The following is a 72,089-nucleotide window of genomic DNA, read 5'->3' as shown; positions in this document are numbered from 1 at the left end:
AGGTGGGTGGAAGCATAAAGTGTGTCAAAGGTAAACGAGAGGACAATGAGCAAATTTTTCTACACTCACATTTGTTGTAGATTTGGCGCACCTTTGGAGATTGTTTCTGATAATGGTCCAGGGTTTAGGAAGGGCTTGCTCACAGAAGTCTGTGAAGAACTTCACATTCTACATCGTCACAGTACACCCTACTATCCCTAGTCAAATGGTATGGTAGAAAAAGATAATGGTGTCATTGCAGGCATCATTAGAAGGATGGTGAGAAACAAGACAAAGTTGTGGGATGACTTCTTGGATGGTGCCTTGTGGGCGTATCGAACCACATATAGGGAAGCCACGGAGTTCACACCATTTCACTTGGTCTATGGTCAAGAGGCTTTGCAGCCTATCGAGCTCAACATTCCACCAATGCGGCTTCATGGCAAAGGTGCACAAGATGATCAAGAGTTATGGATGGATCGACTTCTTACGTTAGTGGAGCTTGAGTGGAAAAGAGAAGCAGCTTACGAGTGCTACAAGAGGAAAGCCACACAATCGAAAGAAAAGCTCGACAAGAAACTGAAGGACAAAGGCATCAAGGAAGGAGAGCTTGTGCTAAGGTATTACAATTGACTTGACAATCGTTTTGATGCCAAGTTTGAAACTAGATGGCAAGGGCCATACATAGTCAAGAAGGCTTTCAATTCAAGTTACTATCAGCTTATGGACTTGAATGGTAAAGAGAACTCCAGGAAGGTAAACTGGTATCACATGAAGCCCTATTTGAGTCGCCTTCTACCAAAGGATCTACCAAAGATCTGTCCAAAGGCCACTATCTCATGTAAGTATTGTTACATGAAGCATGAGTGTAACTCTAGACAAAATTCTGAGGGGCCAAACAATGAAGATCTCGTCAAGGACTCTGAAGCACTCTCTTTGGAAAAGATGCTCTATGATGGTACATGAATATACCATCATCATGGGGGAGGGCTAATGATAGCCATTTTTCGGCTCCCCGTAATTGCCATAGTGAGTTATCCCACCCTACCAAAATCACCTAAACACTGTGGCTATTCTTACCTTTTCATTGTACATAGGCGTGTGTGAGTTAGGGGACTTTTCCCATATATTCTTAAAACCCTCCGCTAGCTAGTCATTGGGCTAGTTGAGCCAAAAATAAAAAAATAAAAAAATAAAATTTTAAAAAAATATTATGGCCCATTTGTGTGTAAATATTGCATTGTATATCTTCTCTATTTCACCTCAATAATTCTCTCCTCTTGAGCCCACATCCATGTGACTCAAGAGACAAGAGAGCCCCACTCTCATAAGAACATATAAAAATTTTCATAAACATGATTTTCTATGAAAATGTTGATTAGGTATAATCCTAATTAGGGCTCTCCTCACCTATAAATAGAGCCCTTCTCCCTTTGTAAATAGAAGGATCCCTACACTATTGCTCACTACTTTGAGCGTGCCATTCACCATCTTAGTTTTAGGGAGTGAGAGTGAGCTCTCTATGCACCATTACATGTGGTGTATAGGAAAGCTCCTTTGAGCTAGTTTTAACATTGCAAGGGAGTGAGTGATTCATAACTTCCAATAAAATTTGTACCTACTTTTGCGCATCAATTTAATCAATAAGTTGGGTGAAAATCGCGGGTCAAAACTCTCTTGAGTCTCTCCAATTCACGCTTGGCAACCTCATCTCGTTTGGTTTAAGGTGATGCGTTTTCATTTTGAGATTCTTTTGTAGTATCTGCTTGTATGTGACTCAAGAGCTCTTGTGTTTGTTTTCATTGCTTGGGAAAACATTATAAGAGGGTTGTATGGTGAGAGGTCTCCCATAACCCTAAGATAATGTGTAGATTGCAACATCATCAAACTTAATCGTGTCTCTTGACTCTCCTCCAAGCTGTTCATACACCCACGTCAATCATTAAAATTGAAGCTAAATTCTTGCACAAAGATCTCTCTCTTTCTTTTGTGTGTGTGTGTGTGTATTTGCAGCATTTAAATTAGTGATAGTGTACCCTTCCTTCTCGCTTGTATTGCTAAGGGATTCTCCTCTTTTGCGTCCTAGTTTGCTCTCTAACTAGGTGGTGCCCCTATCTTGTTTGGGTTTGGCTGTGGGTTGTTTGTTGTGTTGTGCTTGTGGTTGCCCCCAGCCCCAATTGAGCAGCACGAGAGCCTTGAGGGGTGTTTAGAGGTCGCCTCTCTTGTTGCCCGCCCCGGACCGCCTCAATTTTGGTAAGCTCCTTATTCCTAATGAGTTTATTGATCCCAAAATGAAAGATATAGTGCTAATACCACCAGGCCACTGGGATCAAGGGGATAAGATTCATGAGGTTACTCATAAGGTGAACACCAGAGCCAGAGCTGAGCAAGAAGAAAGATGTCACTTTGAAGCAGAGAAGCTAGAGAGGATACAGTCTGCTGCTGTGCTGAGAAGAGGCCCAAAGGAGAAATTATGGGCAAGTTACCACATACCTAAATGAAAGAAACAATGATAGTTTACATTCCATGACAGAAGGAATGTTAGCAACCATTCCCCTTATTGATGGTAGTAGGCAATTAGCACTGGACTCTGTTGATATTGGGATATTGAAAGATCCAAGTGCACAAATTACCGACTCTGTTGTTTATGTATGCCTAAAGTATGTGCTCTTCTCTACCTTTAAGATCCTCTTTTGTTGGTACTTGGCCTCTAATTAAATCCTTGTTTTTTATTGTAGCTTAATAAAGAGCCAGCTCCCTCAAGAAACCCTTAATGAAATTTATATTTTAGATCCACAGTTGTCCGTGCCACTCCGAATAAAGAACATCCCTCATGGCACATTGGAGAGATGGTTTGTCCACTGTCTAATGCTTCAGGTGACATCTCTGGTGTTGCCATACGAAACAAATAATCATTGCAGCCTTGTATGCATAGAACTGAACAAACAAGTGGTATGGACTATCAACTCCATACAAGCAACACATTCAGAGATAAGAGTGTAAGTGTTGATAAAACCTTTAGTGTTTATTTGGGGTATGGTTGATGACCTGAATATTGTTAATAACAAATAACCTTCACTGTTCATAGATGTGTAAAAAGATTACTTCATGTATATGGAAGGCTCTGTGGAAATCGTGAAGTCTACAAGTCTACCTGTAAAGCTGTCAAAGTGCCTAATCAGACAAATCCAAATTCCTGTGGTTGGAGACGTCTTCTCCATGCAGAGTACATATTCCAAATTTTTTTGCTTTGAATCCATTTATGTCAAAGGTATTTCCTTGCTATGGTTTGGACCAACTTGGTGCTATTATTAATTAAAGTATTGACCACAAGTTAACCTAATTTTGCAAAATGCTGTGGAAAATTATACATTGGAATATTTACAAAGGTGTCGTGCTTCAATGATTCAACATCTACTATCTCTTTCAACCCCAAGAGTTTTAGATGCAGAAGATAGTTTTGTCGACAACCATATTATAGCTCTAACAATGACCGGTGAAGAGGAAGTCATCCCAGTTTCCACCAGTGGAAACCAAATCCCTAAAACTGACCCCATATTAGAGGAAAAGACACCGGTAAGCTTTGCAGTTGGAGCGGCTGAATCCGAACTTGGGGTTGATCAATGTGAAGTAGACCAAACCCGTGAAAATGCACATGTAAAATTCTCCTTAGAGACGAGGAATGCAATAGAGGTTCTGAGCCAAGTAGAGGACTATAAGGGAGTGCCTATTATTGTGTCACAGGATGCGCCAGATCATGATCAAAATTAGGGAGTCCAATCTCCTATTATTGCAGATGTGAAGATCTCTTCAGAGCCGAGAGAAGATACAGAGTGTCTTGACCATGTAAAGGAGGAGGCCAATATTGCAAATCAAGGCCAGGAACAGACAACAGAACAGGTTAACCATTTGGCCATGGAAACACAAGAGTCATGTACTACACAACCACGAGAAGTGGATACCCTTGGCAATACAAAAGGAAACATTGACACTCAACAACAAAATGTCAACATTAGAAATGACCAGTATGGACTCTTGCTTCAAGTAGATATGGTTGTTCCGGTAATATCAATTGTACTTAAATAATATACGCTTTTTTGTTTCTAACTACTTATATGTATGCACACAATGATTGCAGAGACTGATTATCTTGGATCTCAATGGATTGTTGCTGCTACAATAGTTGTACAATGTACATACAGAGTTCTCCGATTTACGTAGTTTCCGCTTGGGAAATGTCAGAGTATTAATTTGACCATGCACAAAGGAATTTTTGAATTTTTTGATTCCACGGTTTAGGGTTGCTATCTGATCTTCAATGCAGGCCCATAACCTGAATCCCCTTGTTACCATAGTTTGCAATTTGGCTGAAATTCAGAGATCGCATTTTTATTTTGTGTATAGTCAAAGAAATTGTAATTCCATTACAAGACATTTCCACCCAACTAAAGCTAATGTACCACTTTTCTACAAGCCCTTTGAAGAGATCAATGTGCCTTATGATGCTCTCAATGCTTTGTTGATTGATGACACACCACATATTAATCCACCCGGCACTACTATTTCCCCACCTTCATTTGAAGGGCATCTTCACGATTTTTACATAGAGGACATTTTGGTCCCATACTTGCAAGCAAGGTACTTAAGCGCATTCAGCACATTGGAATTTGTACTTAGTAATTCATTGTTTATACCTTAAATTGATATTGTCTACCTGTCTATGTGTTTTGAATACTCAGAGAGAGAGAGAGAGAGAGAGAGAGAGAGAGAGAGAGAGAGAGAGAGAGAGAGAGAGAGAGAGAGAGAGAGAGAGAGAGAGAGAGGGAGAGAGAGAGAGACTTGAGCAAACACTTGATATTAAGATTAAACTAGTCAAAAAAGTTAGATTTCATTGAAGCCATTCAAGGCTGATTACATGGGCACAATTTGAATACGGCCAGAAAGATCTCCACAGAAAAAATGTTTCTCCCTTTGTTGCATTACTCTTCGTCCGCCCAACAAGAAATAAAATTTTACGGAGTCAATGTCAGCAGTCTCCTCCACTATGTCATGTCAAAGTTGCAAAAGATTGCATTGCTACCTTATTGTAATTACTGTCATAAGATTTAGGTCTTTGTCCACCACTCCACGTCTATGACAACATTGGTTGCCAAACTTACTGCCTCTTGATCCATAGGCAGATAACAACCTTCAACAATATGAGAATGCTTGTACCAAAAGGAGATTATTAATGTCTGTGTCGCAATTATATACTTGACAATGAAAGTGTTAAGAGCAATCTTGCAACATATGCCATCTGTTTCTTTCACATACCACCCTCGATCAAGAAGCTTATCACACAAGAGGGAATCAAATGATTTGTAGAGCAGCATAGTTTTAGCAACATGTGCTTTGCAGGTATGAAATAACTCAACAAAGAGACTAATAGGACAAAAATTTGCAAGTTTCACCAATTTAGTGGGTACAGAGTTTTGGAGAGACCTCTAAACATCCCTATAGAGCCTGCTCCTCAATGCCTCACTCATTGTTGTGTCGGGAACGGGCCAATCCACGGAGTTCTAATTGGTTGGTAGTGGAACCTTCACCAACACTCCTCTATGATTCCTTTGATTGAGTTGGTAGAAATGGTCATAGAAGAAAATACCCTCGTCTGCCAGGCTTTTGCTAGTTCTGCCAGCATATTGCAAGACTCCATATGAGCATGGGTCACAAGATGAGACCTATAATGCACTCCAATGGCTCCCATTCCTCATATGACAAAGGATAAACATCCGTGAATGTAATAGAATAGAAATAAATAAAAACATCTGTATAACCTATTTATATACCTGTGATAAGAGAAGAAAAAGATGGATTCACATCTGAAATGTAAGATAACATTTATAGAGGAGTGCTAAATAATTAACTTACAGTTGCACCGTGGATTATGGACCATGGAGACATTGCCGCCGTTAGCAATCACATCAGAGTGAGTGAAAACATGTTGAACAAAGACTTCTTTCACAGTATTCTTACCACTCTCGACTTTGAATTCCAAAACTCTTGCTTTCCATGCAGGACGAAATATGTTTGTTGCTTTCGCGCTTTTTCTCTTTCTTGGCTGCATAAGAACTGAAGAACCTTTGCTTATCCTCTGCTCTTGCCACCTATTATCTGTAGTGAGAGAGTTTGATATTGAGATAGTGCTTATGCTACTACATGGTCTTCTTGGCACACTAATGGTGAGGCTAGTTGGGGACAGTGTAGAGCAACCTCTAGAACTTCTTGGGCGGGTAGAAGACGAAGCCATAGGTAAAATGGAGGGAGAATGAGGTTTGAAAGCCTTTCATAAAGGTAGTGGATATCTTTTAATAAAGGGAGAGAGTTAGCTATCAATCATAGTCAAGTGTCATGAACTTGACAGTTACTAGCAGTGGGCCCTACTTTGTGGGATGAGGAAGTCACCTTACGAAAATGGGACAAAACTCAATATTTGAAAATGTTGTCTTTCATTTTTGTGTTGTTTTCCATGTATTTCTACGTTACGTAAGGTTGCTACTCATTGGCTGTGCCTTCTTTTCTCTCTCTTCAATAAGGCCCTCCAAATGACCTCCAAAATTTCCTAATGGCCCACACGTATGTCCTACAATAAGAACTCCATTCACACCAAACAATCACTTCTCTCCACTAGTAAGGTTCACTTCTTCCAACCTTGACAAGATCTTGTCGTGCAATCATTGATATGATTTGCCAGATACTTGTGGCACACCTCTGAGTCTAGAGCCACATCTACATCACTTACATCACATCCCTTGATTGTCACAACATAAAGAAAGGGCATCATAATTTGAGGTATGAAGTCACACAAGAATTTGTTCATATCATTCATCATATGCACAACTGAGTTATCCCTGAGGTAAGGTACACATCCTTACCAAAACCAAAGGAATCCTCATGGTAGTCAAGTCTTTGTTTTCCATAGCTAGTTGGAATGACCATACCTTGAGTACAAATCCCCCATAGAATATATCACCCTCCTTGTGAATGCCTCTACAAACTCATCTACAATTGGCCTTGTACCCAAATTTCTAATTGTAACCTTGCTCATAGGTTGCATATCTTGAATTGATCTTTTAACCATTTTTCTTTCAAACTATGAACCACCTGTTTGAGTATGGAGCACAAGAACGGTGCAAAATACCCATCTTGATTTTTTCATTAAGCAACTTAATGAGTTTTGGTGAATGAGCCTTTGGAATTAGAATAGTCTTCAAGTTCCAAGATACATGAGGGATAGTGAAGATTACCATATAAGCAACAATGGAAGGATCAACACACCCTATCTCATGAAGCTCAAATGCGAAAGCCTTTTTGTGTTTGACAAGCATGTTTTTAGATCATATCTTTTCATCTTCTATCAAATTTTCCTTCCAATCAACCTTTAAATCCTTTAAAGAATCCTGCATAAAATTGTGCCAAATGTTGCAAAGCAGCTTGTTCCATCTTATCATTGCAGTCTTTGGGTAGAGGTAATGCCACTAGTTTCACTTTATTTTCCACAGACTTATACTCAGTTTCCACTTGCACATCAATACATTCATCATTTTCAAAATCTTGATTTACTTTGTATATTTCTATGGAGCATACTTTCACAACCTCATTTCCAACACACAAGTTGCAATCCACTAAAGACTCCAAATCTTGCATGGTATCCACAAATGAACACTTATCAAACACACCTGCAATGCATTCCTCATCTACTATCAAACCATCGTCCCTCAAACCTTTTTGTACACTATTTTCATGTTTTCTTTCACCCCGCTTCGTCCTCACACTTTGTAAAAATGATAGATCCATAATCTACTAATCCTACAAAACCTGTAGAAAACATCTCCTTTGCATATCATGCGTGAACGTTTCTCTTCTTGTACCACTGCGATTCCGCTCTACAATGGTACATGGCCAAAACCCTCATATCCATGTAGCCCTTGAATTATTTGTTTCTCTTTGGCAATTGTTGAACCGCACGCTTTCCATCCGTGCTCCTTATCCTAGCATAAGTTGATCCATCATCTATCACCTTTGTTTCTATATGAGTAACAACAATGTATGGATGCCCAAGGATAAGAGGATATGTATAAATCTCCTAGACAAAGAATTTTTGGTCATCTTTCACATCCCATATAGTCACCCTTACATTTGGATAATCTCCACATAGCTCCTTGATGAGTTATTTGTCGCACGAATCATCCACCCAAGATTTATATTGGTCATCCATTTTCATTTTTGATATACGCTCTTTGACATGTTTTAGTCTCTGACCAACTTTTTGACCCATGATCTATTAGTGCAATATATGGATTTTCTAAGTCTCCCACTTTCACAAAGGTCTCTGTAGTTGCTCTTGCCGAATGACTTATGGAGTAGTAACTCTTGTGAGTTGTCTCAACTTCATCTTTATCATCAATAATTAGCAAACCTGTTTTACTCCTCCCTTAGACTTGTAGCAATGAGTAAAAATTCATCACCTTGCTTGCCAAAGACCTGTATTCCTTGTGCATTTAAAGTCTCTTCTTCACCTTGTACATGGATAAATTTAGTAAGAGGCTATCTATTTCTCTAAATAATATCAATTATCTCTTCATGGAAATCCCACTTTGCTATGCCAAGGACCTTACCCAAGGTAAATTCCACCTTAATATTCAATCCTCTTCCAAAACCTTTTTGAGATCTGTTGTTGCCTCTATATCAAATTGGACTTTGTAGACCGGACCCTTTGCTTTAGTGTTCATTACTTCCTTCTTCTTTTCTTTAGAGGCTTCTTGTATAGGCACTTCACTGTTAGACATATGTTGTGGAGAAGATGATCGAGGAGGCACTGTGTCATTTTTGCCTCCACTCCTCATGGCCCTTTTTGAAGGCCCTTCATCCCTATTCTCACTCTTGCATTTCTCTTCAACAACTTCTAATTGTCTTGACGTTTTGCAATGTGTGTGCATGCAATGACAAAGTATATATGGAGTCGTTCTAGCCTATTTCTAGATGAATGCAGTCTCAAGATTCATGAAAATACTCTTTAGTCATTTTACCCTTCATAACAGATTCTATTGCACATGGCCACAATTGTCCAATCCCAATGCAAATGTTTCAAACCTTTGCTGTGTTTATGCAGTAGCAGCAAGCTACTGAAAAATGGATATTTTTTTTACCAAAGCGCTTCAATCAATGGCGAAGAAATTGGACCAATTTAATGCTAAAGATGTAACAAAGTATATTTGTGGTTATGTAAAGGAGATAGAGCTACATTGAATGCATGAAGAAAAGATGCTACACAATATTGAGCTAGTTGTGGTTCCTGAGGTTAGAGAGCATGTAAGGGTAAAAATAAATGCATATGGATAACTTGGGAAGCATTCAAATTATCCTTAAAGGAAGATTAATCCATGGAGGACTCCAAAAGGGTGACAAAGAGAACCTTTTTAGAGTGGGTCATTTGGCCAAAAGAGAGACTTCCGCTATGATCAATTGTCAAGGACCGAAAAGGTTACCCTAAGCTCAGAGAAGATAGAGCTCTTTTTACAGACTACACGGAAAGAGATTCATGAGCAGTTGAAGTTACTACTTGAGTACAAGAATGCTGAAGTCACTACTTGAGTAGTTGAAGTTACTACTTGAGTACAAGATTCATGAGCAATTGAAGTTACTACTTGAGTACAAGATTCATGAGCAGTTGAAGTTACTACTTGAGTACAAGAATGTTGAACTAGGCCAAATGGCCAAATGGAATGAGGTCAAAGATTGTATTTAACTACTATCTAAGCGACAACAATAAAGAGATGAGATGATAGTCAACCCAAACTCAAGCCCCATGCGTTCTTGAGAGTCTGATAAAGACTGTTATTGTGGTTCCAAAGAGTGACAAATACATCTTACATGATATTGTCAAGGGAATACAAGAATTGAAGTTAGATCTTGGAAGGCTAGAAGAAAAGGGGCAACGATCATGCCAATGTATAGGGAAAAGACCTCAAAACAAAGAAGGATTTGTAAATAGATGCATATGGGATGATAGTCCTGACCATGCAAGGAGGGATTGTCAAAATTTCAAAGATTCTTTGATGAAGGAGCTTGTTTTTTTTAAAGATAGAAAGATTCACTTAAGTGAAACAGGTAGGGAAAATCTTTGTCAAAGGTGGGATGAAGAAGATAGTTGACAACATGAATAATAGCCATGCCATCTCAATGGTTGAGGCAACTGCCTATGGGTTGAATGTGGAGCCTATTAAGGAGAAAGGAGTCAAGGTTGGAGGGACAGGATCAAATCTCACCCTCTGTTGGTCTTGTTTATCCATAGCTTTAAAGACTTGATTTGAGATATTCAATGAAGCTTTTGAAACCTCACCCTAGCCTACTTTATGTCGCATTCACCAAAGTTGTGTCAAGAAGTGCGCAGTGCGGCTAAGAAAATATTGGGCTGCTGAATGTGAGGATTTGTAGCAAAATCAAGAAATTCGTAGAAGATTTAAAGCTAAATACACACTCAAAAAGACCAAAATTCTAGACATGAAATATTCACTGCGAAAAAAAAAACAACTCAAAATGCTTGTGGGTGTGAAGATTTGGTGTCGCCTCGCTCCCAATTGCACAGATGTAGTGCTCTTTTGACCTGATAAAAAACCTAAACCAACACTCCAATTTTTCATCGTATCCATTTCATGGAAACTTTGGAACTTCATTAGAAAATCCCAAGTGATTATTTGAAGAGGAGAAACCCTAATTGGTGCCATCACAACCTTTAACACGTAGTGAAAATAGTACGGGACTGCACTAGTACACCATAGAAGCAAGCTATGTATACCTTCAAAGAGAGGCTTCAAGTGCTAATATTCAACTCTTATAGTCATGGTACTATGTGTGATGTGGCATTTGAGCCATTTTCGACGATTTTTGGGTCGTTTTTTACCATTTTATGACCATTCTTTATCATTATTAGGCCCATAATGCCCTTTTTTCCCATTAAAAGCCCAAACAAGCTAGGAAAACCCCTACTTTTTTGGAAGAATCCTCTTGGGCTCATATTACATGTTGAACCTCATTTTGCCACTTGGCAAGCACTTTAGATGCATTGTTTAGGACTATGCACAAAACATGTTATTTTTTGCCAAAATCGCCCGCACTTATTTACGCGCTTTGTCCAAGGGTTGGCACACAGCTTTGACGAGAGGTACAATTCATGGGCGACACACTCAACCACCTCATCAAGTGGTTTGCATAGCCAAGTGGTCCTTCTGAGGTACATTTATGCATCTTTACTTACAGATATTTAGTTGGTAGAGTTGTAGGTAATGCCTTTTTTTATGATTTACTTTTCTAAAGTGTTGTTACATACTACACCGCTTGCTAGCCCACACAAAAAGGACCATACTACAATGGCTACTTTTGACAGCATATACATAACATTCAGATAGTTTGCTTTGCTTTACTTATGAATGACATTCATTATGCTTATTAGTGTTGTCTTTCTGGTTTTCTTCAATCAAGCCACTTTCTCTACACCACTCGTGGAGCTAGCTCCGTTGACCAGACCTTCGACGCCGTTAGTGCTCACTACTACTACCACAACTTCATAGCTACAATCACCCATCTATGGTTTTAATAATTACAAACTACTTTATGGAAAGTTAATTCTGTAATTGTGTGTTGTTGTGGAGCTCCGCATCCATGTAGAGGAGCTCACACAAGAGCTAACCACAACACAATAGAGGGTTAAAGAGATTGATCATGTGCTTAGAGACACTTGAGTGGCCTTGGGGGACTCCACCATTGAGCGGAACATTGCTTACTTTCAATCACAACACTTCACACATCGACATGCTTAACTTAGTTGCTCCCCCAACACACACAAAGTTTTGCCCTGAATACCACTCTACCCTTACATGCATGATGTGGATCTGGGTGGGTGAGATCTTTTGATGGGCATACAAGCCACATTGGGAGACCATGTGGAGTGCTACATTTTTCTTCACTTGTTTGATGATGGAGGCTTCTACACTTTGGATTGTGGCCATCGCTTCCACCTTTACTGCCTCGTCCATAGCATGTACATGCGTTCATATTGTTCGATGTGCCAACAATAGATTTCGATTGCTCTCTACTGTCATGGGGGCATCAATGACATTTTTCCACCACGAGGCCAGATAGTAGACCTTGTCACTCACCGCCCACTTGGGGCGAGTGACATTAAGGATAGCATACGTGCAATTGTTGTAGTGTTGTTAGAGGATAAAGTACTAGAGGAAAACGCACTACAAATGGAAGAGTTAGTGGGTGCAGTAGGGACTGAGGTTACAAAGGTAGAGGGTGGGGGGGGGGGGGGGGGGGGGGGGGGGGGGGGGGGGGGGGGTCACTATGTATGCATTGTGTATATCACGTGTGTTCAAGGACTATTCTTAAAGCTCCTTATAAGTGAATTTCTGACACATAAAATACACCCTTTTCCTATTCAATCTGTCAAATTCTATTTTACAGTACCCTTTTGTATGTGAAAATGTGAGAAAATATTAAACTTAATAGTCCCTTCTGTTGCATTCACATGATAGTCACATAATTATTAAGTGACCCCCCCGGCCCCCCCAACGACAGAGGAGGTGAGGTGAGAGCGCTTTCAATAGTGGGACGTCCTCATTGAGCAGTCTAGAGAGAGAGCACTAAGAAACACACCCGGGGTTCATCTTTTTCCCTCAAAGACAGACTTTGCAAATCCAATACTTGTTGTAGAGCTCTGGACAGTGGAGGAGGGGACTTGCTCACATTTTACCTCACAATCATATGCACATTGACGGATTTTTGACATGGGACAACAGGCCCGTCGTAGGTTAGCCGACTAGGAGCTAGCACTTGCTAGGATTTAGTTCCAATGCGATAGAGCTTGAGCAGAGGCTGAAAAGTCTTTAGTTGAAGTTGAGGCCCGCACCACCGAGGAGAGTGCGTCACTTGGCAGCAACACACCGTATCATAGAGAATAGTGAAGGCCCTCCGTGCTAGGGTACAACTGGCATTGTATATAGAGCACTTATCTTCAAATTTTGATTTAGATTGATTTACTTGTACATATTTTAGTGTTTGTTGCATTTTCTCTATGGCTGTAGTCGCCATGTTCTACTTTTTGCACTCCATTTGTACCATACCTTTGCACCATGTATCTTTATGATTTTAGTCACCATTTCTACTTCATGCAGTCCACTTGTACCACACCCTTGTACAATGTGTCCTTATGAGTGTATTCCACATTCTACTTTATGTAGTCCATTTGTATATACCTTTGTACAATGCATCTTTATGATTGTAGTCACCATGTTCTAGTTTTTGCAATCCACTTGTACCACACGTTCGTATGATGTGTCTTTCTGAGCATAGACGCCGTGTTTTACTTTATGCTATCCATTTGTACAAAACCTTTACACAATGTGTCCTTATGATTGTATCATTTTTGTGCTAGTTTATGTAGTTCAATTATACCACACATTTTGTACGATGTATCTTTATGATTGTGTGCTTATAGATAATATTTTCATAAGATCACTTGTACGCGACATTATGTCAATATATGTTGATGATGATGTACTTAACCAAATGGCCATGAAACTTTGGAGTGATAGGAAAACAAAATCCTCCCCACACCTACAATGTTTATGGCCATCGCAAGCTATGTCGACGGTCAAGGGCAACACAATTACCATTTTTTTTACCGGTGGCGATTGTGCCAACCTTGACCATCAAGATGGCTTGTGATGACCATGAAACTTTGCAGCGGTGGAGAGTAGGGTGATTTCACCATCCCAAAAAAAAATTATGACTGTTCGTTGCCTTCTTTTCAGTCATGCACGCTGCAATCACTAACTTTTTGTTGTTAGGTTAGCCCTTCACCGACGAGACAACAATGGATGGCCATAAGACTTTGTAGGGATAGAAATCGTACTAGTCCACACCCCTAAAAAGTTTCATGGACATCCCAAGCCGTCTCAATGGTCAAGGATGGCACAATCGCCAATTATTTCTCATTGGATCTGTGGCGAGCCCAAAGGCAAAAAATTGGCGATTGTGCCTCCCTTGACTAACAAGATGGCAATGAATGGCTTTCAAACTTTGTAGGGGTAGGGAAAGCACACTCCTCTCCAACCCTAAAAAGTTTTGTGGCCAGCGTATTAATGGAATGAGATCTAGTCAAGAGATGCATTTTAAGGTCGCTATGGTTTTGGCTGATTGTGATGACTCACGGTATGAGATGACATGTACCAACCATGAAATAGATTCATATTATGCTTGGAATCTAGGCGTACTTATTAAATCCAATTGCAAAAACCTTTTCTGGGCATAGGGACCAAATCATCAAGCGGATTACCACGTTCAATTGGTATATATGTTGTCTCCCAAAGGACAAAGAGAGATTGGGCATCAAAGATATCAATGTCATGGCTGACAAAACGTCCATCAAAATGACTGTAGTCACCAACACTTCTACCCAAGAAGAATGGGCCATGCTACTCCTTACACACCATTTTTGGTTGACTACTCACAGAGGTTGAAGGGGCGTTAGTGGTTTGACCCCTTCACAAGGCAAACATCACTAGCTGTAACCTCCTCAAATTTCTTTGGCAGGCATGGAAGATGTTCAAACTCCATTTAGTAATAAATTGTCTCTCTAAACATAAAGTCCTATTTCCATCCTATCGCTCACTTTGGTGGCCATTGGCGGATGTTCCTCCCCCAACCTTGCCAACCATTAGAGCCTCTCTCAAAAAACAAGCGTTTTGGGTCCATAGACACACATGGATGGCTCTGGATGGTGAACTCTAAACCAAGTTCAATTTTTGGCCACGGGATATCAATAAAGTAAGATAAAAATGCACCCTCTTTTTCTTTGAGTTAATTTGGACCTTAAGGCTTAGTTGAAGTTAGTTCCCAGTCTTAGGTGCTCAAGACCTTCCTTTAAATATTGCTTTACTTAGTGCTCAATAAGAGTTTCAAACGTGGATTACGTAAAAGTAGTGGAACTTTAATTTTTCTCTTCTATGGAACAAAAACATCTATTTCTCTAGCTCATCGGGCACAAGGCTACTCTAGGCACGTGTCTGTACCCTACCTCGGGTCTCTCACACACACACACATGTATATATATCAGAACAGTGGAGATCAATTATCTTATTTTTCAATAGAGAGAGGCGCCCTACCCATACAACATTCAAAGAGAGTCCTTAGGGCCTGTTTACACGCTGCTAAAAATGGCCCATTTTTGTGAGGTTTAATGGCTTTGAATGGTTGGTGGTGGCCCTCGATAATGATGCTCACGTCTCGATAATGGTGGTCACGCTTGGAAAGTTGAAAACCAGCTTGGATATTGTGAAAAACACCTTTTAGGTGTTTAATACCACCTCAAACTTAGGGAATACCATATGGGGACTCAAAAAGTAGCATAAATGCCACTACTTCACATCAAGGCTTCAAAATGACGTCCCTGTGTGTGGCCACAACACTTTGCCATTGGAGGCAATAAATGGGCCATTTTTGGCAGCGTGTAAACAGGCCCTTATGCGCATTAACTTGAAGACATCTACAAAGATAGGACAATATAGGCTAACGGGTTCTTCATACGAGAAGGAATAGCTACTATCCATCTAATGCTCTCTCTCTCTCTCTCTCTCTCTCTCTCTCACACACACACACACACACACACACACACACACTTCATGAGCCTTGTTTGAAAGTTTGTTTGTTTTATTAATGTCTTGTTGGTTTATCTATGACACACAGACTAACAATATCTTCCCTATATGTCCAAAAAGAAATCCAAAATACATTACAAGAAATTTCTTAGTCAATTACTATCTAGATTCAAGGTATTACTCCCACTTCAAGGCCAACCATGCAAGATGAGTTTGTCTCATTTGTAACAAAAGGAATTGAGGTTTTCTAATGCTAGTGATTTCAATGTTAAAAATAAATGCCCGCTTAGAATGTACATCATGCAATCAAAATCAATAGCAACCTTTCACTTGTAACTAAGAGACAAGGAAAAATCAGGATTGAGTATGGATTAATACTTTCCCAAACGATGAAATTAATCAATCATTCAAACAATAAGAAGAGTAGAAGGCACCAGTTTTCACTTGGAGTTAACAAAATCTTCACTAGTAACTAAGAGACAAGGAAAAATCAGGATTGAGTATGGATTAATACTTTCCCAAACGATGAAATTAATCAATCATTCAAACAATAAGAAGAGTAGAAGGGCACCAGTTTTTTATGCATGTTGCATGCAAGTAATGAAGGTGACATGTGCTCACTAAATTTTAAACATGAAGAAGTTTGAGGAATAAGAGTTTGGTACATAATTAATCCTAATAAATGTCATGTCACAAGTTACAACATGTTTATGGTCAAAAATCCATGTTGTCATTGTCTTAAATTTGTTTGGTCGGCCTCTCAAAACCATTAAGTCTTGATAATTTTGTGATAGTGTTCGCATGGAGTACCTTTGATGCGCCACGACACTATATGCTACAGGGTCCTAATGACCCTAGGGTAGTGGGATCAATGATGTACGACATTTTGTGTGGATTTCAAAGAAATCCAATGGGTAGAAAAAACATCAATGAGTTAATCCATCCCTTTCTTGTCCACGTTTTGAACCCAAGACCTCACACGTGGAACTTCGATGCTCTAACCATGTTCCTACATGGGGTTTCTTGTCCCCAAATCCACTTTACTCCCTCATGAAGTAAACTTGGACAGAAAAGGTAGAGGGTACAACAAACACAAACGGAAAAAGTAAACATGGACAAATCATAGTAAATGTGTATCAGTTTAGAAACAATGATTGCATTGCTTGTAATCCATTCAATAGACCATGGTATTTACTGCTAAGGTTTGATGGGTGCTCGGCCCTTGAGATCTCACACCTAAACCCATTAGGCTAGAGATTCGGAGCAACCATCATAGGTGAGGACTCTATCATTCTTGGAATTTGTATGGCTTAGCTATTGTCCATCCTTGATGTACCAGACTCTTGCCACTTTATGGAACAATCACTACAGATTAACCTTTGTATTTAAGCACTAGATTCAGGTCTCGTTCTTATCGCTATGTACAAAAATAATTCTAAGACCAAGTTGTTTCTGTGCTACCCCTTGTCACTTGTCTAAAGCCAACTATATTTTGAACTTTTATGCTCTTTTCTATTTATTTATAAAAATAAAATAGCTATACACACACACACACACACACACATGCACATGCAGAAACTTCGGTACTAAAGAGTACTAAACATATTTTGATTCTCTACATGATATATCCCAAAGCAAACGTCCATGTTTTCACAACAAAGGGTAAAGCATGTCACTCAAGGACTCAAATTCTCCGACATTGCTAATAATGACGATGATAGGAAGGTGAACTTCTAGAAAGTCCTATAGGTAATCATGTACAAAGTGATAAATCACAACATTACAAAATACTCTATAAGGAGTCACCATCTGTTTGTGACTATACTTTGGTACATAGAACAAAAGAGCTTTAATAGATTGTATTTTCCATAAAGACATACCCAAAAAAAACCAGTGAAGAACTGCATCATCCATCACACTGCCACAAAAGTCAAAAAATATTATGAGTAATGTTTCACCTCAAAAATTGGATAAAAGAAAAGAGCATAATGATGAAGTGTAAGGATGCTAGCATAAATTACAACATTTAAAAAAAAATATGACATAGTTTTTGTTTCTTCTGATAAGATTAGTGTTAGGGTGGATAGAAGCTAGTAGCATTCATGTTAGTTGATCCTAGTAATAACTACACAAGGCACAAATTATTGCAAAGTGATCTTGATTACTAGAGTGTAGGTGTGCTTGATACTATATGTACAATGAGGGATATGTGTGCTTACATGGCACTAGGTTGAAGCATCTATTGATGCAATGGTTGAGGTGTAAGCATGTTGACCTTCATTAATGCTCATGTTCCTAGGGAGACATACTCATGAGGTTCTATAATAATGGATTCACATGGGTGATGAATGTGTTGTCATGGTCCATTTGTGCCTCGTGGAGATGTATGGGGACCATGTCATAGCTGAGAGGGTATTCCCATAGCACTCCATGGCTAGAGAAATCCCAACAAAATCCCCCTTGATATAATCATGGCTACTCTAAGGGGATTGATCTAGGGTTTTTTATGACTCACTAATACATCTAGAAGGATTCATGCTGATTCATCTCTCTAAGTTCACAAGGTGACCATTTGATCATTCTTAGGTTCAATTCTAGAGTACATCATAATCATAGAAGGGGTAAAGATATGATATTTTTCAATTGAAAAACACACATTTCTCAAATGATTTATCTCTCTCCCATTTGTATTGACCACCCTTTTTGCCCCTTCAAGACTACCAAAGGGTAAACTTAGTCTCTCGAGAAACCATTTTCTCGAGCACATTTCTCTTTTTTGTTTTTTTGCATCGGCATCACAAGAAGATTTAGCATTAGAGTTTTGATTGACATTGCCATTCTAGTTGATGTAAGACCAAGCGCAACACAGGGGATCATGGACCTAGGCCAAGGGCTTGGACGACTTAGATGAGGACTGGGGATCCGTACTAGGCTAGGGCTAAGAGCCACAGAGAATACTTATTGAGAGGTAGGGAGGTGGATCTGGCAAGCTTGTCTCCTGGGTCGTTACACTGGTATAAGAGCTTGGTGGAGAGGAGAGCTATGGAGGAAGGGAAAAGGAGGTCTCGTATGGTGATTCATGAGCTTGCATGCTTTCTCTCTCTCTCTCTCTCTCTCTCTCTCTCTCTCTCTCTCTCTCTCTCTCTCTCTCTCTCTCTCTCCCCCCTCCCTCCCTCCCTTTCTCTCTCTGTCACACACACACACACATGTGAGTTGCATGGCTCTCTTAACCTGTTGCTAGGGAATCCGATGAGGCAATGCAGGTACCATCCCTTGCAGACCCAAGGAGGCATCGTAGACCATCATCAAATGGGGCAAGACTAGCACCAAAATAGATTGCATGAGCATGAGGGGCATTTTTGTCTTATGTAGCGTGGGCCAAAACTCACTATACAAGAAGCTATGAGTTGTTTTTTTCTCCCTCTGCACTGTTTGCACATGGTAGCCATGAAAGGTCCCCCCCCCACCCCACCCCCCCCAATATGAGAGGTTATTCCCCATGACACACGGTAGTAAGGAAATAACAACTTGCATGCAATTGAGTCGAGGTCCAAGACAAGACAGTGAGAGTGAACGATTGTCAAGACAACTGGGGGCAGTTATGAATTTTTGTAAATCACAAAAAAACAAAGATTTTGTCGAGAACTTGATGAGGTGAAAAATTTGATTAAATCTACATAGGTTATGAAGGGCATAACATTGGCGATAAGGGTATGTTATGCAAGGCATGTGGTCGGCATGTGACAAACTGCAAAAACATGTTTGCATTGCAAATTCTCATGCATATGATGCATGTCTCGATTATGAATTTGACAATAACTTCATATCTGATGGAGATGGCAATATAGAATTTTTGGATGGCCAGTAAGCATAATAAACTATAAATTAAATCTTCTCATTCATTTCAATTTTGTAGAAGTTTTTGCATTAGTAAAGGCAAGCTGCGAGACTATTGCTTGTGGAAAAAGGGAGCTTGCTCCAAGGGATATTTGTCAAGGACAAATATCAAGGTGTAAGTCTGACTGACAACAAGTGCAGATAGGGTTGTAAGTTGTACATGTGCATACAGGAAAGGCATGTGGCTTGAATGGTAAACATGGGATTTGTATGGTCAAAGTACTCTGCAAGGCCGACAATCGTCTACAATTCCAAGAACGCTGATAATTAACTACAATTCCAAGAAGCTGTTAAGAAAATTTCTCCAACCTGTCTCTTGAGCCTGACTTTCGGGAAAGTTGTTGGCTTGTGATTCCTTCAGACAAGGATATGATTGACCCATTGTCGACAAGCATGATCCGATCAGTTTTCACAGGTATTTGGCAATAGGCACATACATTACAATATTCTGGCATGAGAATCAAGTGAAAACCTGCAATTGCTTCATGATCATCAGTACCATTATCCTCCATGGATTTCTCATAAAGCTGGAAAATTTTTGACACATCTCGACCTTCAAACCACTGTAATTGTTTTGTTACTGGTTGCCGATCTTTTTATATCCACTTATGTAAATTAAATTGTTGTTGTGCAGTCTACTGCTGTTGCATGTAAGCAGCAAATTGATGCATTGTCACCTCTTGTAGTGTAGTCATCTTCTCCGCAAAACTTTTCCACCCCGACTCAATTTTGCGTCGGGTTCACCAAAGATGTTGGGGATAATGTGTTTGCGAGGTAAGTCTGGGCTGCTCGCTGTGGAAAATCAGAGAGACAAGATGCATTACACAAAGAAAAAGACTCCGACGACACCTTTAATGCTTAAAATTGACAGGTTGAATGCCTTAAGCTGCTAATGATTAGCCAAGTGCATTAGGAAGAGAATGGAGTCTAGGAGGGCCTCTTTGTTTGGTAGTTTAAAGGAGTCAAACCTTTAGTATTAAGAAAGCAATCAAACGAAGGCTTTTGAATTCAAATAGGCAAAATGGCTAGTTTATTTGAATTCAAATTTTCTCCCCAAAATGAAATTTAAAATCTAGCGAGCAAAAGTATATCATGTAGCATACCTATGGAAAGAGCTCGGCGTGTAGATGCTAGATATGTAATCTCCGCTCAAATCGGAGATCATATGTAGGAGTTATGGAAGGCCAAAAATCATAAAGTTGTCCACTCCCTTTTTGGGGGGGAAAGTGCATCCTTTGACCATCCTTACACCTCTCTTACACACCCACCATTCTTGCACACATGGCATACATCTATTCGTCAAAAATGTTAATCAACTCCATAATCTTATGGCAAATAAAGAGGCCCTCCTAGACCCCATCCTCTTCCTAATGTGGGATTCGATTACAAGACCTGATAGAGTTAAGAGAGACTAATGCTCCCAAATTTGAGCAAGACTGCAAATCTTTCACTTATGCTTGCCATTAGAGCTTTTTGAACCTAATTAGGAAGGAAGTATATGGAAAAAATCCCTTGCTTGATTCCCTTGTAGCATTAATTCCTTCCTTGCCAATTCTCTCCCAAGTCCCAAAGTTGGGGAGAGAGAGAGAGAGAGAGAGAGAGAGAGAGAGAGAGAGAGAGAGAGAGAGAGAGAGAGAGAGAAAGAGAGAGAGAGAGAGAGAGAGACTTCTCCCTTTGCTTGCATCCTTATGCTTGTCAAAAGAGAGAGGAAAGATTTGTCTCCCGAATTGCCTTCCATACACTTCTTCCCTCTCCTTCGAATCCCTTTCCCTTTGCCTAGTACCCCTTGTACTTTACCTCCGATCCTCCTTGCCTAGTCGAGAGAGCAAGAGTGAGGTTGAGCTTTGTCGCAAGAGGGAAGCCTCCGAGACAAGCTTTGTCAAGAGAACGAGTCAAGCTCCTACTCCAAAGCTTCACCATAGCGGAGCTCCAGCTCCCCAGCTTTTCCACTTCCCTTCAAATCATTTTCTTTGTTCCTCCCACACCTTATCCCCACTTCTTCTCATTACCCTTCAATTTGCCACGACACGTTTTCTCCCTCCTCTTCATTATCTCCCCATATATATTTTGTTTAAGCCTGTAGAAACACCGACACCATCGTTGCTAAGGCACGTGAACAACATGATGATGTGGCATGCCATGGCTTGAGTTGCACCAAATCCGCCCGGAGTAGGACCAAAATGCTGCACATTGGTTTCCCGAGCATTTTTTGCTTCGTAGGTGTCATCGTCTAAGGCTTGTAGCAGCCGTTGCGATCTCCCCTTCTCTCTCCCTTCCATCGTCTTCACTGTCTACACCCCCTTCTCTTATTTTCCCCCCCTTGTCCACACACATTCTGTGTGTTTCTTTTTAAACGGGTGGCCATTGACATGGTAGGCGTACTGCCCTTGTAGTGCACAATATCTTGCTTACATGTCCACCAAGGTAGTGCCACATGCCCTCAAGATACAAGTATAGGTGATTTCATTTGGAAACACTCCTTCCCTCTTTTTCTTTTACCATTTCCCACTTACTAAACCCTTGGGAAACCATAGTTCTTGTGCTTTTGGGCGGTTGGCTCCTCTTGGGTGGCCACTCCTTGAATGGAGACCACATTTGGCATGCACATCGACCAAGGGCTTGCCTAGCATATCATGTCTCTCCGTTTGCCCCAAGCTAGCAATGTACAAGCACAAGTGATAACTTTTGGAGAGAAGTCCTCACTTTGCATATTAACCCCCCTTTGGGGCAGCCACATCTTTGGCTCATTTTGGGTAGCCACCATAGGGCAATTACCTTCAAGGTGCAAGCATAAGTGATAGCCTTTGGTGGAAAACCTTTACTTCGCATTCAATTAAAAACATCAGAGCTTCTTTGCCACTGCTAGGGCGGACATATCTTGCAATCAATGTTTTTCAAAGTGTGTTACCCTTGGCATAAATGTTTGCTGTTGGGGTATAGGCATCTGTGCCTTACCCGGCCGCCCAGAGTCTGGGCGCCCACTGACTTCCGCCCACTGACTTCTATACCTTATACATAGCATAAGTGTATAGGGGACTGCTCACTAATTGAGTCTCCCCACCCATATTGTGTGTGTGTGTCTCCTTCTCTCTCTCTCACACTCCGTCTGTGGTGCTCCCCAATCCCCTTCAATTGGTATCAGAGCGTAGGTGCGTAGGGAGTACGTGTGTGTACAGTCACGACGACAGCGTAGAGCCAGTTTCATTCCCGAAATCGCGTCCGCGCGCGCGCGCACTTTCAAGAGTGCAAACAGGGTTTCGACTTCGACATTGGCAAATTCAGCTTTCCGAGAGCGTTTCCAACCTTTCGAAGCCATTCGAGCCATCAAAAACTTCATTCGAGCTACAGTTGAGGAGCTGCATTTTTCAGCCCTCTTTTGGCAGTTTATGCTGCGTTTTTGGATCGAAACGGAGGTTTTTTGGCATAGCTTTCACACCCGGACTCGGATACATGTGATCCAGGAGTCTACCTTGGGGTTTTGGCATGCTCCGGACGCGCTCGTCATATCAGAATTTTAAAATTCTGAACGCTGAATTTTCTGCAGCAGCAGCAATTGTTTATTGTGTGTCGAGGATTCCACACATGGTTTGCTCTCAGATGTGAGAGTGATATTTGCTGCAAGTTTCCTCACAGGTGGGAGGATACGATGTATGCCTTATGTGGTTTGATTCTCAGGGAGACTAATGTGATTGCATTTTGAGCTCGGTAATGTATGCCTCGAGCATGTTTTTTGGCAGTCACAGGTAGAGCAGATATTTGTGTACTAGATTTGCAGGTGTTTGCAATGATGTATGCAAAGTGTGGAGATTTGGTGCATGCATTTGGAGTACGGTTTGATGCGCTTTGGTTGCTCATGGTTTTGAGCATGCAGTCAGTTTGGTTACTAGTTTTGTGGCCGTTTTACTGACGAAACTCTGGCGAAATTTTCCCAGGAGTTTTATGCGTATCATTTATGCGATCTAGGTAGGGATTGCGGGTTGCACTCAGCATTTGTGTGCGGTGTTCTCTGCAGGTGGGAGATTTGTGTGTGTGTATGCATCGATACCGAACAGTGTGGGCTTGGTGATTAGCTCACGGGTTTGACAGGCGTACAGTTATCTTGGCACACTCACAGGAGTGAGTATTGTGATGTATGCTTGTGTGGCTACGAGCTAGGTAGCCGGATTCGAGCACTAATGGCTTGAGGTTTTTTAGCAGGTTTCAGCTACAGGTTTACAAGTTTTTAGGAAGGTTTGAGGGCTTATTTGGGCGCTGAATTTTCAGCCATTGTTTCCTCTTTGCAGGTGTCCATGTATGGCTCAGTTGTAGGCTGATTTGGGACACATTTGTGACTTGTTTATGCAGCTGTTTAAGAGCTGAATTTTGGGGCTGATTTGCAGCCATATCTTACAGCCATATTTGCAGACTTTTGTTGATGCGATTCGAGCCAGTTTAGGGCTGATTTGGTTGACATTTGCTACTCATTGTTGGTTGCTCTTTTGCGAGCATTATGGCTGATTTTTCATTTGACTTCCAGCGTTATGGTCTGACACAGTTTGATGGTGCAGATTTTGTTTCTTGGAAGGAGCATATGCTTGTTGCATTGGTGGATTTGGGGCAGGATAAACCCTTGCGTGGTTTATCGGCGAAGCCCAATTCTATGCGTGATGATGATTGGCAGGATCTTGATGAGTTAGCCATGTCTACGATTTGTTTGCATCTGGTTGAGTCTGTTTACTGGCAGGTCTCGAGGGAGACTACAACTCATGCTTTATGGCAGAGTTTACATGCTATGTACGCGACATCCATGTCTACAAGGGAGTCTAGTCCCACTTCTATGTCCATGGGAGAGATTGGTCCCACACGCAAGTCTCGACGGCATAGAGACTTGACATGTTGGCATTGTGGACATAGAGGGCACATTAGGCGTCGATGTTTCAGGCATTTGAGACAACGGAGGCGACAGATGCGTGATGCAGATTTGGGCATGATAGATGCTAGTGAGATCAGTACGGTGGTTACTGAGTATGCTTGTGACGGCGATGTCACATTTACATCTAGCTTGTCTTCAGACGATCTTATGTCTACGGATTGCATATCGGATTGCACATTGTCTTCACATTGGTTACTAGATTCAGATGCTACTTTCCATGTCACGTCGCATCGTGAGTGGTTTAGCACGTTTTCTAGTGGGAGACTTGGTTGTGTGCACATGGCTGATGGTGTTGTGTATGACATTGAGGGTACAGGAGACGAATATTTGTCCTTGCCCAGTGGTATGAGATTTACCCTGCGTCATGTGCGTTATGTGCCAGATCCGAGACGGGATTTGATCTCAGTCAGACAGTTACGGGATAGTGGATGTCAGATTTCGCTACGAGAGCGAGATTTTGTGATGCATTTGGGTTTGCTAGTGATTGCGAGAGGTGCCAGGAGTGGTACAGGTTACCCATTGCATGTGGATCACGGGAGAGACGGTGTTGTCTCTGTGATCATGCAGCCAGGTAGACAGCGAGAGAGCAGGCGAGTCTCTTTTGCTTGTGGGTTGCAGGATGCTTTGCATGGAGTGCAGAGTAGTGAGCTCATTGTGCACACAGTTGGGGCACGACTTGAGCAGTCACACAGAGAGGTGACAGAGTCAGACATGCATGCTTTGCTAGTGACTGAGCAAAGCAGAGAGTCAGTTGTGCGAGATACTTCTATGCAGGATAGACAGGTAGAGCGGTCTTGCTCTAGTGAGTCACAACAGGAGGACGTTGTGCAAGAGTCTATGCATACAGAGTTAGAGCATGAGAGCTCTAGTGAGTCACAGCAGATTGAGTGGTCATGTTTGCAGTGGATGATTGCAGAGGAGGCTGAGACGTCAGCGATTATGCAATCATTCCTTTCTATGCTTGATAGTGAGCATGGGGATATAGTTGTGCAGGATATGTCTTCCAGCAGACACCTAGAGCAGCTAGTTTGCTCTGAGGTTGCACGACAGGTTGATGCGTCTTTTGCGGACAGTCAGGAGATGCATGTGGCTGACACGCCTTGTCAGTCAGATATGCCTATTGCGAGGGATATATATGTTGATGCATGCTCCGTAGAGCTAGCAGGGCTCGCTAGCATTGCATCGACATTCGGTGGTCTCATGTATGAGATGTTGATCTTGAGACCGGATATCGCAGCTGCAGTGGGAGCATTTGCAGTTGGGGTTGTCAGTCGTTTGCTGACTGATGATGGCATAGTGCACGGGGGAGATATTTAGGTATTGCATACATACTTGCAGTACGTGTGCGATACGTCTTGTGGTGTATGGACTTACACAGGAGCAGGACAGCCGGATGCACACGATCACAGCCAGCCAGTGGGCATCGATTGAGAGCGGTTTTCTCTCACCTTTTGTAGTCTTTAGACTAGGTTCCCTTGCTTAAAGGCACAATCGCCTTTAAGTGGGAGGTTGTTGGGGTATAGGCGTCTGTGCCTTGCCCGGCCGCCCAGAGTCTGGGCGCCCACTGACTTCCGCCCACTGACTTCTATACCTTATACATAGCATAAGTGTATAGGGGGCTGCTCACTCATTGAGTCTCCCCACCCACATTGTGAGTGTGTCTCCTTCTCTCTCTCTCACTCTCCGTCTGTGGTGCTCCCCGATCCCCTTCATTTGCTAAAGTGTTGTCTCACCGAGCTCCATTATTGCCAACCAAGCACTGCTAATTAGCACATAGGCATATATATCAACTATCGTAGTGTTGCTGGCAGTATAGCCCACTTTCAATGCATCGTATGAGATGAAATTCCACACAAGATGCTCCTTGACCGCGTATTGCCCTATTAAGTGCACCGCATTCTAGAGCTTGGTCGAAACCCAGAAACTCCCACTCACTGACGCGACCAAACAAGTATGAAACCAAACCCCGATGAAACTTCAACTGCTAATATCTCAGCAGCCAGAGCTCCCATTGTAGATCTAAATATACCAACATGCTCCACAAAACGAGCACTTGAAGCCCATGCATTCACTTCATCTCCGATTCCTCATCTGCAATTGTCCAATCCGGTACAGTTATGCAATCAATCCCAACTTCAAACTAGCATAACTTCTTCACCGTAGCTTCAATTGAAGGCTCCTAGAGAATCTTGAGGACTACAATTTTTAATCCATAAATATCCATTTTTAATCACCTCAAACATATCCACTTTTAGCATTAAACACATAGGTTATGGATCCTTAAAGCTGCATCCGGGCATACATTTAGCATCAAACCTTGCCTGTTATCATGCCCTGGTAACTTCGATTGTTGAGACATAAAGGCAGGCCCATAGAGACTCTTGAGCACTAAAACTTTAATCCATAAACATCCATTTTTAATCACCTTAGACATACCAATTTTTAGCATTAGAAACACAGGTTATGGCCTCTTAAAGCTGCATCCAGCATACAATTAGCATCAAACCTTGCTTGTTATCAAGCCCTGGTAACTGCTCAATATACATATAGGCTTCAAAGAAGGTAAACTTGCATCCCCTAGACCTTTTCTCCATCATGGAAGCAGAGAGACACAACACTGCTATTGTGTTCCAAAGAGTAACAAATCCATCTTAGATTATATTATAAATTCATACAAGAGTTGAAGTTAAAGCTTGCAAGACTAGAAGAAAAGGAGAAACCATTGTCGGGATAAATAGATGTAGTTAATGAGCCCTTATGAAACCAAGTTGCCTGTTGTGGCTTAAGATGTTGAAGACACAATACAAAACTAATAGGTGCAAAGGACGGTTAACATTATTTTTAAGTGGCCCGAAAACTGTTTAACAAGATTCATTGAGAGCAAAAGTCAAATATATATACTGCTTTTTACAAAGAGAGCACAAAAGATGCCTAAAGTCCTCGTTTATCTTGCTCTTCCCTTCGTCTCCTTCAGCAATTGATTTCTCACCTCTAATCTGCTTTACTTTACCTAGGTTTTACATGTAAACCACCTTCCAAGGATGAAAAAAAAACCTTTAATTGATTCTTTATTGCCTTGCAGAGCCAAGGATCGACACATAAAAGTGCCAGGTTTACCTCTTCAAGCTTGGATAGAATAGCCTCACAATCTGCAATGTGTTGAGTAACAAAGCATCAACACCCCCTCTAATCTTTCACCTCATCTTTCAAACCTTCTTCACACTCCTTGATCGGTAAATCATAAAAGGCATAGTAATGTGATGAATGAACTCTCTTAAAACTTTGTTCACGACATTCATCATGTGAGCAATAGAATTTTTTGAGTCTCCCTTCCGCCAGTAGTGGTCCTTGATTTTGACAAAAGTTGCCCATACCCCTTTGTGTCCAGCCCATAAGTTTTCATGAAACTCTTTAATCACTAGTTGTTAAGTTCTTTATCACAAACAACCCGTTGTGGTACCCTCTTGAATTCTTTGGTTGCTTCCACAGATGGCCATCCTTTATCCTCTTGTACTCTTGATCACTCCTCCTCTTGCCTAGTAAGAGTGCTGAGATAATGGCCTATCAAAATCCATTTTCCATCATACATCTCTTCAAAAAGGACTTCAAAAACACGAGCATGAGTACCACAGCTTGCCCACATCATCACTAGTGGTAAGCATTTCCTCTTCATCTTCATAACTGGCCCTTGACAACATATATGCAAACAGGATTATCTCTACCTGCAATATGACAAAATTCAAGGTTAAGAAACTTAAAAAGGGTCCAAGAAGCTCTGGGTTGTTTTTAGCAGATGTAAAGAGAGGGCAGCTCTTCAAATGCATTCACCTATGCTTGTATTTTGAAGGCATGTGGCTGTACCCAAGATGCTAATATGGGATTAGATATTTTCTCTGATATTGTTAGAAAAGGGATGTTGCAAAAATTTTCGTGCTTGGCAATGACTTGGTTCACACAACTCTGTTTCCTCTCACAACACCGCCAGGAAAGTAGTAATAAAGGCTACACAAGAAAAAAAGGAGAGCAAGAGAACGAGTCTTTCTTTTCTGAGCTCACTAAACTATGCTAAGGAGAAGTTTTGTTCCAAGGCAATAGGATTCATGTTGATATTCTGATAGTGGATTACTAGAAAGCAATGTATGCTTGGGAAAAATGTTGTTCAGTAGGTATGTCAAGTGCAGTGTATCTATCAGTGCGGAACAAGTCTTTGGCGAAACTAATCATAACATGAGTAGAGATCACCCATGGAGTATACAACCCTACCTACAAAAGCTTCAGTAATCTTGTCCATGATTGAAGGTGTGACCACATTGCAAATTGTTACCTTACTTACTGATGATTGCATGTCCTAGTAAATTGCAAGGTGGCACCATTCTTCTTCAGGATGATGAACCATCGATTGGAATAAGGTGCCAAGAATTTCATGTGTATCTTCTCATTTAACAAGTCAATAAGCTTCCACATATGAGCATCAAGAACAAGAATAGGACACAAATTCTATGGCATATGAAAAACACTAAAAATAACCATAGGTGCAACAATATTTAGATCTACACATCAAATCTCAATTCTCATTAGGCTCAAAAGAAAATTTCTTACCACGTTTTGCAAGCATCTCATGAAAGCACTTGACCTCCTTGTAAGTAAGGAACCCTTCTTCACCAATGGTTACTTGCTTCAAGGTCTCTTCAGTAAATTTGTTGCCAATATTCTTGGGATCCATCATTATCCTTAACTTTGGTTGTTGTGAAGCTTTCTCAACAACATCATCACTTCCTCCTGGGAGAGGTGTAGCTACGGACCTGACTTTCTTAGAAACATTCTTGTACTTTGTATCAATTTGCACTCCAAATGCATCATCTAAATCTTTTCTTGCTTGTGTTAGAATGTCATACATGTCCATCGAATGCAGCTTCATAAATTCAGTCCCACTTTGTAACCTAAACTTATTGATAACTTCAAGTTCTGACATCATATCAACATAAGAAATTTTTTCAAAGACTCCTGAAATAACATCATCATGTTCAAGTACATCACATCCATGCATGTCACTCTGAACACTTAGCATATATTGCTTCTCCCACTTAGATAACTCATTACACTTCTTATATGAAACTGAACATTCAGATTCTAGTCCCAAAACCCCCAAACAAAAAGTCTCTTTTTGCGAGAACTTATTCTTCTCTATACCACTATAGTTCTACCCTATAGTGGCACCCCGAGAAAATCTTGAGCAAATATGTCCTCTTTGACTGCTTTATGAATATTTGGCAAGGGCTGATCTCTTAATTTGTCTTTATTTCTAACATGATCAAGAAAAGCAGTAAAAAACTAAACAACTCTTCTTCGGATCCTTGCATATACTGAACCATCATCCAACACCTTTGTATCCATTTTCACAATGATTATGTAAGGTTGTTCTAAAATAAGTGGATAGTGGGAATTCTCTTGTATGAAAAAATTATGTTCCATCACAAATATCTCCAATTGTTACCTTAACATTTGCACATGCTCCATATATTTTGCAAGGCTAGGTGTTAGTAGCTCAAATCCACCAACCATGATCCATATCAATAGGCTACTTTCCTCTCTAGTACATGCTTTTTGATATTAAGTTAATCTCTGAACCATGATCCACAAGCAATAGAATAGGCTTGTGAATATCACCAATCTTAATTATTATCTCTGTAGTGGTTCTTGCCCAATGTATTCTAGAAAAATGAATCCTAGGTACAATTTCTTCACCACCATCATCATGAAATAAAATATGTCTTACCTTGGGTGTGACTTGATTTGAGACCACTGCATATTGCGAGCTTTCTTCTTCAATATCTATCTCATAAGCATCCAAAGTGATTCAACATGTTGAATCAATTGACACTTGACCGAGTCAAGTTTCTACTCAACCAGTACTTGCCGCTTTCTCTTTATAATTTCAACAATTTCTTCATAAAATTCATGCTTAGCAATACTAAACATGTCACCCAAAGTAAGTTCCACCTTGCTATTGAGAATACGTTCTTCAAATACCTTTTTCAAATCTGTAGCCAATTTAATATCAGATTTTAGCTTATAGGAAGGTCCTCTAGGCTTATCTTGCTTCTTGTGTTTGGGAGCCTCCTCCATAACCACTCAAGTGCAAGATCTGCTTTGGAACTTGAGCCTTCTTTCTTCTTGCCGCTAGTCATCGTAGCTCGCTTTGATGAGCCCGCAATATCTTCATCTCTCTTGCATTTCTCTTCCACCATAGTTTTATTGGCCTGATATTTTGCAAGAAAATCATACACAAAAAGAGAATCCACAAGATTCGACCACCGTGTAGTTTTCCGAATACAGTTCCAGCTTGACTTATTTTTTTATGATTCACTTTACCTTTCTCATCTATCTTCAAAGCATAGGGCCACGAATTATCCTTAGCTCTAATACATTTGACATTATGTGTACTACATACCTACAATTCATATGTTTCTGCATCGACCATAGAAACATTATGATTCATCTCCTCAATTATGTTCTTCATACTGCCTTTCCCGTAGTTGAAGTATATACATTCACCAGTTTAAGTAAGATGAAGCTTTTTGTCTTTCCAGAAAACTTGTAAACCTCATTGAAACTATCACAATTTCTACATACATGATCTACACTGTCACACCACATGCAGCCCCACCTGCATTCAAATCTTCAACACTACAAGAGGCTATTCATATTAGCGACGCTCACACAGCGACGCTCAAAAAAAAAAATTCCCGGCGTCGCTATGAGCATTGCAAATTTACAAGTAAATTTGCGACGCTCATAGCGACGCCGGCTGGGCTAAAAAAAATAACAGAGAGCGCCCAAAAACTCAGATCTCAGATCTGAGTTTTTCAGCGCCCTCAAGCAAGGAGCAGGTAACGCTCTCCCTCTCTCTCTCTCTCTCTCTCTCTCTCTCTCTCTCTCTCTCTCTCTCTCTCTTTCTTTCTTCTCCACACACACACACACACACACACGAGGAGAGGAAGGAGAGCTAGGTATACTCCTTCCCTCTCCTCACTCTCATGTTCCCTTCCCCTCTTTCTCTCTCCCTCTCTCTCTCTCTCTCACACACACACACACATAGTGTTTTTGAGAGAGAGAGAGAGAGAGAGAGAGAGAGAGAGAGAGAAAGAGTACAAACATAAACAAAAACGCACACACACATACATAAACAAAGAATGCACACACACATTGAGAGAGGAAAAGAGAGAGAGAGCATGCATAAACAAAAAACGCACACATTGAGAGAGGAAAAGAGAGAGAGAACATGCATAAACAAAAAACGCACACATTGAGAGAGGAAACGAAAGAGAAAACATGCATAAACAAAAAAACGCACACACATTGAGAGAGAAACTAATTTAACGTTGTAGGAAACTAATTAAAATTAAAAGACCTAAAGATCTAGCCGACGAGGAGTTGAACTCAAGACCTATTATTCAAGAGGGAAATGGCATAACCAATCTATCATACTTGGCATGGGTGATAGAAAGGTTATACCATTTATCTCTTTTTATTGGCACACACATCCACACACGCGCACACACACAAGAAGAAGAGAGTTATAATGTCGTAGAAAACTATCCTAAAAGACGTTAAAGATTAGGTTAGATGTAAACTTACGTTAAATTAGATTTAGGTTTATTTAAGTTAAATTAGATTAGATTTAGGTTTATTTTTAGTTAGATTTACGTTTATTTACGCTAGATTTAGATTTACGTTATATTAGATTAGATTTAGGTCTCCATAGACTGCGATGCCTGCATGAAGCGGGTGAAGAAAGCCCTCAATGGAATATAGGGTATTGCTGCCTTCACTCATGGTGGGCTCCGCCGATCCAAAAGTACTGGTGAAATGTCTTCAGAAGATAGGGAAGAAGGTGGATCTTCAGGGTGGCAAGAGTCACTACATCCCCGACAATGACCATCTAGACAACCTCTAGTCATTCAACAGCAACTTCAAAGTTAGTAACAAGAGCAAGAACGGTCCAAAAGGCCAATTGTTGTCGTCAGATGTGGATGGAGATGAGGCAACGTCACCGTCGGAAGTTAACTCTCACATCTTTAGTGATGAGAATGCCAACTCTTGCCGAGTTATGTGAAAAATTATGTGTTAAGTCAGTTTTAAGGTTCTTATAATCCCTGTTAGTTTAGTTCTTTGTTTTTAATATAACATAATTTACGTTAGATTTAGATTTATGTTATATTAGATTAGACTTAGGTTTATTTAGGTTTACCCACACACACACACACAAGAAGAAGAGAGTTTTAACGTCGTAGGAAACTATCCCAAAAGACGTTAAAGATTAGGCTAGATGTAGACTTACGTTAAATTAGATTTATGTTTATTTTTAGTTAGATTTACGTTTATTTAGATTTACGCTTATTTACGTTAGATCGAGTCCACGCGCGCAAGAATTACTTATGGTTTAGGGTTTAGAGTTAGACGAACAGTGAAAAGATCGACTGTGAAAAGATGTTAAGATGCTGTGAAGTGCTACAGCTAGAGAAGAGGCAAAGGGGTTTTGTCCACTGCATGCAGTATCATGTAGACGTGGGTCTGTAGATTTCTTGTAGCCACAAATATAGGTATTGACCAATAAAGACGAGATTATAACCCTGTGGTTCTGATCTCCGTGCACCTCTAGACCGAGGTGTGCGGGGATTGGACATGACTAGAGAATGTGAGGTAGAGAGAGAGAGAGAGAGAGATAAGACGAAGAATGCCAATAGAATATTAAATTTGTTGTCCAGGTTATAAGATTTTTATCCTCATTATGAGTAGTGACGAGGATGTGGGACCGTCCAACCGAAACACCTATCTCTCAACGAGGGTCTTATGTCCTTGTAATCAATGCAAGCATGCTGTGCGACGGACAAGAAGTGTTTCTTTGCAGCACGTTCGCAAATTTGGCGAGTTCGATCCATCTATTATAGATCGAGTTGTTGCCAATTATAACTCGTCGGACTTTGACGCTGGCCAACAAGCAGCAATCTTGCAACCCAATAGACGTGTTCGCAGGCGCTTTGGTCAAGCAGCATATGTGAGGCCACAAGATGTAGCCTCTGACAGCTCGGGGGATGATCATGCAGAGCACATTCCAACGAGGCAATGATTGAGCCCGAGATTGATGAAATGATCGAGACGATCATGGATTGAGACGATCATGGATTCAGAAAGGCTTATCTATGATGATATGAAAAGTGAAGCCGATATGCCATTGTATAATGGAGCACGTATGTCTAGATTGAAAGCACTCCTGGTTCTTCTCAACATGCAGGCAAAGTTTGGATGGAGTGACACTAGCGTCACAGCGCTTTTCAGGTGATCTATTACAATTAGTTTACTTTAATAAAACTCTAAATGTATAATGATCTGATAGATTTTTACACGACTGTATCGTATTTTTATGTTGCGTAGATTGCTTAAAGAGCACATACTACCAGCTGACAATGCGATGCCAGATTCCCGAGATGAAGCAAGAAAGATTTTGCGAAACTTGGGGATGGATTACAATTCTATCCACGCTTGTCCTAATGACTGCATTCTTTTCAGAGGGGAATACATAGACATGGAGAAGTGTCCGAAATGTGATTCCGAAAGATATCTAGTAGATCTCCACGGGACAAAAATTCCACAAAAGGTTTTGCGACATTTTCCTCTGCTTCCTCGCATCAAGCATTTCTTTGAATGTAAGTCCATGGCCTCCCTAGCATCATGGCATGAGGAGAATAAATCTTCGGATGGTGTGCTACGAATTCCTGCAGATTGCATAGCCTGGAAACATATAGATGGAACATGGTCGGATTTTGCCAGGGAAGCTCAAAATTTACGCTTAGGCCTGGCTATGGATGGCGTAAATCCATTTGGTCAAAGATCAACATCTTACAGTGTATGGCCCGTTGTCATCGTCAACTACAACATTCCCCCGTGGTTGACTACGAAGAAGGGGCACCTATGGATAAGCTTGATTGTGCCAGGGCGATATAAAGTGGAGAATATGGATGTGTATCTTCGTCCACTATTGGAAGAGCTACAACAACTGTGGATTGGCATAGAGGTGGTGGATATGAGCCGACACACAAGACGACGGAATTCTTTGATCAGAGGCATTCTAATGTGGACCATGCATGACTATCCCGGGCTAACAGAATGCTCAGGTGATCTATTGACACTCCTCACTCAGACACTGTAACTCTTGTATTTTCCCATAGTTGATCTATTATCATGTGTATACATGCAGGGCTTCAAACAAGCGGATACAGAGCATGTGTCACATGTGGACCTAGATTGAATGCACGTAGGGCGCCCTCACTGAAGAAGCAAATCTCGGGGTTGCGCGACCAATGTAAGTTTGCAATGTACGACTAGCTAGTGACTTTATTCCTAAACGTTTGAACGGCCACTCATAATCTTTGTTCGTTGTAGTATAAGTCATACACAACAGCATGGTGTAAAGGTCAACATTTTAGGGTGGAACGGATCGACAAAAAGCGTTTTACTCAAGATTGTGGAATCATGGCAAAATTTGAACAGTCTAGTCGACGACGTTCCTCTGATGCAGATCCTATGGTGGCGGAACTCACTTACTTCGGCACGCTACAAGAGATTTTGAGGATCGATTACAGAGGATTTTTTGTCGACTTGTTTGACGTGCAATGGTTCAAGATAATCATGGAGGGTCGCAACGCTACTGTGCGTAGAGGAGAGTCTGGTTTTCTTGAGGTGGATTCTACTAAGAAATGGAGTGACCTAAGAGACACTTTCGGACTACCCGAGCATTGTGAACAAGTAAGTATGTAAATAGTTAACATCCCCCTTTTACAAGTTATGTGCTTGAAAGCTCTCATGTAAGTTATGTGGCTCTGGCAGGTAATATTTCATCGTACAAAGTCTACATCAAACTGGTGGTACGTCATAGAGGTAGCCCCTCGTAGTGCAAGGACGTATGAAGGCTACCATGTGCCAATCACAACGGCATCAATGGAGGAGATCAGAGAAGATGCTCAATCAGAAGCCGCTACGGTGGTGCCAGACGAGCATCAAGATGCTACTACTCTATATGGGGTGCATGCAGAGGAGCTACAAAATGAAACAGAGGATATGTGTTTAAACGGAGAGCTCTATATAGATATAGGAAGTTATGGTGAGTTATGCAAGGATGAGAGAGAGATCTCTTAAAGCCACAAATATTGTATTTGAACAATTTTGCTCCGTGTTGTAAAAGCTCTGGCTCTCTAAGTACCTTCCATGGTGTATAACGCTCTTTTCTACTCGCGCTCACATCTTTTGATTGAAAATTCTGAGTTTTTGACTTGCCTCTTCTATCACTCAATTCATTGTGTCATTGTATTTATATGCGTCATTACGTCATTGTATTTAATGGTCTTTGCGTCATTGTCTACTCTATTCATTCAATATTAAGTTTAAATATTCGTGTGTTTAATGCAGGTATGGATAATGAGGAGTTTCTTTCTTCTTTGTCACCGCAGCAGAGACAGTGGTACGTGGAGCGTCATCGCTCTGGCGCATCATCGCGCGTTCCTACTCCATCCGCATCTCCCTCTCTTTCGGAGCATTCGGCGCGCTCCGAAGCTTCGGTGTCGACGAGACGATCTTCACACTCATCTAGACACCGGCGCTCTAGTGGTGGCGGTGGCGGTTGTTGTGGGGATTCCGCTGCCAACGCCTCCACACCGCCTCGTGTTCAACAAGGCTCTTTACCCGCCCCTTCTTTGCCCGCCCCCACACCAGCCACAACATCGCCATCTACGCCAGGTTTTGCGCGGCTGACTATTCCTAGCAGCTACACACCTCTACCTACTCCGCCAGAAGCCACCCCACTCGACACTCCTCGCTTCGGGGCCCAGACGCCGGTGGAGACACCTGACGTCCGTACCCCCATCGACACGCCGCTAGAGACCCCTGCCGGGACACCCAGGTTTACGTGTCACCGGCCAGAGGGCTTGCCTTACTCCGTCGACTTCAGCGGTGGCATCATCATGGATGATGACGGCAAGAAGGTGATCTCGTGCATGCGTGGTCTTTGCTCTCAGCTGTTTAGACACTACATACTAAACAAATGGAGGGAAGTACCAAGTGATTTAAAAGCCAGAGTCATCAGCATACTTCATGATGAGTTTCCCGTTCCAACACGAGATTAGCGCTTCAATGAAGACCTGATGAAGATTCGAATGCGCGAATACTGCAAACACAAGCGTTTCGAAGTGCAAAAAGCAATCAAGCATGGGTGGAGCAGGCCAGATTGGCTGGCCAAAGAAGATTGGAAGAATGCGAAGAAAGCAGCGTGCGAGAATCCCGACAAGTGGAAGCAACAAAAGGATGCAGCCAGAGCGCGAGTAGAGGTAGGGAGCTCGCACCACTTAGGGAGCGATGGATGGACATCATTTGAGGCCGATTTTGTAAGTGTTTTCGCATTGCTCTTTATGTTCGATAGTTTAGGGTTTATGAGTTTTTTAATTCTAACATAATGAAATCTTTGTATGTTTTGACAGTGATCGATGACAGGATGTAATCCCACACCGTACGAGCGCGAGTACGCAGGCAGGAAGGGCTTAAACGCCCTGATGGACATTCTCAGTTCTCGCGGCGGCATGGTTAGTATTAAGGTTTACTCTTTTCTATTTTTTGTATTGTTTTATAAATGTCGTTATATGTTTATACTTACTGAAAGCTGTCTTATTGTCTTTTTTTGCAGAATCCGACAGATACGCCGCTTGGACGCGATGAGACGTCTGACTAGACGACGTCAGTTTAACCGTAGCTAGATAGCATTAGTTTAGGGTTTCTCATAGCTTATGTATCATGAGACGGATTTTATACGTCTTTTTGAACCATGTATATTATTACATTTGTCACCGCAGTTCATTTTGCCAATCAATTCTTTATGCCTATGATGTTGTACAATTGTCATTATTACATTTGCCAATCAATTCATTTTGTGTACAATTGTCAATTTTACGCTCGTCAATTTTGCAAACAATGCGTCTTGTGGGTGACTATTTTGGGTCTATTATCTACCCTTGCACTTTTTTTAAAAAGTGAATCAAGTACAATATGGTTGATGGGTGGCAGGGCATTCAATGCCCTGTCACCAAAAAAAAATTCTCTCGGGCGTCGCTATAACCGTCGCTATTTATGGCTCTGGAGCGTCGCTGTAGACTTCTGTGTAAATGTCGCTATAACCGTCGCTATGACCGTCGCTATATAGCGACGCTTATAGCGACGCCTATAGCGACGCTCTCGTAGCGACGGTTTTAGCGACGCCGGGGGTTATACAAACCCAGTGTATTTCCGTTGCTAACAGTGTCACAAGAGGACACAACCTCTTGTAGTGCAAGTTTAACAACTTTCAAATTCAAACTCAACTCTTATACCTTTTACCAATTCATCAAGGATCAGTTCTTCTAGCTTGGGATTTAGCTTCTTCATTGGTTCTTCTTAAAGTGCATCCATAGGGTCAATCACTATGAACTTATCCACCCTGTTCTGCCGCTTAATGATCATATTAATTGCTTGAATAATCAATTTCTAGTAATAAGTTAAGCTTAACTCACTTAATTAATTCTCAAACAGTTGCACCAAACTCTTCTAAAGGTGTGGATCGCTGGACCCTCTTTGGATGCATTGTTTTTTGCTTAGTAGTCAAAGTTTTTCTCAAAATCTTGTAGGAATTCATTTGCAGATAAACCCTTGTCCTTCTTCTGTATCCACTTCATAAAGCTTTGTTCAGTGACTTGCTAAGAATCTTCAAGGAAGTACTCTTCTTGTAAAGCGTTCTTAAACTCCTGCCAATTCACACGATGTGCTACCCAAATCTTTTCGATTGGAGCCTTAAGCTCGAGAATAGCAATTAAGTGAAAACCTTTCAAAGTATCATGATCATTACAACCATAATTATCCTCCATACATTATCCATAAATAGTACAAAACTTTGAAATATCACGACCTTCAAATCTATGTAATTTTTTAGTTATCGTGTACCGTGCTTGGTCAATACGCTTGCTCCGCTGAAATTGTTACAGAGAAGCTTGATATTGTTGCGTATAAGCCTCAAATTGTTGCATTGCTAGTTAGTGAGCCCGGATCAACCCGAGTTGCTTGCTATCGAACAAGATGTGGAAGGTACAACACAAATCTAATAGGTGCAAATGACAGTTAACACTAGAATGGTAACAGGACACTTTTATGTCCTTGGACACTTTTGTGTCCTGTTAAGTGACCGTTTTGCTTGAATTATTTGAAGAGTATGAAAATTAATTTCTAGGTGCTATATATCCACAAAGTTGCCTTATGAGCTGAAAAAAACTTAGCATTTTTTTTTAGTATCGATCTCACCATTAACCTTACTCTTACACAACATTTTTGAACCTAAACTATGCGAAAAAACGGGTCCTGCTTTTGTTTTTTTTTTCAGTTTTTGGCAACTATACCACTCTAAACTTCATATTTGTGAGGTTTAGATGGCTAGAGGTTAGGACTTCGTAGTTCTCAACATGTTTGATGCTTGTAGGGAGAGCTAAGTATTAAAATTGAAAGTTATGACCAATTTACAAGAATTGCATAATCCTATTTTTTGGCCAAAATTAGCACTTTTATGATTTTTTTGGTGGCTTTCTTGATATCCAAATTCAATTTTGATTGTGTAAGTGTAATGTATAACATAAAGCTGATCTTCCTTGAGTTTTGGGGGACCTAAGATGCTATATAGCATAGTATATGATGATGGTTGAGTTTTTTGATTGCTGAAGAATACGATACATTTTAGAGTAGCAAGTATAACTTTCTCAATATTGCTAGTTTCTTAGGCCAATTGTGTGTATTTTTTAGGTAGTGACCATATCTAATCATAGACTACAAACTTGGCTAGATATTGAGTAGTTTCTATGGGTTTCTAGAGCTCATAATGCTAAACCCAGTTTTTTCATGTTTGCTGTATTTAGCACTTTATCATTGCCCCCAAGGTTCCAATTGTAAGAGACCCATTATCCTTTTGACATGCTCCATGGCTCCTTTTAAATCCAGAGGCGCAAAGGGAACTAAGAAAACATGTATATAGTATCTGTATTGAGCGTGACTATAGAAACTTTGATAATAGGCCCGTAGAGTGGCAAAAATGCAACTTTTTTGTACCTAGTTTTTTTGCCCAAAAGAAAAATTAGTGAGGTAAAAGCTACCATATGTTTTGGTCACCAACCCATTGAAGTTAACGCGGCATTTTATCTCATGTCCTACAAAAATATACACTCTTATTTATATGCAATCAACCGTAAGAAATTGTTGTTTTGGGCAAAATGCACTGGTCCATCAACTTTGGAGGCTTGTAGTGACTAAGGGATGAGAAAAATTACAAGTTTCTCATTTTTTCCATATGTAGTAGTTATTGAACTATAAGCTCATGAAAGGATTTTTCAAAATGAGTGGATCTACTATGGTTTTGGAAATTTTTCCCAAAACCTTGAAAGGACACTTTTATGTCCTGTTAGGTTACCATTCTAGTGTTAACATTATTTGTAAGTAGTTCGGAAAGCGTGTAACAAGATTCATTGAGAGAAAAAGTGGAATAATACTACTTTTTACTCCTCGTTTGCCTTGCTCTTTGCTTTGTCTCCTTCAACACCTAATTTCTCCTATCTCCGCTACTTTATCTTACCCAGGTTTGATGCGTGAACCTCCTTCCAATGATGGAAAAAAAACCTTTAATCGCTTCGTCATTGCCATGTAGAGCCGAGGATCGGCGCAGGAACCACCCCTTCACTCGCTTAAAATAATTTTGAGTTTGCCTGCTCGCCGCTATTTGCCAACGCAAACCTTTATTCTCTATGCGCTGCCTCCTATTCTGCAAACGGCTGCCAGACTCTCGGTTGCACGTGGCCTTTCCTCCCTTTTGCTTGTAGACGGTGCGGTCGTCGGCCTCCTCTCTCAGCTCTGATCATCGACGATGTTCTCTTTGCTACAGCTCAGGCTCTGTTCCCTCGCTACTGTTGGGCTCCGGTTGATTCGGAGCTCCCGGGGTGACGGTGGGACGGTGACCACCCGATCTCGGCCAACCGTGGCACGGGCCGCGGGGACGCGCGATGGACCCGGAATGGGGACGACGGACGATGGGACATAGTCCTGACCTATATATTTTCTCCTCACCACACCGTCTGGGTTCCGCGGACGCGTATGGGGGTTGAGAGCGCCCGGTAACGGGAGTGTCCCCCTCCATTTCATCACATGGAGGTAATCGGGGGAGTCCGCCACGCACGGGGACTCCATGACCCAGTTTCGGGGCCGTCGGCTCATAGTCGGTGGGTCTCTTTCGGCGAGCGTCGGCAAGGCGCCTCATGCGGACAGGTGATCCGTTTTGGACGTTCAAGTACTCCACGCGAAGGTCTTGACTTCCTCTACAAGCTCATCTATGCACATCCACAAACGCGCGCCCGACGCGCTCCTCGTTCGCAGACGAAGGCTGCGGCAGATTCATAGTCGGTTCTTTTCGGCGAGCGTCGGCTCGACGCTACACGCGGACGGTATGTCCGAATTGGACGTTTAGGTGCTCCAAGCGGAGACCTCGACTTCCTCTTCGAGATCAGCCATGTACATTCATGAACGCGAGCCCGTGGCGCTCCTCGTTCTCAACTGACGGGCTGCTGGCAGGTTCAGCCCACCCCGACCCGAGGCGGTCCGGGGTCCATTTCGGCAATTTCCCTAGATAGCCCAAAGTGGCCTGAGAGAGTTCCAAGGCGACCTCTCAGAAATGCGCTCAAGGCCCGAAGGGTCTCATTCGATCAACTTGAACCTAAAGACGCTTCCGCACTCAACTAAACTTTATCTCCGCGCGGTGCCACCAAGGCTCCCGCGCACGTCAAGCTAGACGTGATCTCGGGTCGTTTTCTGGACGAGCCCATCAACGAGCCACCAAAAGGGACTCAAGTCAGAGGGTGCGAGTCTCCCAGCGAGTGAGTTCTAAGTTACGGGCCCTTGGCCTCTTGGTGAAGGTGTTCATCTTGAGTGTCCCGGGAGTTCCCGTAACAGCTACAGCTCATGCAAACTGGCCCGTTGATCGGCCTTGCTCTCTTGCAAACTGGCCAGCGACGCTCTCTTTTGCCTTCTGCCTCCAGAGCTCGACTGCAACTCTCGGCGCCCTATTTGCTATCGCCCTCGTTTGCTTCCGACGACGACGACCACAGACGGTGCTCCCCCGTGCTTTTATTCGCTGCTCTATAGCTAAAAACATACTTTAAGTTTGTTTTATTTTTACCTTCAAAGTATAAGCGGTCATTCCAATTGTCTTAATGGCGTCCATTGCTCGTATCTTACTCTTATCCAAGATTCTACTGAGCACTTTCATAGTAACCAAAGCATTCCCAAATACGTCACTTTCCTCCACAGCCATTAAAATATAATTCAAAGCTTCCTTGCTTGACCAAGAATTACCAAATACAACATCTTAGCTATGTTGTGTGTATACCGTAATCAATGTGCTCCAAGTGACGTAGCTCCAGAAAATAACTCCTCAAGCTCTTATGGTCATCTCTAAAATGAACCATATTTGATATACATATTGAACCAGTCACCTCCAAGCAATTCGTCACACATATCTACTAAGGCATGCAACTAATTGTAGAACACCACACAAAAATTGATAGTTCTTTGTCACTAAACCTAAAAAATCCTCTTATTTTTGTGTTTTTGTGCCAATGAACACGGGCATCAAGACACCGTAAGGCCAATCTACATGGCAAAGAACTCAAAATAGAGAAGACTGTGTACATAGATCCATATGGTGTGATACTATTGACCATGCAAGGAGGGATTGTGAAAGTTTCAAAGATACTTTGATGAAGGACCTTGCTCTTTTCAAAGTTGAGCACATGGCTACTAGCCATGCCATCTCAATGGTCAAGGTAGTTGCATATGGGTTGAAGGTGTAGCCTCTTTACTAGAAAGAAATCAAGGTTGGAGAAGAAGTATCTAATAAGATTGAAGAATTGATGTCATGCGCAATAGAATCTACTATGAAGGGTGAAATGACTAATTTAAGAGGGTATTCATGAGTCTAGAGATTGCATTCGGCTAGAAACAAGTTGGGATGGCCCCGTGGACTCTTTGTAAGTGCATGCGTCCTTTATTGTCATAGAAAGACAAGAGCTCCATGAAGAAATCATTTACATTATCAAGAGAAAGCAGTAGTTTCTTACTAAAGTTATCCATGTACACGATGAAGGAGAGACTTTAAATGCACAAGGAGTATTGGTTCATGGTGAGCAAGGTGATGAAACCATTGTTGGAAGCTACATGTCTAGAAGAGGAGTAAAACAGGATCGCTTCTTGGATGACGAAGATGAAGTCGAGACAATTCACAAGAGCTATTATTGCAAGAGTCATTGGGCCAGAGCAACTATTGAGACCCTGGTAAAAGTGGCAGACTTAGAAGAGTGATACATTGCACTGATAGATCATGGGTCAGAGATTAACATCATGTCAAAGAGTATATTTAACAGGCAAATGGCCAAATGATATACATCATGGATGTATGATTTGTGTAGCAAACAACTCATAAGGGGAGCTATATGGAGTTTGTCTGAATGTAAGGGTGACTATAGGGTATGTTAAAGATGACCAAAATTTCTTTTTCCAGAAGATGTCTACATACCCTCTTATCTTTGAGCAGTCATATATCATTGGTACTCATATGGAAACAAAGGTGATGGATGATGGGTCAACTTATACTAGAATAAGCAGTAAGAATGGAAAGCATGCGGTTCAATTCCTTATTTTTTATGTGGACCATGAAAAGAACCATGAAACTCTTAGAGAGCATCCCTTACCACAAACAGATAAGAAATTCAAGGACTAGAGGGATTTGAGGGTTTTTGTCCATGTACCATTGTATATCGGCCGGATCATAGTGGTACAAGAAGAGAAAAATTATTGCATAATGTATATGCAAAGGAGATTCTTTATATACACGTTTTGTAGGATTAAAAAACTATGGATCTATCTCTTTCACGAAGTGAATACTTGAAGCAGAGTGAAAGACTGTTAATGTGTACAGAAAGGCTTAAGGAACAATCGTTTGTTAGATAATGAATGCATTGTAGGAGTGTGATGAGTTTTCATTTGTTGATATCATGCAAGACTTGAAGTATTTAGTGGATTGTAATTTGCGTATGGGAAATGAGGTTGCAAAAGTATGCTCTATAGAAATATACAAAGTCATCAATGATTTCAAAAATTCTCAAACTATTGATGAGGTTGCAAAAGTATGTTTATCTATAGAAATATACAAAGTCATCAATGATTTCAAAAATTCTCAAACTATTGATGTAAACCAAGCATAAGTTTGTGGCAAATAAAGTGGATACAGTGACAGTATCTGTCCCAAACGAATGCAAGGAAAAGATGAAGCAAAGCTACTTTGCAACCTAATCTTTGTGACCCAAGCAAGATTGAGCATAAGTTTATGCATGATTCTTTGAAGGAGTTAAAGGTTGGTTGTGAGGATAGTTTGACAAAAGTTGAAAAGATATGCTTTTGAAGATTCTTGCCAAACATAGAAAGGATTTTTCATTGATCCTTAGATAGGGTGTGTTGATCCTTTCATTGTTTCTTCTATGCTAATAATCTTCACTATCCCTCATGTACCTTGAAACTTTTGGGGTATTCTAGTTCCAAAGGTTTATTTGCCAAACCTCATTAAGTTGCATTATGAGAAGATTGAGCTGTGTATTTTGGAGCCTTCTTGTGCTTCATATTCAAATAGGTGATTCACATATTCAAAGAAAAATGGTTCTTTACACTTAATATAGGATATGCAACCTGTGAACAAGGTCACAATTAGAAATTTTGGTGCAAGGCCAATTGTAGATGAGTTACAGAGGCATTTATAGGAAGGGTACTATATTATATGGGGATTTTTACTCAGGGTATGATCAGTTGAAACTAGCAATAGAAAGCAGGGACTTGACTACCATGGGGAGACCTTTGGGTTTGGTGAGGATGTGCACTGACCTCAGGGAGAAACTAATTCAGCTGCGCATATTATGATGTGCAACTGAATTAGTTTCTCCCTGAGGTAAGTGCAAAATTATGATGCCCTTTGGGTTTGGTGAGGATGTGCACTAATTTGGACTTCATACCCCAAATTATGATGCCCTTTCTTGATGATGTGCCAATCAAAGGATGTAATGTAAGTGATATAGATGTGGCTCTAGACTTGAGGGGGTGCTACAAGTATGTGGGAAGTTGAATGGATGATTGAGATAAGATATTGTCAAGGAGGTCAAAAGAAGTAAACCTTACCCTATCTAGACCAAAGTCAGTGTTTGCTGTGAATGAATTTCTTATTGTAGGAAATATGTGTGGATTGTATGTTAGAAGACCTTGTCCGATAAACATTGATGTAATTCAAAGAATGAAGGAGACATGTATTAATGTGATTGAGGTTCAAAGGTTCTTGGGTGCATGTGTGTTTTATGTTATGTGGATTCCACATTATGCTCATGTCGCAGAATCTTTGTACCAACTCTTGAGAAAGAACTAGAAATTCCAATGGAAAGAACTACATACAGATGGAATGAGGAAATTAAAGACGTTTTTTCTTATGTCTCCAGCTTTGAGAAAAGTAAACTATCATTGTGGAAGACATTGTGATAGTGGATACTAGCCCCACTAGAATTGGATGTGTGATTGGGCAAGATGATGACGATAGCAAGTAATATGTGGTGATTTTTGAAGAAAAGTCCCTAAGTGCTCATCAACACAATTATCCACAGGTAAAAAGAGAACCATGGGAAGTAGTCACAACAATGAAATGTGATAAAGAGTATTTGATAGGAGCAAATATAATAATGGAGACTAATTTTCCACCCCTTCTTAGAATGATTACAAGCTATTCAACTTTTGACATTGATAATCTAGAATTTAAGCATATTGTGGGTAAAGATAATCCATTGTAGATATGCTTTCTAGAGCAAGGTATGAAAATAAAGAAGAAATGGTTGGTGAGGGTAATGATGTAAGCATGAGGGTTAATAGTAGCTCTCATGCCAAGGGTGATCATGTTTGCCTATCAAATGCAATTAAGTAATTTAAAGAGAACCTATAACAAGGTGATTGTTTGCTCACTGGATGCTATCTGATCACTTTGACAAGGCAGGAAGGGTGGATTGATCAAGAATTCAAAGAATACATAGAAAAGCCTATGGATAATTTTTGAAATATGGCTACTTGAGAAAGTATCCAAAACAAAGAAATGGAATGCCATTGAGAGTTGTGAATGATAAGGACACTCAAAAAGAGGTTATCAAAATGTTTCATGGAATTTATCCCCTATCACATGATACTCAATCTTTTATGTGTTTTGACTTGGAGGGAAACATCAAGGTCGTTGCTGATACAATAGCACTCTCACTATCACAATGTCGAACCGGAGTCTGATCAATTTGTCAAGATCTCCCATTAGAGGAGCTACCCATATCGCTTCCTTGATAGCATCAAAAACTACAACATACTTGGCTTTTGTGGTGAAATATGAATTGTAATATTGACTACATGATCTCCATGACATGGATGCTTGAGCAAATAGGAATATATAGCCAAAATGTGGATCGTCGACTATCCACACAACCTCCTTAATCTGCATCCATGTAACCAACTATGCATGCGTCATTGTTCCCAAAGCATAATCACTTGATTGATGTACCCTTAAAGTGTCTCAAAATTTTCTTCACACTACCTCCAATTGCTTCCTTCTAGGATTCACCATCAATCTATCAACCACTCCCATTGTAATTGCAATATTTGTTGTGGTGGCTATTGGGGCATAGATAAGACTACATATTGCTAAATCACTCCCATTGTAATTGAAATTATTGTTGTGGTGGCTATTGGGGCATACATAAGACTACCTATTGCTAAAGTATACAACACCTTTGCCATTTTTTATTTCTCAGCATCATATTTGGGAGCATCATTCTTGCTAAGTTCTATATATGACATTATTGGGACACTCAATGTTGGCTCCCCCCTGCATATTGAAATGTTGCAAGACCTTATGGATATATGTTTCCTAAGATAACTCTAGCATTCCACATTTTATATCCCTTTTGATACACATACCAAAAAAGTGACTTGCATCTCCCAAATCCTTCATAGAAAATTGTGTGCTAAGTGACTTATTTAAGATGGAAATCTAGTCTTTAGACTTCCCTAAAATGATCATGCCATCAACATAAAGTATACAATTAATAAGTGAAACATCATTCAACTTCTCGGTATACAAGCAATGATCTTCTTGGCTTCGTACATAACCTTGGGATTGCATGCATGTACTTGTCTGTTTTCTGTACCATTTCCTTGAGCCTTGCTTTAGGCCATGCAATATCTTATGAAATCTACACACTAGTCTTGTCCTCATTTTCTTTTTAGGTTCAATCTAGATACCCTCAATTAGTTGTTCATGTAGAAATATTTTTTGAGACCACCCGAAGGAAATCCGCCTTCCACGGCATCCCCGCTCCCACTCGTCATATTTGACGTCCATTATCTTTGAATTCAAATTAAAGTAAAATCAAATAGTACATGAAAGCTCATGTTCGGCCTCAAGTTCGAAGACTACTCCCCCAAGTCTTGAAAGGATCGACCTCAAGTTTGAATAGCAAGACTTGGAAGCATTCTCAACCAGTGTTCAAGAAAGTCTTTTTTTCTAGAAAGCAAACAATATGTGAAAGGATCGGCGTCAACTTCGAATAGCAAGACTTGGAAGCATACTCAACCATCAGGAAAGTTTTTTGTCATAAGGGCCTTGGTTTCCTCCTTGCCAAGATCCAAACCGAAAAAACTAGTAAAATTCTCAAGATTTATGGGAGTTTTGAACTAGTTTCTTATAGATTTTTTGATTTTTATTCCCTTTAACATCATTGGCAAATGGCTCATCTTGGTTTTCAATCGACTCAAGGCTAAGCTGAGGGAAACCTTTCCCAAGCATTTTGCTCAGCCTCAAGCTTGAATGAAAGGGATCACCCTTGACATTGAATGAGCAAGCCTTGGAAGCATGCTTTGGACTTTGGACTCCAAAAGTGGGAAGCATTCTACAACCTTTGCACTCTCCACTCTAGAGTGCTTATGCAATGGCCCTTAATCTCAACTTTGAGCTACAGTATTTCACATTTTCTTGTCACAGTAATTTAGTTCTAGACAACAAGAGGATTGAAATTTGTATTTCTATCATCAATGAGCATGTCTATAGTATATAGAAGCTAATTCCCAAGACAATGTATAATTGTAACATTGCTTGTTACAAAGTCTATCATTGTAACATTCCTTGTTTCATCTTTGTCAGCACAACAAGGATAGCCACATGGTTGAATTCCATGTACATAAGACCATTCTCAACCTAAAGTTTGGGCCTAAAGTTATGTTTTTACATAATGCCTACTCCTAGAGAATCATGATTGAGGATGAAGGTTCAGGAGCTGTCATTTCTGAACAAGTTTGTAGTTCCGATACATGTGATTTTACTAGTCCATGAATTAAAAACCACTAAAAATTTGCATACAAAAAAATGTGCATCCTAAAACATTGTTCACCTCTTCTCAAAAAATACTATAGAGAACGAGAAGAGTTGTCAGGTTTTTGTGTATTTTTTCCATAATTCCTAAATATGTGTTAAAGACCATGAGTGCAAAGACTATGAGGATTTTGATGAAGCTTACAAAAAAATCGTGGTCTTTTGAAAAGATAAGAAGATTCATCTCAGGGAAACTGGTGAGTTGCTCCGCTTGAATTTTGGGAGGGGTGGTATGAAGAAGTTAGTGGAGGAGATACAGCATAATGTTGCTATGGTAGAAGCAGCTACATATGGGTTGTAGGTATACAATAAAGCAGATGATGAAGGTGCAAGAACTAAAGGTGACTTGTGGCCTTATGCATTGAAGACTGCGGAAGCAAGCAAGGTGACTCATGGCAAATTATGCCAAGTTGGGAATTGCATTCGGGAAACTACACGATGAGATAACCCAGTAGATTATCTTTCAGTATATGCATTTTTTTGCCAGGTCTCAAGCTAATGAAGCCATAGTATAAGAGAAGCGCAAAAGACATGAAGATCTTGCAAGAACATCAAAAAGAGCAACTAGTTCTAGCAGTAGGCAAGATGAGGGGTTGCTCCCAAAGTAGTAATGGAAGAGGCATTGAAAGATAAGAAGCAAGGTAAGCCCAAGGAAACTTCCTATAAGCTGAAATCTAACATTGAGTTGGCTACACATCTAAAAAATGTTTTTGAAGAGCGCATTCTCAATAGGAAGGTGGAGCTCACGTTGGGTGACATCTTGGGAATTTCCAAGCGTGAGTTTCATGAGGACATTATAGACATTATCAAGAGGAAACACCAAATACCAAGTGAGCACGAACCTGATGCAGTTCAAAGCCAAATGATCCATCACACTGAGTCAATTTTGGATGCTTATGAAGAGACATTTGAAGATGGAAATTCAATGAAAGTGGTGGTTTAAAATCCAACTATATCTGAGGTAAGGCATGTTCATTTGAATGATGATAGAGATGTGGAAAATGTGCCCAAGAGTCACTTTTCTAGGACTCATTGGGCAAGAGCAAGGACAGAAACCACTGTGAAGCTTGGGGACATTGAAGAGCCAGTTTTAGCACTTGTGGACCATGGGTCAGAAATCAATCTTATGGAAAAGAGCAGTCATCAAAAAGGTAAATGGCCTATTGATGTTGATCACGGTTCGCGGATTCGAGTTGCCACCAATATGCTTCCAGGGGATCTTTATGGTGCATGTGCAAATGTTAAGGTAGCTATTGGGAACTTTTGTGATGCACAAAATGTCTTTTATACAGGAGAATTTGTCCTATTCACTCATATTGCGACAACCCTACATTATGGTTGTGCGCACGGAAACAAAGGTGTTAGATGATGGCTCGGCCTATGCAAGGATCTGGAGCACGGATAGTAAAAGGGCTGTTCAGTATTTGACTATGTGTGTTCATCATGCTAGAAACAAAGATAGCCTACATGATCATCCATTGTCGAAGATACGCAAAGAATTCAAAGAACACGGGTTTTGAGAGGATTTTCTCGGGCTGCCACTATAAAGCGGGACTATGGTTGTACAGAGTGGGAAAGCTCTTGCAAAGAGAGACTTTCTCTTCAGGGTTTTTGGGATTAACACTTGAGGGTTCGGTTTCATATAGGAAGTTTAATGAGCTACCTAAATGAGAAAAGAAATATGTGTCAGGTATTCAAAGTGAATTCCAGGGATATGTTGTGCTTGATCCAGATGATGTAATTTCCGAGATCTTTGAAGAGGTCTCTTATGTGGACACTATGTCAAAGCTAGAGGAGATAATGCAATACAGGTTACAAAGTGGAATTGACATTGTTAAAGTACATTGAATGGACATGTATGAATAACTCGATACATACGAAGCACTTACACATATAAAGGAGAATTCGGGTGAAGTAGTTGAAGTCCAGGTAGGGACGAAATATAAATCTGTTGCAAAGAAGGTAAGGCCGATAGAAAGCTTCTCGCTAGCCTATACTGAGAGATTCAAAGAACATTGGGGAGCAGCTAAAGGTTGGAGAGGAGGATTTCCTTACTGAAGAGGATATCGAATTCTTTTGAGAGATTCTTGGAAAACATGGTAAAGTATTTGCTTTTGAGCCATGTGAGATTGGGTATTCAGATCCAAATGTTGTTTCTTATATGGTTATATTTAATGTTCCTTGTATTCCATGGAGTTTACGCCCTATTCCAGTACCCAAAGCTCACTTGCCGAATCTCGTTGATTTGCTAAATGAGAAGATAAGGATGGGCATTTTGGAACCATCATGCACACCATACTCTATATGTTGGTTCACTGTTTGAAGAAGAATGGTACCCTAAGGTTCATTCAAGATATGAAACCAGTCAATAAGGTAGCAATCCGCAATGTGGGTACATGTCCAATTGTGGACAAGTTTGATCAAGACTTTGCAAGAAGATATATCTACTCTAATAGGAGTGATCTTTACTCAGGATATGATCAGTTTCAGTTTGCTTTGGAGAGTAGGGATTTTACTACAATGCGTACAGCTTTTGAGTTGGTAAGGATGTGCACTCTACCACAGGGTGCTACTAACTCTGTAGCCCACATGATGAATGGCATGAATAAGGTACTAAGGGATTATATTTCTCATGTTACTAAGCCTCTCATCGATGATCTATCAATCAAGGGATGTGAAGAAGGGTTCAAAGATGAGGTAAAAGACCAGAGGGGGGTCGACAATTTAACATATTGCTGACTGTGATGCCATTTTATCCAATCTTGAAGAAGTTAACTTGACACTTTCAGGGCCAAAATCAATTTTTGGTGCTAAAGAGGTTTTAATTGTGGAGCATATGTGTGGCCCAAATGGAAGACGATCGAGTCCGGCTAAAGTTGAATCTATACATAAGATGAAAGAAACATGCACATCGGTTACTAAGGTTCGGAGGTTTTCGGGTGCATGTGCATTTTATCGTATTTGGTTACCGCACTTTTCTCATGTTGCAGAGGTGCTTTATTAATTGCTAAGGAAGGGTAAAAGGTTTGTAAGGGAAGAAGCTCATACAATGGCCATCAAAAAATTGAAAATGATGCTTCTCAAGGCTCCAATATTGAGAAAGGTTGACGATAAGTGTGGAAGGCCAGTGATCTTAATCGTTGATACTAGTCCTGCAGGTATTGGGTGGGCTATAGGTCAAGATGATGAGGATGGTAGCAGATCTGCAGTCCGGTTTAGAGAAAAAGTGCTTAATGCTCCTCAAAGCGGTTACCCACAAGTTATAAGAGAACTTTGGGGTGTTGCTACGGCCCTGAGGTCTGACAAATAATATTCCATAGGTGCTTCAGTTGTGGTGGAGACAGATTGTTTACCATTAATAGAGATGATTGCAAACTGCACTACTCCGAACATTGCAATGTTGCAATGGATAGTCTTTATTAAATCTCTTAACCTTGAGTTTTGTCAAATTGCAGGCAGAGATAACCCTATAGCAAATACGTTGTCAAGGGCTAGATATGAAGATGAAGAGGAGATGCTTACCACTAATGATGATGTGGGTTTAAAGTTCTATACCTCTTCTCATTTACATGCAAGCTGTGGTACTCATGCTAGTGTTTTTTAAGTTTTTTCTAAAGAGATGTATGATGGAGAATGGATTTTGATAGGCTGTTACCTCAATACTCTTACCAGGCAAGCGGGATGGAGTGATCAAGAGTACAAGAGGATCAAGAAAAATTCTTATAGCTACTTTTTAAAGGATGTTGATCTGTGGAAGCAATCAAAGCGTTCAAGAGGGGTACCACAACGGTGTCCACTAGGAAATATGTAAGATAGCACGTGCGAACAAAATAAGGGATTTATAATTAGGTACATTTACAAAAAAATGTACTTACATAAAGGGTTTTGTAATTGAGAAAGTGAAATTTTTCATACATAAGGGCTAGTTTTTGTACAACAATGCGTACATAAGAGGTACATGATATAATACTTGAAAATATACAAATAAGGGATTATTTAAATACCTCTTGTTTGCACGTGCTATATGAAGTTTTTACATAGTGAACTCCCCGGGACCACAACGGGTTGTCTGTGATAAAGCAACTCAACGACAGGTGATAAAAGAGTTTCATGAAAGCTTATGGGTTGGACACAGAGGGGTATGGGCAAATTTTGTCAAAATCAAGGACAACTACTGGTGGAAGGGAATGTACAAAGATATTGCTCAATTTGAAAACTTGTTTAGTATGCCATCAGTACTCTAATGTACGTCATCAAGATGGATTGCATCCTACTTATCCACTAGCTATGCATTACAAGTGGGTAGTGGATTTGATTACAATGCCAGTGGGGGTTTGTTAGATGAGGTATATTGTTCTTGCTAGAGAAGATCTCACAAACGAGGTTGAAGGGAGAGCTTTGCATACAAAGACTACAAGTTATGTGTGTAAGTTTTTACTTGAAGATGTAATTTCCAGGTATGGTTTTGTTGGTAAGATCACTGTTGATAGAGGAGATCTAGATGCAGATGAAGCTCATGAGTTATTTGCTCATTTGGGCATCAAATTTTCTCTTACTACGGCATACAATCCAGAATGTAATAGGAAAGGTGAAAGAGGGCATCCGCCTGTTGTTAAGGCTTTAGCAAAGGCATGTCAAGGGCATATTGGTGATAAGTCTAAGCTACTACCTTTTTCTTTATGGGTTGATTGCACTACACATAGCTCAGCTATAGGCTATATGCCATTTGAATTGATGCATGGACAGAAACCCATTAAGCCTACAAAGGAGGCAGTTATGTCTTGGACTATAATGCCGTGGGAAGTAGATATGTCTATAGAAGATTTTCTTGCTTACTTATTCGCCAACTTGAGAGGCATCAAGAAGATATTCAGCAAGCCAAAGAAAATCTCAAGGAGGAAGGGTTGAAGAATAAAGAAGCAATGAGAAGCATAGACTACGGCCGTATGCTATCAAAGATAGAGATTGGGTACATGTTTATGACAGTAGGTTGGAAAACCAATACTCCTCTATGTGAAAGATGATCAAATGTTGGTTTGGACCATATATATGTTGTACTTCATGTTTATGACAATGCAGCAGAATAAATTATGTGAGCTCGATGGTACTCAGCTTAGGGTGCCTATTGCAGGGAAAAGGATCAAATTGTTCAAGAAATGAGAAAGCGAGTTGACTTTTGAGGATCAAATCTTAGATCAGCAATCAAGGGATGATGATGATATGTAAGCATCAGACAATCTATTTGATGAAGCTTTTGATGATGCAAATTAAAGGGAAATATGGTTGGCACATGCAGGAGGATATGCAGGTTCAGAGGGGGTGGATGTTGTGCCGCTCCGCTTCCATGATAGGGAAAAGGTCTAGGGGATGCAAGTTTAGCTTCTTTGAAGCCTATATGTATATTGAGCAGTGGCCACGACTTGATAACAGGCAAGGCTCAATGCTAAATGAATGTCGTATGCAGCTTTATGGGGCCATAACCTGTGTTCTTAATGCTAAAATTGGGTATTTTTTAGGTGATTAAAAATATCACTTTATGGATTAAAATTGTAGTGCTCAAGGTTCTCTACGGCATGTCTTTACGGCTCAACAATCGGAGCTACGGTGAAGAAGCTATGCCAGTTTGAAGTTGGGATTGATTGCATACATGTACCGGACTGGAAAATTGCAGATGAGGAATCAGAGATGGAGTGAATGCATGGGCTTCATGTCCTCGTTTTGTGGAGCATGTTGGTATTTTCAGATGTACAATCAGAGCTCTGGTTGCTAAGATATTAGCAGTTTAAGGGGTATGGTTTCGTACTTGTTTGGTCGCGTCAGTGAGTATACCATCTGGGAGTTTCTGGGTATCGACTAGGCTCTAGAATCAGTGCACTTAATAGGGCAATAAGCGGTCAAGGAGCATCTTGTGTGGAATTTCATCTCATACGATGCATTGAAAGTGGGGTATACGCCAGTAGCACTACGATAGCCGGTATGTATGCCTAATGTGGTGATTAGTAGTGCTTGGTCGGCAATAATTGAGCTCAACGAGAAAATGCTTTAGTAACACACTTCAGAAAACATTGATTGCAAGATATGTCCAACCTAGCAGTGGCAAAGAAGCTCTGGTGCTTTTAATTGAATGCCAAGTGAAGGTTTTCCACCAGAAGATATCACTTAGGCTTGCACCTTGAAGGTAATTTCTCTTATGGTGGCTGCCCAAATGAGCAAGAGATGTGGCTGCCCCAAAGTGGGGTTCATATACAAAGTGAGGACTTCTCTCCAAAAGTTATCACTTGTGCTTGTACATTGGTAGCTCAAGGCTAACGGAGAGACATGATATGCGAGGAAAGCCCTTGGTCGATGTGCATGACAAATGTGGTGTTCATTGAAGGAGTGTCTGCCGAAGAGAAGCTGGCCGCTCAAAAGCACAAGAATTATGGCCGCCCAAGGGTTTAGTAAGTGGAAAATGGTAAAAGAAAAAGAGGGAAGGCGTTTCAAGAAAAGAAAACTGACAAGATTTTAACATCATTGATGCGTCTAAAATGCCCAAAATCTTTTGAAATGATTGGCTATATATCTCATTTGGAAACCTTGAGAGATTAACACGGTGTTAGTGGGTCGCCGTGACAGACGTCTGCAGCATAGGTTTCTGGCACTAACATAATGTCAATACTCAGGGAAAGTGACTCGGATGGGGCACGGAGACTCTATGAGATCGTCAATCTCACGAAGTGAACCTTAACAAGCAAACACAACAACTCTACAAGCAAACCAACACTCAATGATCAAGGAAATCTGTATATGTCCTTTCTTACAGCTCTAGGTCATCTCACCATTTCGGCACTCGAACGGACTCGAAATGGAACAAAACTTTAGGAGGAGGTCTAGGACTCCTAGGGGCACTATCCTAGCAAGTCTGGTTGAAATCCAACAAGGTACCAAAATCACGATCCATCATGAAAAAGGTCTTGAAAACTGCAACAGAACTATCCAAAACTGTCGTCCTATGGTCTAAGAACACTCTCCTATGGTCAAAACGACTAAAAACAATGATTTAAGCACTCAAATCTGCAATTATAGCTCACAGACGCGTAGTCACGAACCACAACAAAACCGACAATGCTTACACTTAATTTAAAGAGCAAAGAGAGAGGAATACAATGCACATTTCAGAATTGAAAATGGATTACCCAATCATTAGAAAAGTCGATTACAAGATTGGAGCAGCTCGTAGCTTGAGCGTATGTTTTTTGAGCTCCCTCCTTCTTCTAAAAATAAGCCTACTTTCACATTCAGGTTATTGATCTTTACACCTAGGGCATTTTAAATGACCAGTGGCCGGCTCACATGGACCTTTACAATTATCATGACATAATTACAACTCAGGAAATTGACCACTACTCTGGAATCAGGATTTACACAGAGTATTACTACACTAGATCGGAAAACTAATAGAGTACAAATGTGGTGTCCGGCTACGTGTCCGGCCAAGTGGGCGCCCATTTGATCTGTCCTCAAACATACGGCCAAAAAAGAACTCCAAAAAAAGGTCTTTTGTGGCCGTATTGACCTCTCTGGGTGTCCAAACGACACTTATGATCGGATGTAATTTCTAAGGTTTTCTCGCATTTCAGATTCATGAGTGATGTCAAAAGATTTAAATAAAATAGCTTTTAAAAGTTAAGACTACTACATATCCTAAAGGGAATTGAGTAATTTTGTGGCTATGCTTAACACTAGAATGGTAACCTAACAGGACATAAAAGTGTCCTTTCAGGGTTTTGGGAAAAAATTCCAAAACCATAGTAAATCCACTCATTTTGAAAAATCCTTTCATGAGCTTATAGTTCAATAACTACTATATATGGAAAAAATGAGAAACTTGTAATTTTTCTCATCCCTTGGTCACTACAAGCCTCCAAAGTTGATGCACCAGTGCATTTTGCCCAAAACAGCAATTTCTTACGATTGATTACATATAAATAAGAGTGGGGATTTTTGTAGGACCTGAGATAAAATGCCTCGTTAACTTCAATGGGTTGGTGACCAAAACATATGGTTGCTTTTACCTCACTATTTTTTTTTTGGGAAAAAAAAGTTGCATTTTTGCCATTCTGCGGACCTATCATCAAAGTTTCTATAGTCACGCTCAATACAGATACTATATACATGTTTCCTTAGTTCCCTTTGGGCCTTTGGACTCAAAAGGATAATGGATCTCTTACAATTGGAACTTTGGGGGCAATGATAAAGTGCTAAATACAGCAACCATGAAAACACTGGGTTTAGCATTATGACCTCTAGAAACCCATAGAAACTACTCAATATCTAGCCAAGTTTGTAATCTATGATTAGATATGGTTACTACCTACAAAATACACACAATTGGCCTAAGAAACTAGCAATATTGAGAAAGTTATACTTGCTATTCTAAAATGTATCGTATTCTTCAGCAATCAAAAAACTCAACCATCATCATATACTATGCTATATAGCATATTAGGTCCCCCAAAACTCAAGGAAGATTAGCTTTATGTTATACATTACACTTACATAATCAAAATTGAATTTGGATATCAAGAAAGCCACCAAAAAATCATAAAAGTGCTAATTTTGGCCAAAAAACAGGATTATGCAATTCTTGTAAATTGGTCATAACTTTCAATTTTAACACTTAGCTCTCCCTACAAGCATCAAAACATGTTGAGAACTTTGAAGGCCTAACCTCTAGTCATCTAAACCTCACAAACAGGAAGTTTAGAGTGCCTATAGTTGCCAAAAATTGAAGAAAAACCAAAAACAGGACCCGTTTTTGCACACAGTTTAGGTTCAAAAATGTTGTGCAAGAGTAAGGTTAATGGTGAGATCGATACTCCAAAAAAAATGCTAAGTTTTTTTCAGCTCATAAGGCAACTTTGTGGATATATAGCACCTAGAAATTCATTTTCATACTCTTCAAATAATTCAAGCAAAATGGTCACTTAACAGGACATAAAAGTGTCTTGTTACCATTCTAGTGTTAAGTCTAGCACACTTAATAGATGTATATAGAAAAAGAGATCTATATGGACCAAGAAAGGTGAGTCTGTGATTGTAGATAACCCACACTACACGAGGATTGGGGTAGTGAGATTCTAAAACTATATATCCAATTGTGTAGACACGGCATAGTATGGCACCAAGTACGCCTTCCACTAGTATCTTATATGTATGAGGATAACCCGCACTACATGAGGATTGGGGTACTACGATTCTAAAACTATTCCCTACCTCACTATGTAGGCAAGGCATGGTGTGGCACCAAACAAGCCTTCCACTAATATCTTGTATGTATGAGAAAAACCATAGTAATCCAAATAACAAGGCCACTCAAGCATTTTTTGCACGGTGTGTCCATGGAGTCAGAATGGCACAATGAAGGGGGAGGGAGTGACAAGCTTAGTCATGCCCTTTTTGCAGACCTAAAACGATGTGATAAGGGAAAGAGTGACAAAGTCACTCAGTTATTTTGTGCAATATAGTTTAGAAAAAACTTAGTAATCCAAATAACAAGGTCACTCAAGGTTCTTATGTAGCGTGGCTGTGGAGACAGAACAACCCAATAGGAGGCTCGAGGGGGGTGACAATCTCACTCATGTCCTTTAATTCGCACGGTGTGGACAGGAGGCGAAATGGTCCGATAGGGGGAGGAGTGGCAAAGTCACTAAGTCTTTTGCACACAACGTGGGTACACTTTCGACAAAACGGGGCAAGAGGGGGTAGACTGACAGGGTCAATCAAGTTGCAATTGTATAGAGTGGCATCGATCCGGAACAATGTGAGACAGAAAATATTCAAGTATGGCTCCATGTTGATGTAGATATTGTGTTCCCACATGATGAATGCAAGCCCTTGATGTGGTGCTTAGAATTGAAGGGAAAGTGAAAAATAGACGTTTGAAAATATACATATTAGTCATTAATAGGTGTCATCATCACTGTGTGAAAAGGAAGATTTTGTATCTTCTAGCTTATTACAATATGTAATATTAGAGAAGAGCATTTGTACTCTAGGCCTAGAATATGATGTTATCCATCAGAACAACAACAATGCCATCAAGTATAGGGACTTTAGCTAAATGAAAGTGACATTTAGACATTTTTCGCTAAAGTAGGACCATAAAATCTCAAGATACAAAAGACATGAATGCCATGATTTTGTATACGTGTCAAGTGAGTATTGGCCTATATCTTAATCCATGGATTAGCAAATAGACCTTTTTAAGATGTTTCTGGCCCGAATGATGAAAAGCCGCTTAATGTTTTCCAGCAAGGTTATCTTCACTTATCATTTTTATAAATTTGAAGGTAATGATCTCCTCCTCATCATTGCAGATTAAAAAAGAAAGTGACTCTCCATGTGGGGGAAAGTAAGCATGATCCTCCAACATTAGAGGAGGAGCATATTAGACCGAATATTAGACCTTCCACATTGGAAGAGACAACAAGTATAAGGTTTATAATAGATGGATGAGGATGGTGCCATACCTCTGCATAGTTAAGTATGGTTTTTATTTGGTGAGCCTAAGATGCTTTTCCTAAAGGAGGCCAGGAGTGAAGCCACTTAGTAGCATCTAGGCCATTGTCTTTCACTCAAATGGGATGACAAATAGCAAAACAAAATAGAGTTGTTATTGTCGTTAAAAAGCCAACATCCTCAAAACAAGTAAAAAGCATTGTCAAAAAAAGAAAAAACAACATTGAAAGAGTTGTGGTCGATAATGTGGAAAGTCAGGAAGCCGTGGTTATTCTCAACATTTGCGAATCAAGGACATCGCTCTAGATACAATCACCTATGCTTTTGTCTTTAAGACATGTTGCAATACACGAGAAGTTGATTTGAGCAACAAAAGTCACGAGGATCTTGTTAGTCATGGGCTTGACAAAAGGAGTTGTGCTTTGCATTACCTTGGCCAACATCCCATACAAGAATCTTTGGATCTTTTTTCAGCTAATGCAAAGCGAGTGCATCTATGCTTGCATTTTGAAGGCATGTGGCAGTTGGGATGGGCAATAGAACTCAGGATGATAGTATTAGTGAGGGGCTATCGAGAAAACATTATGCTTGGCACTCCCTTTGTTGACATGTATGCCAACCTAGCAAGGCTAGGAGGCCTTGGGTGTTTTCAGTCAATTCCAAGCGAGGGTATCTTTCCATATGCAATCACCTATGCTTTCCTCTTGAAGGCATGTGGCATTGCCTTGGTTAACATGTATGTCCCGAATGTCGTCTCTTGAAGTGCATTGATTGTGAAATATGCCCTCAACAGGGACATGGCCACAAAGCTCTGGCCGACTGTTTCTAGGATGCAAAGTGAGGACACTTCTCCTGATGTAATTACCTATGTTTGCATCTTGAAAGCATCTGGCACTATGTAGGACTCTAATATGAGAAAAGATGATATTATTAGACAAGACCTGTCTTCTTGGCACTACCTTGATCGACATACATGCAAGATGTGGTGTGCTGGAGAAAGCAGAAAAAGTGCTTGTGGAGATTTGTGTTGGGAAAAAAAGCTAGGGAGGATGGCATCTGAGAGGATCCATGGCAAGCTTGGAGATGGGTGCAGGTGCAAAGAGCGAGAGCAGGAGTTGACACAATAATGAAACAAAAGCAACACTATGTATATTTTATTATTTGTGTGAAACTTTACATATAAAAATCTTTGTCATGCAAACTACTAAATATAATTTCCCACGGGATGACATCAAAATATATGAGGGATTGAGACCCCAACCCCCCCCCCCCCCCCCCCCCCCCCCCCCCCCCCCCCCCTCTCAAGCCCGGACTAGACACACCACTCTCATGATACCTCAATTATTTGGTGTAATTGTCAAGCATGAGTTTTAGTTTCTCACACAACCAAGGATTTTGGTGTATCCATAACCTGGTGCTACTGTTAGGCTACCAACAAACGGAGTTTTTGGTTCACTGCCAAACCTTGGGTTTAAGGTGTACCCAATAACCTCATGAGAAGCGGGACAAAAAATAGGCTGAGATCAATTTTATTTTATTTTTGGAAGGTCTTACCACTTATGGGTTGCAGTGTCTATATCCTGTACAATTTTTTTATCATGGCAATAGTTGATAATTTATAGGCTAAAATAGGGCTTTGACTAAAAAAGATAATTCTGTAAACAAAGGACAAACCATAAGTCTATAAAACTAAACAAGAAAAATAATTTTGGATTGTGTATATGTTGTTGTAGTGAGTGCTCTGAGCAAACCATTGAATGATTTGTCCTAGCATTGACACTATCTTTCATGCAATTGGATGCTCGCATTATCAAAGATGATCTCTTGTGACAACAATACTTTGAATGAAAGTGTCAGCTTCGACGAGTGTCCTTGCAATTAGGATAGGTTCCATTCTCAAGATATCAAATTGAGAATTCTTTTTAGCTCCAAAAATCTTTTATCGATGATCTCGCAGCTTTTGAGATGCTTGAAGATCTTGTGAAGCACCAACTTGGGTACTAGAGAAAACTGCCCACAATTGCAGCGTTTTGAGAAACCTATCCAAAATTGTGCGGTCTTCACCACCTTGGCCTATTTACACTGCACAGCTAGTAGCATTTTGAAAGACTTGCTAACAATCTCGACAAGATCGCCTAGCACGTAGGAAACCCCAAATCAAGCTACATGCTTTGTGTGTATTTTGAAAGGCCAGTAAAAAACGTGCACCATTTGTAGGCAAAACCACCCGCCTTGCAAAAGACTAGCTCTTGCACAGCGTTTTGAGAGGTTGTATCTATAGCGCTGCCTTATATCCTCACCCTATGTTGAGCTGCAACGCCAAACTGTCACCACTGCCTAGGCTTGCTGCTGCATTTTGAGACGATGTGACTGTGTATTAGGCTGTGACTGCGTACCAAACCGGAAACGTCTTGAGATGCCCGCAGGCGCGTGCTTGTCACTGCCGATTCCCTGCATCTGCAAACCTCCTTAATGCGACTGCATCTCGATATGCAACTAGTGGCTTGCGTTGCCTTGCCAGCACTAAGAGCACCAAGCTCTGATACCAGTGCAAAGGGAGGATGGCGTCTAAGAGGATTCATGGCGAGCTTGGAGATGGGTGCAGATGCAAAGAATGAGAAAAAGAGCGAGAGAGCAACAGTCGACACATAGAAAAAAGCAACGCTATGTATATTTCATTATTTGTGTGAAACCTTACATATAAAAGAGCTTTGTCATGCAAACTGCGAAAATAATTGAAGCTTTACTGCATGCCATAAGGGCATTATTTGTGTGAAACCTTACATATAAAAGAGCTTTGTCATGCATGCCAAAAGGGCATGTTCCTATGGACTGACATCAAAAATAAATGAGGGCTTGGAAACCCAACAATTTGTGTCTCAAAATATGTCCTCTCTTGGAACACACTGCTTGTGGTATATTCTTAATAGCGGCAGGGCTAGAAAGCTCTGTGCTGTCAAAAAATCGAGCAAAAAACAATGTTTTGCTTTGCACTGTCGTGGTTGACATGTATAACAAATGTGATAGGGCCAGGAAGCCTTGGGGGTGTTTTCAGTCGATGAGAAGCTAGGTCATCTCTCCAGATGCAATCAACTATGATTTCCTCTTGAATGGCATATGGCACAATGCAAGATGCTTATATGAGCAACAAAATTTATCATGGTATTGTTAGTTAGGGGCTGCTGAAAAAAGAAGTTGTGCTTGGTTTTACCTTGGTCGACATGTATAAAAAATGTGGGAGGGCCAAGAGGCTCTGAACTGTATCCATCAGATGTAAAGTGAGCGCATCTCTCCAAATGCAATCACCTATGCATGCATTTGAAGGTTCATGGAAATTTGGAAGATATTGAGATAGGCAAAAGAACTCATGATGATATTAGAAGTCATAGGCTATTGAAAATTACCGTTGTGCTTGAAATTGCCTTGGTTGACATGTATGCCAAATGTGGCAAGTCTAGGAAGCCATGGGCTGGTTTTAGTGGATGCAAAGTGAGGGAATCGCTCCATATGTAAACTTATGTGTTTGTCTTGAAGGTATGTGGCACTACACAAGAAGCTGATATGGGAAACAACATTCACGATGATATTATTGTTAGTCAAGCAGGGCTGTTAAAAATAGAAGTTGTGCTTGACATTGCCTTCTTGCTTGACATGTATGCCAAATGTGGCATGGCCAGCAAGCCCTAGGATGTTTTCAGCAAATGCAAACCAAGGCGATCTCTCAGATGCAATCACCTATGCTTCGGTCTTAAAGGCATGTGGCACTACGCAAGACACTGATATGGGCAAAAACATTCATCATGATATTCTTAGTCAAGGGTTGCTAAAAAAGAATGTTGTGCTCGCCATTTCCTTGGTCAACATGTATTGCAAATATATTGCACTTCAAAAAGAAAAAAAAGTTCCTGAGGAGATTCTTGTATGGCTTGCAAGGCACCGATTATAGGATATGCGAAATAGGGGTAGCGCCCCAAAGATATGGTGTACTTCACAAAGCACAAAGAGTTCTTGAGGCGCTGTCTATCCCAAATGTTGTCTTTGAATGCACTGATTGCGTGATATGCCTTACAGGGGGTGGAGCCAAGAAGCTCTAGACTATTTCTAGCTAATGAGAAGCGGATGTATCTCTCCGAATGCAATCACCTATGGTTGCATCTTAAAGGCATGTGGCAATTTGAAAGACGCCGAGATGGGCAAAAGAACTCAGGATGATATTGTTAGTCAGGGACTATAAAAAAATACTTTATGCTTGGCATTGCCTTGGTCAACATGTATGTCAAATGTAGGAGGCTAGAAAGAACTGTGCTATTTTTAGCAGATGCAAAGCACGCACATTGCTCCAGATGTAATCACCTATGTTTTTGTCTTGAAGGCATGTGGCACTATGCAAGACACTGACATGGGCAACAAAACTCACAAGAATATTGTTAGTCAAGGGCTACTGACAAAAGAAGTTGTGATTGGCATTACCTTCCTCGACATGTACGCCAAATATGGTGTACTTGAGAAAGCACAAAAAGTTATTTAGGAGCTTCTTGTACGCAATGTTGACTCTTGGAATGCACTGATTGTAGGATATGCAGAACACGGAAAGGCTAGGAAGATGTGGTGTACCTCAAAAATCACAGAGAGTTCTTCAGGACCTTCCTGATTGGAATGCTAAAGTCTTACAATGCACTAATTGTGGGAGATGCCAAACAAGGGAAGCAAAGTGAGCGTATCTATCCAGATGTAATAATCTATGCTTGGAACTTGAAGGCATGTGGAGATTTGAAAGACGTTGACATGGGCAATAGAAATCATGATGATATTGCTAGTCAGAGAGTTTTGAGAAAAAAAAATGCTTGGCACTCCCTTGGTCGACCTGTATGCCAAACGTGGCAGGGCCACGAAGCCATGGGGTGTTTTCAACCGATGTAAAGTGATGGCATCTCTCTAGATGCAATCACCTATGCGCGCTTTCCTCTTGAAGATATATGGCACTACACAAGTTGCTAATATGGGCAAAAAAATTCATCATGATATTGTTAGTTAGGGGCTTCTGATAAACGAAGTTGCGCTTAGTATTGCCTTTGTTAGCATGTATGACAAATGTGCCAGGGCCAAGAAGCTTGGAATTGTTTTCAATTGATGTGAAGTGAACGCATCTCTCCAAATGCAATCACCTATGCTTCCATCTTGAAGGTAGGTGGCAATTTTGAAGATGCTGAGATGGGCAAAAGAACTCATGATGATATTGTTAGTCATCGGCTTTGAAAAAAAACGTTTTACTTGGCATTGCCTTGGTCGACATGTATGCCGAATGTGGCAAGGCCACAAAGTCCTGGGTTGTTTTTAGCAGATGCAAAGCGAGGGCACCTCTCCAAATGTAATCACCTATGCATTTGACTTGAAGACACGTGCCATTATGCAAGACGATGATATACACAATAACATTCACAATGATATTGTTAGTCAAGGGCTACTAAAAATATAAGTTGTGCTTGGCATTGCATTGGTCGACATGTATGCCAAATATGATGTACTTTAGAAAGCACAAAAAGTGTTTGCAAAGCTTCTAGCATGGAATGTCAACTCTTGGAATGCATGAATTGTAGGATATGTGGAATATGGGAAGGGCCAAAAAGATGTGATGTACAAAGAGTTTTGAAGGAACTGCTCGTTCGAAATGTCTAAAAATGCAATGATTACAAGATATGCCGAAGAGGAGCAGCGCTAGGAAGCTTTGCACTATTTTCAACCGCTAATCCGAACCGAGCGCATCTCTCAAGATGCAATCATCTATGTTTGCATCTTGAAGGCATGTGAAAATTTAGAAGATGTTGATATGGACAAAGAACTTATCTTGATATATGATTTAATGAAAAAAAATCTTTAAATAATATTTTACTATATCTTGAGAAAATAAATTTTCACAACAAGGCCAACCAAGATTGTCAATTAACCTTTAGCCAAAAAAGGATGGTCAAAGAAAATAAAAAATAAAGTTGAGGGCATATGGGTTACCTTTCAATTGAGAGAGAAGATTCTTAAAAGGACGACTGATATGTGGTTATTTCGTTGGCCTAAGGCCTTTTTATCAAATGAGCCACCAACCTCCGAGTTCTTTGATGTCCTAGTAAAGTGTCAGCAAAGTTCATTGTGTAGAGTTGGAATTCAACATCGAATGTCTTGATCAATAGAGGAAACACCGATTGAGATAGATTGATGGCATGCTAGAGATACTAATGAAGGACTTCTAGCTATCGACATTGAAGCCTTGATACTGCATATGACTGCAGCCTTCATAGTGCATATGTCTCGTTTGAACTTTCAGAGCTTATTTCTCGATGTGAGAAAACGTTGATCCAATGACCGTAGTAAGCTCTCTCACCATTTGGCTCATGTGGGTGGTTTTGCTATGAGGGAATGCCTGCCGAGCTTCGTGAGTACTTCTTCTAAAGTTTGCACACCAAAGAGAGGAGCAACATCAAAGGAACATTCTTGATTCCATCCCTAAGAATCTAGATTGTCCATGGAAATATTGCATGCTAGAAATGGGAGAGCGGCGTCTTGATGAGCTTTCTATTTAAATTTTCATCTCTTGGAATGCATTGATTATAGGATATGTCCAACATGGCTATAGCAAGGAAGCTTTGGATTCATTGCTCTTGTACCTCTACTACAACAACTTACTCATCCCTACCTTGCTAATGTTTTGCATCAGCCTCGTTACTCCTATGTTTGTACTCTGACAGCTTACTCAACCCAATCCTACCATCATTTTCCATCAGCCCCCCAATTCAATATTCACACACTACTAGTTGAGTGATTCTACTCTAGTGATTGTGTTGGAGCTTATAAACTGAGAACTTATCACTTCAATAAACTTTACATCGTCTATGACATAGAACATAAAGCTACATCCGCTTCTCTTCTAGTTTAATCTATCTCTTGTATCTTTTGCATTTGTGTTAACTTTTGTTTTGTGTGTGATGAAAAGGACATATTTTTATAATAGTGGATGTTTTGACTACACAACTACACCTCCAACTCAACAACACTACAAGATCCGTTATCTACATCCAATTCCCCTTGTTTATACGTTTGCTTGGTCCAACACATAATCCTACGGGACCCGGGGCCGTCTCTTATTTCATATAATTTTTAAAGTAACCATATAAGTCCACTATACTTTTGTATGGCACTTCTATATGACGTGCATTGTATACTTAGCATTTTCACTTTGCACCTAATTGTAAGAAACAATGTTTAACTATTCACATTGCATTTATGTAGCTTGACACAAACATTGTTCTCCAGCTTGCACAATTGGACGACACCCATACACAATATATTACCAAGTTGGTAGTACAGTTTAATTTTTATAGTCTGCTGGTGCCTTCTTTATTTGATTTACTTTGATCAATGCTCCCTTAAGTTTAGTTTGGCTACATGTTTTTCTCATTACTGCGTGCTCAGTCTCAATTATCGTATCTTTGTATGAAATAGATACCCATTTCTTTCCTCACAGTTTGGTAATTGAACTTATGTATTGCAATACCCAATGCACTCTGTACATGTTTACTTTAGTCCTAAGTGATTGATGTGAATCTACATATGTCCTTGTTTGGTTTGAAAATGTATCTTATATATTGCAACCCAACGTTCTCCTGTACATAACCAATTTGTAGGATGAGGACAACCCTTTGTCCCAACATTTTCCTCCTCAAATATGTTTTGCACTAGATTCTATGATCAATAGTCAACATTCCTTTCTCCCTCCAGCTACAACACAACTCTGTGTGTTTGTGTGGCGTGTTTTTTTCATGTTCTACGAGAAATAAGAAAAATTTGAGTACGCTTGATTGAGAGTAGTATAGGTGTCTCAAAGATTGTCCGCCGTCTAGAGACTAAATTGTCGATTTTACTAGGATGAATGACAATTTGCAAACAACAAGCAAAGTAGGTTAAGGAGTAGGGTTTAAGTAGAATGATTAAGTTCGAACCCTTTGTTCGATTCAATTACCCTCTTTAGTAGCCCTCTCTCTCTCTCTCTTGTATAGTCCTCTCTCTCTCTCTCTTGTATAGTGAGTGCTATGGGACACAACTAATTCCTTCTTTCCAATGCTCATCAAGTCCCAAGATGAGCAATTATTACTGCTTATAAGCAATTGGTTCTACTCATCAGCTCGCGTTTCACAACAACAATCACAACAAGTAATCAACTGCGCTCCAAAATCAATCATAACACGTACGGCAAAGGCCCACCAAGGAACTGGGGCTCTCTCTCTCTCTCTCTCTCTCTCTCTCTCTCTCTCTCTCAACACTTAAGCCGCTAAACAGTAGTGGAAGATGAGATACGGACCTGCAGGAAAGCGTTAAGTAGATCAGGCGTGCAGGCAGGCGCAGGTCCAAACTGCATGCTGAGAAGAAGAGCCGGAGGATACCACGCGCGAGAAGGAAGGGCGGGCTACACACGCGCCTCCCTGGCAGCGCGGACATTCGTTGTGGCACTGCGGCGGCCGTGATCCCGGCTGGTCCTTTTGCATCTCGCCTCGCCACGCTTTTGCTTTCCCCTGCAAGACGTTCTGCACCTTCTCCGGCTTTTCTGCAAGCATCACCCGCTTTCCCTGCATGACACAGGTCCGTCTGTATCAGATGAAAATCAATTGATCATGGCGGCTGGGCGGCCTTGCTCAGCTGGCTGTGCGCGTGCAGTGTAAGGGTAACAATATACTACCTGTTTCTGCAAGGTGCCAACATCAGACAGGTAGCTGCCTTGATATTCGCCTGCAAGCAGTACTCTCTCTCTCTCTCTCTCTCTCTCTCTCTCTCTCACACACACACACACACACACACACACACCAGTCCACGGCTTGATCACATGCTATAGAAAGAGGGACATGAAAGCGGACTCGAGCTGCGAGCTGGAGCTTTGATCACGCATGCATGGCACTGTGCAAGAGAATCTAAAGATGGGTGGCACTGTAGGATAACAGTGCAACCGATGGGACACCACTTACAAAACAACAAAAGTGCTGGCACAACGTCCTCGAGGGCACATGATAATCGGGGCAACATTACCCTTGTTCAAATGAGCGCCTTGCTGAGTGGAGCCCCCCTGGTCAGAAAGAAACAGCCAAGCGCCAGAAGTGAGCCGTAGGGACACTAACATCATCAAAAGCAGAGACGCAAGTAGCGCCAAGCGATATAAGCGCGGAGCCTCATCATGGCTAATTACTGCAGCCTGCGCCATCTAATTAGGTGTTAAGGCTACAGAGAGTGAGGCAACTGCAACTGCAATATCAAGAGTGAAGGTGAAGGAGTAGGAAGGCGCGTGCATCAAGAGCTGTAGTGGGACAGACCGTCGTAGTACGTGGAGCTCCAGGCTTGTGACTCATATTTCTTCAAGCTGTCGCTGTTTAGGACCCTGAATGTTATGGTGCTGAAAAAGTTGCTTAAAAGCCAATCATGTCCGGAGCATTGGGCCAGGGTAAGTTTGGATAACATGTAATCATGCATCCTGTCACTGTGTAGTGCTCGATCGCTAGAGCCTAGACCCAAGTCACCCTCCCACACTATCTCGCAAGTGCGGCTTCAAATGGGATCTACCATTGAGGTGATTCGGACCGTCAAGGTGATTCGGACCGTCAGATGCACATTTTTAAATTCGGGACATTTGGTAAATTCGTGGAGAAAAGTAAATTCGGGTAGGCTTGTAAAATCGGGGCAGTCCGCACCCCATGTCTTGAACAACCCGCGACCACCCCACTAGGAGCCATGTGCACTAACCACTACGTCCGCATGTGTTCGTTGAAATATAGTGGATTCGAGTATGTCATATTGTAAATGTGGGCCGATTAGTAAATTTGGGCAGACTACTAAATTCGGGGCAACTGTCGAATTTGACGATCCACGATTATTGCGCTCCACGTTTTCCTCCTCCACCATTGATCCCATTTCAGCATACCGGTGTTATATAGTGATGAGGCAAGTCACCCAACAAGTGACCTTGTGTAGTTGCATATAAGAATGTCACAACACTCATTGAGCATCACTTATCTCCACATTGTGCTAGTTATACCGCATTCCTCTTGTCACGCATGGAGTAACAACTGTGGGAGGCCCCGATAATAATGTTGCATAGTATTTGACAAACATAAACAATAGTTGATGTCCCACCTTGGCAAGTTGGTTGTTGGAGTTCCCTGTTAGTGGCCTATGCACGGGTGAAGTTCTCCAGAAAATCATTGATTTGTTTGGCTCAAGATTGTCAAGCCAAAAGCAAATGCATGAGTTCACTAGAGGGCAAAGGTAAAGGCAAGCTTGCCAAGGCCAACAATATCAGTACTCATTTAGTTGCCTTGATACCCACGAGGGCCGACAATTGCTATTATAAATGTGGCATGACGCTTTGTTTGGCTCGAGAGTTTGAAGCCAATGATATAAGTGGGAACTCACAAAGAGACAATGGCAAAGGCAAGCTGGAAAGAGATGATGGTGATAAAGATTTGATAGAGGAGATTGGCATGGCGAAGATGGTGGCTAACACAATGGCCATGACACAATGGTCTACAATTTAAATTTTCTAAAAAGGCAACCAATGCTCAAGATGACATTCTTCTAAGGCACAAAACAGAGGGTAGCAAATCTGCTAGCATGACAGTTATGGCAAGGGTGTCCATGTTAGATTCTTCATCAACTTGGTCTCACTATTCATGTCCACTATGAGTTGTAGAGAGGTGTTAGACTTATGGCATCTCAAAGTGAACTGCCAATGTGATCCCATTATTTATTTGGCTTTAAGATATTTATTTTACTTATTTGTCAGAGTTCCGGTAGGTCAATTTACTGGGGAGGGTATATATGTGACCCATTGCCACCATTGTACATTGTATCAATCTATTCATTGCCAAGGTTGAATATTGGTTGAAGACTCTCTCTCTCTCTCTCTCTCTCTCTCTCTCTCTCTCTCTCTCTCTCTCTCTCTCTCTCTCTCTCTCTCTCTCTCTCTCTCTCTCTCTCTCTCTCGTCATTGGGTGCAAGAGCAACATCCCACTATGAAAATCTCTAATTGTTTACCGTAGTCTTTTATCCCGTCTTGTAGAGAGAAGGTCCAAAATCAGCTGGAGAGGGAAAAGAGAGGAAGGTGGGTTATTTTTTTTGCATTTCAAATATGACCGCGATAGTTACCTCTGTTATTGTCGCTAGTATTATCCTGTTTATTCCCAAAGTACAATTTAGCGCCTACACATTCAAATTTTGGCTTAAACATTCCCCCCTCCCTCAAATTTTGGTGTTTCCTTTCCCATAATAATAATTAAAGAACATTATATGAATTTTCAAATTTAAAAAAAGATATGAAAACATGGAACAATAGTTAGCTATGTGGGATTACACTTGGTTACAGCTAAACTAATCACTGTCACTTAATTCACATAATTTAACATGCTTCACAAATTTAGAGAGAGAACGAGGGGAAGAGAGAGATAAATGGATGACATGACCAAAAAATTTCATTACTTAAAATATACAAAATGTTTATGAATTATCTTCCAGAAGATCCCTACAAGAAGCATCATCCAATTCTAAGCCCATGGCTCCTAAATCAACAAAAAGAGAAATAGAATTGTCATTTGTGGATGCGTTGGCTTCATCATCTTCGAATTCATCATCCTCCATCTCATCATCTTCATCATCATGACAATCATCCTCGCTAAGACTTGCGATCGTCGGACTTGATTCATCAATCTCCCTCTCCTCTGTCTCCCCCTCATCCAAAGTAGGAGGTGGAAGAGGATCGAAGATAGTCTCCACTTCATTAGTGGCAAAAATGGTTCTCCCCCGAGGTTTTACGGGCATTACAAACCAAATTGGTTGGTGAATTGCTGGGATATAGATGACCTATAGAAGAGAAGCTCAAAGTGAGTAACAATGGTATAATTAATGCTACAAGCAAATAAGGATAAAAAAGGTAGTCACTCACTTACTCACAATTGTGTGGCAAAACTAAATTGTCATATCTCCCTATATGATGCACACTAGAGTCCGCCATATAAAGGCCATTCTCATGTATTTTAGCACATTTGCAAACCACTTGTACTCGAAGATGAAGGTATGAAAGGTTTTAAAACTAACCTTTAGTATCCTTTCAATATTTCCATAGTACCTGGCTTCATCACCATCTGTGTCAAAGTTTCCCATGATGCCACAGTCCATGGTGATTCTACGCTCGTCAATGTGGCACGTATGAAAGTGACGACCCTTTGACCACATAGAGTTAAAGGAAAGACACTACAAAATAGAAACATATCTTTTATTAACTACAAAGATAAAATCAAGAAAAAACTATACAATATGATTTAGGTATATGAGTACTCTACCGTTGGTACATAGCCTCGTGCATACTACCATTCTTTGTTCGTGATGTCTTCTCTGTGCGCTTTTGCTTCGGTCATTCTCTCATGAATCCACTCCATACTAATGAGATCTGGAAAACATACAAGGTGTCTAGGAACCGAGGGTGCCCTCCTTCCTTCGTGTACTTGTTTCCATGCTTCTCTCTCTTGCGAACGCCTTGCCTTTGCCATTGTCCGCATGTCCACCCACTTGGTGAAAACCTTTGCATTGAGAATACAAAAGTTATTGACCACTCTGGATAGATTCATATCCATGTTAAATAATTTTTCCTTTCCACTTGACAACTGTGAAGTCATCCTTGCATCCTCCTCGTCTGACCACATACGAGGCATTGAAGGATCAATACTCTGAGATGTAAACAAATGCCTCTTTCATGATCCACCCTTCGGCCATACATGCCTCTGGTTGAGACCGTAGACGCACAAAATCTTTGAGAGTCTTCAAAAACATCTCTAAAAAGAACATACATCATGCGTACACTTCTCCACATATAGCAATCTCCTCCGCCATGTGAACCAAGAGGTGGATTTGACTAAGAAGGACCGATCGAGGAAATTCATCCTCAATGGCATGCACAGTTTTTGTTGCAAGTGTTTGAGTAGCAGGGATAGCATCTATTTCAATTTCCTTGGAGCTCACAAACTTTCAAGAAAACACACAAGAATACGTTAAGTGCTGCTTGAAGTTATTGTGTACATAAAAAAAAATGGAGTTGAGTGGAGTCTTCTGGTGTACCTTTCTAGCTATCCAAGTTAAAAAATAGCACCCCTGACTTTCTTGTCCCGACATATACACATGCTCACCGGAAGAATGGACTACAATGTAAATTAGAGGAAGGGAAAGTGAGAGAAAGTCATACACACAAATCATATGTGTCTTAAAAAACAAACAATAGAGAGAATAGAGAAAGGACATTAAGTGAAGCATCTTGTGCCAATTGTGGGACTTAACCCATACAATTGAGCACTCCCACCTTTCTTTGCTTAATAAGCCCCATTTAGTGACCTCGTGTATCTTGTTGGTGTGTGAATAGACGCAATGGTACCCTCCACTTTGTCCAATTATTCTTTGGCTAGCATCCATGGCGCTTTAAGAAGCACAATAT

The 72,089-nt window shown here is 40.7% G+C and overlaps 1 protein-coding gene across 1 annotated transcript; it reads right to left on the bottom strand.

Annotated features, from left to right (window-relative positions):
* Nucleotides 1-17,266: 17,266 nt before the first annotated feature.
* LOC147446807 (uncharacterized) lies at nt 17,267-67,897 on the bottom strand. The gene is made up of 4 exons (XM_086524186.1): nt 67,649-67,897; nt 67,305-67,354; nt 66,930-67,194; nt 17,267-17,598 (listed from the first exon to the last, which is right to left on the bottom strand). Exons 1-3 carry the CDS (start codon nt 67,818-67,820, stop codon nt 66,952-66,954), a joined length of 465 nt encoding a protein of 154 aa, XP_086380312.1. The 5' UTR covers nt 67,821-67,897; the 3' UTR covers nt 17,267-17,598; nt 66,930-66,951.
* Between the last annotated feature and the right edge of the window lie 4,192 nt (nt 67,898-72,089).

This window comes from Adiantum capillus-veneris, chromosome 11 (assembly GCF_014529385.1).
Source record: "Adiantum capillus-veneris isolate H3 chromosome 11, ASM1452938v2, whole genome shotgun sequence".
In the NCBI taxonomy this organism is placed as follows: domain Eukaryota; kingdom Viridiplantae; phylum Streptophyta; class Polypodiopsida; order Polypodiales; family Pteridaceae; genus Adiantum; species Adiantum capillus-veneris.
This window is presented reverse-complemented; position numbering and strand designations above follow the sequence as displayed.

Coding starts and splice junctions, on each gene's coding strand:
- LOC147446807 (XM_086524186.1), bottom strand. CDS start 67,820: ATGGCGCAGGCTGCAGTAATTAGCCATGATGAGGCTCCGCGCTTATAT. Junction 67,355..67,648: donor AGGCGCTCATTTGAACAAGG/GTAATGTTGCCC, acceptor TACTGCTTGCAG/GCGAATATCAAGGCAGCTAC. Junction 67,195..67,304: donor TTGGCACCTTGCAGAAACAG/GTAGTATATTGT, acceptor TGTGTCATGCAG/GGAAAGCGGGTGATGCTTGC.